The sequence below is a fragment of the Benincasa hispida genome, chromosome 9 (assembly GCF_027475165.1).
Source record: "Benincasa hispida cultivar pf3 chromosome 9, pf3_genome.v1.1, whole genome shotgun sequence".
Lineage (NCBI taxonomy): Eukaryota > Viridiplantae > Streptophyta > Magnoliopsida > Cucurbitales > Cucurbitaceae > Benincasa > Benincasa hispida.
Window position 1 is genome coordinate 12,546,639 of NC_143486.1, and position 61,146 is coordinate 12,607,784.

At 34.2% G+C, this 61,146-nt stretch overlaps 1 protein-coding gene and 1 pseudogene across 2 annotated transcripts; one reads left to right on the forward strand and one right to left on the reverse strand.

Moving 5' to 3' along the window:
• Positions 1–25,298: 25,298 nt before the first annotated feature.
• On the forward strand, positions 25,299–46,776 carry LOC120085921 (callose synthase 1-like). 2 transcript variants are annotated; one of them, XM_039042233.2, is made up of 43 exons: positions 25,299–25,509; positions 26,112–26,321; positions 26,522–26,622; positions 26,926–27,044; positions 27,132–27,225; positions 27,632–27,742; positions 27,852–27,968; positions 28,312–28,404; positions 28,487–28,578; positions 28,794–28,920; positions 29,563–29,700; positions 29,803–29,879; positions 29,964–30,057; positions 30,663–30,785; positions 30,877–30,994; positions 32,283–32,617; positions 32,713–32,765; positions 32,852–32,912; positions 34,136–34,217; positions 34,317–34,366; positions 34,464–34,550; positions 35,022–35,159; positions 35,251–35,345; positions 35,438–35,522; positions 35,601–35,767; positions 35,857–35,980; positions 36,060–36,157; positions 36,232–36,349; positions 36,552–36,703; positions 36,990–37,099; positions 37,173–37,298; positions 37,402–37,470; positions 40,715–40,877; positions 40,949–41,108; positions 41,823–41,942; positions 42,020–42,138; positions 42,252–42,335; positions 43,832–43,944; positions 44,049–44,278; positions 44,360–45,154; positions 45,259–45,309; positions 45,945–46,130; positions 46,233–46,776. In XM_039042233.2, exons 2-43 carry the CDS (start codon positions 26,138–26,140, stop codon positions 46,485–46,487), a joined length of 5,814 nt encoding a protein of 1,937 aa, XP_038898161.1. In that variant the 5' UTR covers positions 25,299–25,509; positions 26,112–26,137; the 3' UTR covers positions 46,488–46,776. The 2 variants fall into 2 exon arrangements, with proteins under 2 accessions (XP_038898161.1, XP_038898162.1); XM_039042234.2 differs by having other exon boundaries at positions 25,424–25,747.
• Positions 46,777–54,413: 7,637 nt separating this feature from the next.
• On the reverse strand, positions 54,414–56,513 carry LOC120087176 (cytochrome b-c1 complex subunit 7-2, mitochondrial-like; annotated as a pseudogene).
• Positions 56,514–61,146: the final 4,633 nt, after the last annotated feature.

Genomic DNA, 61,146 nt, shown 5'->3' on the forward strand with positions numbered 1-61,146 from the left:
ATGATCTGATCCTGACCATTTATGTGGAGACATGCGAGCGGGGTATCCTATATAAAGAGTTTGTATAAGACCAAACCACAAGATGATTAGTCTCTTTATATAACGTCGTTGATAATTGAGACTTACATTTCACTAAGATGACCATAAGTGACATGACCTTAATCCTAAGTGAGTTGGGAACTCCTGCTCATGAGGGTGTTCCTTTGATTTGTATGGGTGAGAGTGACCAAATTACCAACTCAACAAGGCTATCATTTTGGGGATTTTTCTGATAGGGGAGTTGGGAACTCATCTACACAAGACGGAATTCACTCCTTCCCCGAAGTAGGGGTAAGTAGATAAATTGCTCCCTTAATAGCTGATTCCAGGTCTTGAACATAGTGGCCACACCCTCTCTTTGGAAGAGAGGACTTAGTCATAATAGGACTATGACTTATTGTTCGTTAAAGGAATCAGTGGTACCTAAGAAGTTATATATAACTACAGGAGCAAAATGGTAAATTAGTCAAGCTGTACTTACGAGCGATTTGTGAAGGGTCATCGCACTGTTGACTGGTTATATCCAATGGACACAGAAATATATTTATAGTACGAAGAGTTCAACTGTCGGTCTTTAATGGAGTGGCCAACAGTTAACGGATGATGGATCTCGTGATTAAAGAGTTTAGTCAATTATTCACATACTATTGAAGCTTCAAACTACAGGTTCATAAGATCCCCTTGGTAGCTCAATGGGTTCAAGTTGAGAATAAGATTTTGGGTTAATTTGAAGTGTTCAAATTAACAAGATAAAATTTAATTATATATGATATAATTAAATTAATTCAATTATATGTGATATAATTGATGTGACGTATTAGATACATTAATTGGAGGAATTAATATAAATATGATTTATATTAAATACCATAATATAAAAAAGAACTATGGTTTATATGTTTCATATGATGAAATATTAAAACTATAGGTTATAAATATAATATGATAAGTTGGTTATCATATTTATTTATAATATATTAATTGTATGATAATTTTCCTTTTTCTTTAAAAATCGAATTGAGTGGGAGGTTTTTAAAACGGTTATGGTAACTATGTGATAAAAGAAAAATGGTTTTCCAAAAAAAATCAGATGGATAATTCATTCAGATTGATCTCACAGAAAAGCTAAAGCGTTTTACTAAACAATAGCATATAGAGACTAAACGATCGAGTTCCGAGTTTACTATACGATAGTTACTTGTTACTCGTTGCTACATGATCGAGTAGCAAAGTCATACAATAGGCTTCTTTTTACTAAACGATCGAGTATCTATTCTATACGATAGACTTCATAAATCTCCCACTTACTCAATCGTCTACTCGATCGTCTACCTCCTCCTTTCCTTTATCCAAAGTCACACAGAGCCCACAACTCTTGAATTTTCACCCCAAGAATACCAAGATAACTCTTGTGGTGGTGTTCTAGTTCCGTTCAAGGTTAGAGGATTGAGTTGGTCTCGATAGTGATTGAGGATTCTTTGATTCGTGTTGTTGGCTGTACTGATCGTTGCATTCGAGTACTTTTGTGGATGCGTTAGAGATTGATCGAAGGATACTTGAACAAATAGTTCTTCAAAGGTTTGCATACTCTATCCCTTTTTCATCATTTATAAGAAGTATGTTGTAATTTATAGTATATGCATAATCGTTTTTGTTTAGACTGTAATTGTTTGTGTTCTTTCTCAATGGGATTTGGAATGATCTTCTTCCGCTCACTGGATCTCGATGTTTAGATTTCCTTCACTTGGAATACAAATTGTTTGAAATCGCAATAATAGAACGCTAGCACTATCTCAAACATCTTATATTGACAAAATGTTGTCAAGATATGATATGAAAATTTTCAAAAAGGATATGCTGCCTTTTAGATACGAAATTCATTTGTCTAAGGAACGGTGTCCTAAGACACCTCAAAAAGTTGAGGGAATGAAAAGAATTATTTATGCATCAGCAGTCGGGAGCTTGATGTATGCTATGTTGTGTACATGTCCAGACATATGCTTTGGAGTCAAAATAGTCAACAGGTTTCAGTCCAACCCTAGAAACAGCCATTGGACTACTGTTAAGAACAACCTCAAGTATCTTCAGAGAACGATGGAGTATATGCTCGTGTCTGGTCCTAAGGATTTGATCCTTACGGGATACATTGATTCTTATTTTCAGGTCGATGTAGATTCTACAAAATCTACTATGGGACCAGTATTTACTCTAAATGGAGGAGCTATCGTGTGGAGGAGCATCAAGTAGAGTTGCATTGCTGACTCTACTATGGAAGCTGAATACATAGCTGCATGTGAAGAAACTAAAGAAGTAGTATGGCTCAGAAAATTCCTGACTGATTTAAAAGTGGTTCCAGATATGCATCTACCGATCACCCTGTATTGTGATAACAGTGGAGCAGTTGCCAACTCAAAGGAACCTAGAAGCCATAAACCAGAAAACACATCGAGCAAAAGTACCATCTCATCAGAGAGATAGTAAACCGAGGAGACGTGATAGTCATGAAAATAGCCTCTGAAGATAATCTTGTTAATCCATTTATGAAGGCCCTCATGACTAAAGTGTTTGAGGGTCACCTGGTCGGACTTGGACTATGAGCTTCATAAATCTAGGGCAAGTGGGAGAATGTCAAGGGAATTTAGACGTTCTAGTTTATTGTATTTTCTCTCTCTCTTTCTCAACATTGTATATTTGTAAATATTTGTAACTCATTGGAGTTTTGGTCCAAGTGGAAGTTTGTTGGGAATGTCCTAACTCGCAGTTCATAATTTTTAAATATATTCTATTTTGCAATAAAAGTATTATTGAGACTTCATTCAATAAAGTTGTTATTGAAATTGCCTTCTGTTATAAAATCTAATAAACAAACCCACAACTATAGTATGAATACTTAAACTTTATGTAGACATGAAAGAGGATCAAGTTTTAGTATATACCTAAAAAGGTCCATAAGTATATGGATAAGGTTGGGCACCTCATCTTGGGGACATTATGGATGCAATCCACTTTGTATATTGATACAAACGATGTGATCCCAAAATCGTTCATGTGGAGACATGCGAGTGGAGACATCCTATGCAAAAGACGTTTGCATAAGACCAGACCACGAAGTAGTCACTTTTTTTATAATAACCGTTTACTGTTAAAACTGACTATTTCAAATCAATGAACTAAGGTAACCCGAATTAATCTTGAGCTAACTATGAACTCATGTTTATTTGGGATTATCCTTTGATCTGCATAGGTGAGCGTGGTTCAACATCACCACTCAATAAGCCTCCCATTTTGGGGATCAAACCGTATAGATAACTGGAGACATAGTCCTGCAAGAAGAAATTCACTCCTACCCGTCTTAGGGTTAGCAGATAAGTTGTTCCCTTATGTACTGGTTCCTAGACTTGAACAAAGAAGCCCCACTCTCTCATGACAGAGAGGGATGTGGTTTATTAGTTGGACTATAAACCAATTGTTTAATAGAGGATCAATGGAGACTTAAGGAGCAGGATGTATTTACATGGGTAGAACAGTAATTTTGACCTAGTTGTAAATATGAAAGATCTATGAAGGATCGACTTACTGATTATGGTTAAATCAAATGGATATAAATATATCTACAGTGAGGAGAGTGCAAGTACTGAGTTATAGTTGTATGTCTCGGTAGTTAACGATTGATTAATTCAGCTTAAAGAGTTTAGCCAATTAATCTTCTATTGGAACTCGTGATTTTTAGGTCCATAAGGCCTCTCTACTAGCTCGTAAAAGATTAAATCTTGGATTATATTGAGTGAATTTGAAATGTTCAAATTAAATTTAGGGTTTGGATAATTATATTCATGTAATTAACGTTTAAATTTATTGAAATTAAACGTATTTGGAGAGTTCAATATATTTAAATAATGATTTAAATATTGATGACATGAATAGAGATTCATATTTGAACTAGGTGTTTTATTAATTTAATTTGTTTAATTAATTATTTAAATTAAATTAATTTCAAATTGTAAATTCAATTCCAGAAATTGAATTTGTGTTTAATTTAATTAAATGAAATTTGAAATTTTGATTAAATAGTGGATTTGTCCCAAATTTTTAGTTTTGAGTGGATTTTTCCATAAACTAACACCTAGCCCACTTTGTTAGTGCCTTTTGATGTGCAATTGGCTCATTAATTAAGTGCTTGCATGTTTAAGTTGAATAAATACTTCTGACTTGATCAGAATTAAGGGAATGCAACTGATTTTGAAGAAAAATTCTGCTGAAGAGTTCCACCAAACCACTTTCCAAACCACTTTAAATTCCCTTTCAGTTAAGAGTTCCACCACTCAATCCAAGACTGTGATTAGTAGAGAAGACACTCTAGTGGTCTACTGAAGAGATTGAAGGTCAATTTCATATAGCTTGCAAGGATTAAGTGAAAATCTACAAAGGTAGAAAAACTGAAACCCTATTATTTTGAAACTATGAGTTTGCATGCTTGTTATTTAAATTAATGTAATTAGAGTGCTTAATAATTTTGTTAGATTCCATGTTTTGCATGTTTACTTTATCAATGATAGTGCCTATGTCACAAAGTGCATGCCCTACATCAATTCCCTTAATTGAACAAGAGATGGTAAAACTGCCAGGATCTGCTAATTTTTCTAGAAGATTTCTCTTAAACAACACATTGTATTCCTAGGTTTATGCCATGATTTTAAACTCATTAATCCTTCTTTACTTTGATAGAATATCTTTCAGAAACTTAACATAACTTGGCATCTGTTTCAATGCCTCAACTAGTGGAATATTGATGTGTAACTGTTTGAGAATGTGCAGGAAACACTTGAATCGCTTTTCATCATTTTTCTTATGCAAGCATCGAGGGAACGATGTAGTTGGACACATGTCAAGTGTTCCCTTTGCGTTGGAGGTGCTCATTGGAGAATGGTTTGTAGAGTTAGGTACTTTCCCTTCTCCAGTTTGTTTAGATGTGTTGGTCATCAGAGATGGTTGTTCATGTGTGATTGAAGGCAATCTTCTCTGGGTTTTCTCTTCTCATCAACTAGAGGTCTCTCGCTTTGCAGTGTCACAGCTTGACACTGCTCTTTGTCATTGTTGTTGTGTCTTGGGGCCTCAGTATTACTTGGCAGGGTGACATGTAGCCTGTTCTTCAGCTTGTTAGCAATATGCCCTACTTGCATCTCCAAATTTCTAATTGACGACGCCTGACTTTTCAACATTACGTTGTTCTGAACGATGTATTCTTTCAACAAAACTTCACGCGGAGATGAGGAACTCGACATGTTGGTACCTTTATTGTGAGATGGTTGAAGTTGTTATTGTTGTTGTACATGCTATAATCTAGGTGGGTGACCCTGCCTGTGCTGTTGCGACATACTAGACTGATCTTGGTTTTGTTGTTGACCTCCCCAAGAGAAGTTAAGATGGTTTCTCCATCTTAGGTTGTATGTGTTAGAGAATGAGTTACTTTTCACAAAGCAAACTGTTTGTGGATTTTGTGGACAGACATAAAAGGAATGTGGCTCTTTGCAACCTACATAACTAATCATGGGTTGCCCTTACACATCGATTTGATGAACATTCTACGTTTGAGCTACGTTTTCGTGGTTAAATTATTTAGCATGTTTGCCATGGTGGTCAATTGCCTTGCTAGGTTGGTTGTTATGTCATTGTTTATCATTCCTGGCTTTTGACTTTATCTTTCGATTGCGACTCATCTGCCTATTCCATGTTGTGTTTGGCTATGCGATCTAGAATTAAGACCTCATCATGATGCCTCCTGTGGCAGCTGAATCTGCTGCCATTTGGGAAGGTTTATTCAGGCCAATGTAGAATGTCTCTATTTGAACTGTGAGAGGTAGCCCATGGTTTGGACAATTTTTTACTAACCCTTTAGACCTCTCTCACACATCACTTAAAGTTTCAAAATCTCCTTGTTCAAAGTTCATGATTTTTCTTCGTCTCCTTATATTGACAGTTGGAGGCAAATACTTTTGCATAAATTTTTCTATTAACTTCTCCCAGGTAGTCACCTTGCCGAGTTCAAAAGAGCTCATCTATTGCTTAGTATCATCCCTTAGAGAATAAGGAAACAGAGATAGTCTTATTGCTTCAGGTGTGATTCCAGGAATCATAAAATGAGAATAAGTGTTTTAAGTGTGGTGGGGGTCTTCTCTACGAGTTCCACCAAACTGCCCTACAGTTTGCAACGTTTGTAACATTAAAGATTTCATTTCAAATCTAGTCCCATCGGGAGTTAGATATATGATCCTAGACACAAAGTCATATAAAATTGGTGAAACATATTCACGTATTGGTCATATGCTATTATTCTCCCTTAGAATGGGATTATTGACAACATTTTCCAACTGTTGAGCCAAGTTTTGGTTGTTCTGATTGTCAGCCATTCGTCTTCGCCTTTGCCTCTATCTTTGTTAACTTTAATTCTTTGACAAAAGGTCCTTTCAATCTCCATGTCGTATTTGGGCTCATAAGTGTCTTCTATGCTCATAAAACATTTACAAGCTTAGGCTCAACTCATAATACTCAGATGATTGAAAGTCATGCAAGAAAAATTCAATAAACCAAATCAAGATTAATTACGTTGCCTAAATACCCGATAACGACACCAAGAACTTGTAAAGGAAAATCAGTTTCCACTTAATGTTCGTGCACCAATTTATCTTGGTTGAGTATAAGTTTTCATGTGATGGACTGATGACATGCAGAAATGCATGTCATCTTAGGCCTTTTACTTAGAATTATGAAGGTTGTTAGGCAGAAATTGCGTCGATCATGATAGGAATTCACGAGAATATGAGTTTGCGACGATCAGCATGTCGAATCTCAGCTAACCCATTACTTTGCATTAATTATGCGTTCAATGTTCTATTTTTGTAGCCAATGCAGGAAATGAACGCAAACGCGGAAACCAGACCATCGCATAGACGACCGCATGCGAAGAAACACTCCATCACAAAGCCGAATGCGTCGATCAACACATGAATGTTGCGATAATCAGCCGCATGCGTCCATCGCATGGGAGTTGCGCTCGTTAAGTGATTGCGGTCATCATGTAGAGTTGCAGTGTTAAACGAATGCGGCCATTGAATGATTGCGGCTACGTGATAATGAATTCTAATGGGATCAACGCAAGGTAGGTGGAATGAATGCATCAACGCATCTACCTTGAGAAAATCCAAAGCTGATGCTGACATTTCACCTACCGCGCCGTTGGTGGCAGATGTTCAGAAAGGACTGACGTGCCGAACGCCAGACTCAAAGTAATCCATAATGTTGACGGCGATCCAAACTCTATAAATAAAAGTCGATGAGCAAAATTCTAAATCATCAGGAGATTATCCCTCAACCGGGGATTTTCCCCGTGATCCAGACAAAATGCGTGAGAAGACGCTTGAGAGTTCTTCACCTCCTTCATTCATTCCGAGTGACGACTGAAGCCTTCGACTGGAGCTAGATTTCGAGAGAGTCAATTCCTCTACCCATCCATGACACCACCGATAGCCTTGATGCACATCCGCTCCAACCGGTCATTTCTTTTTCCTTTCTTTTCCTATATTGTATTGTATGACATTTTGAATTAAGAAATTAATACAATGTGTTTTCAATGCATTTCTCTGTTCTTTCGACTTCATCTCCATATTCTTGCTTAGCATCTTTACTTTCATTGCAATACTTAGTCAGATTGCTTACGTATTGCATACTTAGTCATGTGGATTAAGGATATGAAGTATGTAGTAACCTACCGAGAGGTATGCGTTGCGTGAGTGTGTGAGTAACCTTATTTTCTTAGTGTGAAGCTGCGGCAACGCCTGTCTATAGGCTAATGCAATGCTTGTCTATGAGTAAAGTCAGCAACAACCAACTGCCCGGAAGGGTAAGTGGTTGGTCGCATTAAGCACTGTATGCGTTGTTCACTAGGGATAGTAACAACCTTGCGTCAACCAAGTTCATGTGGTTACCTTGTCCTATGAGCGCATCATTCATCATTTAGGCATACTTGAGAGAGTAGTCTAAAACCCAAATCTAAGACTCGAGAGAGCGGATTGGAACACATAGGCAAGAATGGGGATCTTAGAGATAAGCTCTGTTTGTCAACACTACATCGCATGCACCCTAGGAATATGAATGATATTATATGGTCGCATATTTGTGTGGATGTCATTTTGTCATCGCATAAATATGAATAGAGGCTTATGTGTTGGCCCTGTAGACTTAGCACATATATTGCATGTGTTTTAGCATTAGAAGCTGTAGCATTCGCATCGAGAGATGGTGTACTATTGTATGTAATTGCATGATCGCATGGCTTGCGTTGACTAGGGTTGCCCTTGCGATCACTCTTAAGTTTTGCAATGAAAACATCTTTGCATTTTATCTATTTTCCTATTCATTTATTTCATGTCAAGGTTTGTCGCATCTCTACCTTTCATGCATATTCTCATTGCATTGTTTGTTAGATAGGAGTAGGAGTAGGATTAACTTAGCAATATCCCCTCTATTCTTTTATTCAAACCACCGCATACATATAGCTACAAGTCCCTGTGTTCGACCTCGGATTACCCGAGAAACTTGCGTTCGCGTTATATTTGGCGTGAGCGCAAGAAAACTTATGATAGAACGCATGGTCATCGCATACGTTTGTTGGCGCATTTTCATTCCAACGCATGACCATCGATGCATGACTAACAACGCATATCTTAAGAACATGCATCGCATACCGCATCCATGGCATTTTGGTTGTCGAGTAAAATTGACTTCCAATTTTCGTGCATGAAGTTTTTGACGTCGTTGCTAGGGACTTGGCAACGAAATGCTTGTTAAGTTTTGTGTCTCTGCAAGCAAACTTTTTATCTTGGGTGTATTGTAGCTTGTGCGACCAGGTTGCAAACAATATTGAAGTGTAAGCAATGCGCTGAAAGCCAATGTTTACCCCAAGGTAGAAGGGCAATCAGTCGCAAAAAAGCCGAAGGCAGTTCTAAGCATATGACGGCCGCATGCGCCCAACAATTGCCGGAAGTTCCAATGGTCAAGGCAACTTGACCCAAGCAGTTGAGAACCATCTCCTGCATGGAAGACTCCTTGTGGTGACAACACTTTTATTTTTCCAGGGACGTCTTCTACTCTATCTTTACATTACTTTCTCAGTATAGGTTAAGTTTATTTTATTTTTATTGTTATTTTGAATATATGGTTGCTTCCTTAGTTTTGGTACGTTTGCTTCTGTAGGTGCAACAATAAGTCGCCTCGGTAGTTCAATGGAAGAATTCCTTTCACCCTTCAACGCAAGGCTTCAATCACGTGGATTCCAACACATGAGGGCATGTATTGTTCTGCCTAAGGTCTTTTCTTGTTATCTTGTATGCCTTATCCTTTTAAAATTTTCTTTTTCCCGATTGCGTTGTTTTGCGATGTTTCTATGATGGTACGTATAATTCACTGCATTTTCTAACTAATCAACGCAAGACATTCTTTACTTTTATTAGCTTCTTCAAAATTTAAAAGTCTTTAAGTTTTATTTTGCGCAAACCTATGTTCAAACATTTATTATCGCATTCTTGTAATTTTGTTTTTAGCTTTGTGGTGAGAACGCTGCCAACCTCTAAGTTTGTGGGTGGCAGCAGTCTCAGAGAATTGCATTCATTATATTGCGATCATTTGAAGAAAAAAAAAAGTTGAAGTGAGATTTTGGGAATAATAACTCCACTGTCAACGCAATGGGAAAACCCATGTTGATAAGAGTTAAGTTGTGAAAGACATTTGCTCGAAGTTGGATGTTCGCATGACACACGTGGGGGCAAGCCAAAACGAAGGCAAGTCGCCAGGATCAACGCATTAGCGCAACTCCTCTGTCCGGCGCAAGCCAAAACAAACGAGACAAGAGTTGAGTTGAATATGGAATGCAACCGAAGTTGGATGCCTGCATGACACATGTGGGGGTAAGCCAAAACGAAGGGCGTAACCAGGTTCAACGCCGCATCTAAATAAGTCATCACAAAGTTTTAAAGTATTTTTGAATGAACGCATTCTCAAAAGTTAAACACAAAATTGCGGTGAATGAATAAAAAAATTTTGGCAAAGGCCTGCCGGATCTAAACTTAGACAAGATCTTTTTGAAGAATGAGCCAAAGTGGAGGAGAGCATTGCGGTGATGGTCAAAGGCGTGTGTGAATTATATTCTGAGAAGCTGATCATTGCAAAGGAAAGCATGAAGATGAGTTAGAATTTCTTGAGTATAACGCATGCTTGAGGACAAACATGATTTTAAGTTTAGGGGTGTGATAACATACAGAAATGTATGTCATCTTAGACCTTTTACTTAGAATTATAAAGGTTGTTAGGCAGAAATTGCGTCGATCATGATAGGAATTCACGAGAATATGAGTTTGCGCCGATCAGCATGTCAAATCTCAACTAACCCATTACTTTGTGTTAATTATGTGTTCAATGTTCTATTTTTGTAGCTAATGCAGGAAATGAACACGAACACAGAAACCGGACCATCGCATAGACGATTGCATGCAAAGAAACACTCCATCGGAAAGTCGAACGTGTCGATCAACGTATAGATATTTCAGTAATCAATCGTATGCGTTCATCGCATGGGAGTTGCGCTCGTCAAGTGATTGCGGTCATCATGTAGAGTTGCGGTGTTAAGCGAATGCGGCCATTGAATGATTGCGACTATGCGACAATGCATTCTAATGGGATCAACGCAAGGTAGGTGGAATGAACGCATCGACGCATCTACCTCGAGAAAATCCAAAGCTGATGCTGACATTTCACCTACCGTGTCGTTGGTGGCAGAGGTTCAGAAAGGACTGACGCACCGAACGTCAGACTCAGAGCAGTCTAATTAATGCTGACGGCGATCCAAACTTTATAAATAGAAGTCGATGAGCAAAATTCCAAATCATTCGGAGATTATCCCTCAACCGGGGATTTTCCCCGTGATCCAGACAAAATGCGTGAGAAGACGCTTGAGAGTTCTTCACCTCCTTCGTCCATTCCGAGTGATGACTAGAGCCTTTGACCGGAGCTAGATCTCGAGAGAGTCATTCCTCCGCTCATCCATGGCACCACCGATAGCCTTGACGCACATCCGCTGGAAGCAAAGTTTTGCTTCCAACCGGTCATTTCTTTTTCCTTTCTTTTCCTATATTGTATTGTATGACATTTTGAATTAAGAAATTAATACAATGTGTTTTCAATGCATTTCTCTGTTCTTTCGACTCCATCTCCATATTCTTGCTTAGCATCTTTACTTTCATTGCAATACTTGGTGAGATTGCTTAGGTATTGCATACTTAGTCATGTGGATTAAGGATATGAAGCATGTAGCAACCTACCGAGAGGTATGCGTTGTGTGAGTGTGTGAGTAACCTTATTTGCTTAGTGTGAAGCTGCGGCAATGCCTGTCTATAGGCTAATGCAATGTTTGTCTATGAGTAAAGTCAGCAACAACAAACTACCTGGGAGGGTAAGTGGTTGGTCGCATTAAGCAATGTATGCATTGTTCACTAGGGATAGTAACAACCTTGCGTCAACCAAGTTCATGTGGTTACCTTGTCCTATGAGCACATCATTCATCATTTAGGCATACTTGAGAGAGTAGTCTAAAACCCAAATCTAAGACTCGAGAGAGCGGATTGGAATGCATAGGTAAGAATGGGGATCTTAGAGATAAGCTCTGTTTGTCAACACTGCATCACATGCACCCTAGGAATAGGAATGATATTATGTGGTCGCATATTTGTGTGGATGTCATTTTGTCATCGCATAAATAGGAATAGAGGCTTATGTGTAGGCCCTGTAGACTTAGCACATATATTGCATGCGTTCTAGCATGAGAAGTCGTAGCATTCGCACCGAGAGGTGGTGTACTATTGTATATGGGTTGCATGATCGCATGGCTTGCGTTGACTAGGGTTGCCCTTGCAATCACTCTTAAGTTTTGCAATGAAAACATCTTTGCATTTTATCTATTTTCCCATTCATTTATTTCATGTCAAGGTTTGTCGCATCTCTACCTTTCATGCATATTCTCATTGCATTGTCTGTTGATAGGAGTAGGAGTAGGATTAACTTAGCAATATCCCCTCTGTTCTTTTATTCAAACCGCCGCATGCACATCACCGCATATATATAGCTACAAGTCCTTGTGTTCGACCTCGAATTACCCGAGAAACTTGCGTTTGCGTTATACTTGGTGTGAGCGCAAGAAAACTTATGACAGGACGTATGGTCATCGCATACGTCTGTTGGCGCATTTTCATTCCAACACATGACCATCGATGCATGACTAACAACACATATCTTAAGAACATGCATCGTATACCCGTCCACGGGATTTTGGTTGTCGAGTAAAATTGACTTCCAATTTCCATGCATCATGGACCCAAGTATAAATCCAATGCAAATTTCTTAGTAAGTCCAGGGTCGAACGCAAGAGATTTAGTAGTAACTAATGTGAGATGGCCAAATGAACTTCTCGCAATTGTATTCTAATTAAAAGAAGATGAGGTGTAACTACACTAACTCAGACTTATGAGAAATAAAAGACTGGAATGATGAATGCATTGATGGAATAATGCATGCATTGTAATAATGAGCGTTGATTCCTTAACTTCAACTAACAAGCCCTTGTAAAAGTAGTGGATTAGAACAAGGTTGGGATGATTATCAACTAACCCTTATTCATGTATGATGCATTCATGTTTTTTTATTACTTAATTTATTTTCAGCATCTCTCGATGTTGTAGCCACATATGTCTTATCTCTAAGACGCATGCATACTAGTAACATTTCCAAATGGACAACATGGTTAACTTTATCTCTAGAGTTACCCGTTACCCTTATTTAATGATTTCCACAGTCACTTACTTTCTCAAGCAGTTAATTATTTCTACTTAAATTAGGTGATCGGTTAGATTCAAGCAACAAAAACTAAACACTAATTAAGCAAGCTAAACCTCATACACATGCACTTAGGATATTAGCCTTTGTTTCACCCCAACCCATGATGGATTTAGTTACTCATGATTGATGAAAGCATGAAAAAAGATGAAAAGATAGATGAAATCATGATTGAATCAATAGATGAAGTTTTCTTTACAAAATTCTACTTGAATCAAGTTAATAATGGAAAAAGATAAATGTGGGTAATGAGGAAGAGTCGAGCCATAGGGCTCAATATCTTGTTCCATTTGGTTTGTTTTGGTGCTTGTTGTTAGTGATTGAGGTGGAGATGTGCTAGATGTCGTCTCTCTTGAGCTATCTCTAGCGACCCTACTTTGATCAATGGTGGCAATGGTGATCATCAGTCTCCTTCTTTCTTGCAGAAAGCTGAGGGACTAAGTATGTATAAAATCTCTAAGTGTGTAAAAAAATGAAGGTGTTTAACCGCTTTGTTTGTCAGCAACTTCTCCTTATATAGGCACTTGGCTGGCAACTTGTGACATGACAACATTAAATTCCATATCTTGCTTTAGCCTCCTCTGCTTTGGTTCAGATGCCGCTCTTCACATCCGTCATACTTGCAACTTGTGATTTGACAGTTAATGCACGAGCGAAATGTATTTATCCCTCGTTGGAGTGTGTTTGTCGCATGAGCCATGCGTTTGCTTTTTTGCAATACTTGGTGAATTTTCCTTTAATTCCTGCATTTCAAGATGTTAGTGGTGGAATTTAATTCAAAGGAATAATTTTGTATGTATTGATTGTATATATATGTAATTTCACATACTTTTAATAATGATTACATTTCTCATCATTTAACCCTAATTATTCCAATTTAAGAGGACAATAACTTGTATTTCTACAAGTTATCAGTGACAGACCACCTTTCGGTGACTTTTATCCTAACTCACCAAAGCATCATTGTAAAATTAGATGTAAAATGAGATTCATTAAAATTTTGCTAAACTTGATTCGATTTATAAGATGCTAAAATCTAATGTAGATCAATTTGTTTTATTTCGACAATATGTCAAGTTCAGTTCTTTCAACGTTAACCTCTATAAATTTGACCAAAGCTAATTATAAAACATGAAAAAAAATATGTTTGAAACTATTTTCATGGTTGACGACCTAAATTTTGTCTTGATTGAGGAATGTCCTCCAGTCCCAAACCCTAATGCACACAAAAGGTTCGTGATGCATCTGAAAGTTGGACAAAGTCCAATACTAAGGCTCGAGTTTACATTTTGGCGAGCATTCCCGACGTCTTAGCCAAAAAATATGGGAGCATGGTCACTGCACTTCAAATCACGCAATCATTGCAATAATTGTTCAATTGAGAGTTCTTACAATTAAAGCAGGATGAAGTTGATTTTGACAAAACCAGTAATGTCAACTCTCTAAATGAACTCTAGTCCATATTGAATGTCAAGGGATTAATAGGGGAGGCAAATGTTGCCAACTCTAGTGAAGTTTATCAAAGTGGTTCGACTTCTGAGATAAAACTTGGAGTTTATGGTAAGGGGTTGAGGGATTTATTGAACAAGGTCAAGAGCAAAAGGTTTGCAGGCTTAATTGATCCATATATGGATTGAAACAAGTTTCTTGATCTTGGAATATAAGATTTGATACTGCGATCAAATCTTATGGTTTTGATCAGAATGTTGATGAATTTTTTGTTTATAAGAAAATCATCAGCAATTCATAACTTTCCTTGTGTTGGATGATATTTTACTCATTGGAAATGATATAGGATTATTGACAGATGTAAAGAAATGGCTAGCCGCCTAGTTTCAAATGAAAGATTTGGGTGAGGCGTAGTTTGTTCTAGGAATCCAGATAAAAAAAGATCATAAGAACAAAATGCTAGCCTTATCTCAAGCATCGTATATTGACAAGACTTGTCAGATATTCGATACACAATTCCAAGAAGGGTTTATTGCCTTTCAAGCATGGAATTGTCTTGTCTAAGGAATAGTATCCTAAGACTCCTCAAGAGGTTGGCAGCTTTCAAGCATGCATCGACTGTTGGCAGCCTTATGTATGCAATTTATGTATTAGACCTGACATTTGCTAAGCAGTAGGTATTCTCAGTAGATATCAGTACAATCCAAGATTAAATCACTGGACAACAGTCAAAACAATCCTCGAGTATCTACGGATAACGGACTCCCCAATGGAAGCTAATCCTTACAGGATACAAGAACTCTGATTTTTAGACTGATCTGTAGGAATTCTACATTAGGATCAATGTTCACTCTTAACGGAGGAACTATAGTCTGGCGAAGCATCAAACAAGGATGCATCACGGACTCCCCAATGGAAGCTGAAGATGTAGCTGCTTGTGAACTGCTAAGGAAGTTATTTGGCTGAAGAAATTTCTTACTGATTTAGAAGTCGTTCTAACTATCTCATTTCCCATCACACTTTATTGTGATAATAGCAGTGTTGTGGCAAATTCAAAGGAACCTAGGAGTCATAAAAGAGGAAAACACATTGAGGGAAAATATCACTTGATCTGGGAGATTATGCAATGAGGTGACATGGTAGTTATGAAGATAGCTTTAGAGCACAACATTGTTGTTCTGTTTACGAAGGCTCTCATGGCTAAAGCATTTAAGGGTCATCTAGATAGTCTAAGTCTACGGGATATGTGACACATTGTCTAGGGCAAGTGAGAAATGTTACTGGTATAATGTATGTCCTAGTTTACTGTATTGTGTGAAGGAAATCAGACATGAGAATTTTCATGAGCAGCGGAATGATCGTTCCAAATTTCAATCGTATTTGAACAACAACAATTACAGACGGAAACTTACAGGCTATGCACAATATGAAATTACAACATGCTTTACATAAGATCAAAGGGAAAATAACATACCTTTGAAGACTAATCTTCAAACACCTTTGATCACGAACGCTCGTACAATCAGCAAGATTGCACCTCAAGAACGCTTGAACTCTACAACCGCAACACAGCACGATCACAGTGACCACAAACACAATCATCTCTAGATCATGAACATAGCGAACGACCACAAAAAACCTCAAGCTATGTCGAGTTGAGTATGACACCACCACAATGGCTGCCTTGGTATTCTCGGTGTGAGAATCCAGAAGTGTGGGCTCTATGTGGACTTGGTTAGAGAGAGAGACCGGAGGAATAATCGTGTAAACGATTGAGCAAGTGGGAGATGACAAGTCTATCGCATAGACGATGCCTAATCGTTTAGAAGAAGCTCCGCGATCGTTTAGCAAAAGTTGCACGATTGTTTAGCTAAAGGCCAGCTGAGTGAACTATCGTGTAGTGTCACTCCATGATCGTTTAGTCTCTCTTCAGCTATCGTTTAGTAAATCTCATTCACTTGACAACCAACCGTGAGTAACTTGCTGAGAATAGCAACTTTCTCAAAATCTACTAAATTTAGGAAAACATTTTTCCTGTTATCTCACGGTTACCATGAAACCACCAATAACCTCCCACTCAATTGGTTATTAAAGAAAAAGAGACAATTATCTAATAATTAATATTATTATAAATATATATGATAACCAACTTACCATATTATATTTATAACCTATAGTTTTAATATTTTATCTCATGAAACATATAAAACATAGCTCTTTTTCTATTTCATGGTATTTAATGTAAATCTCATTTACATTAATCCTCCACTTGATCTATCTCATACATCACACCGATCATATCATATATAATCGAATTACCTCTTACCAATTTGAACATTTCAAATCAACACCAATAACTGATTCTCAACTTGAATCCATTGAGCCATCAAGGAGACCTTATGGACCTATAGCTCGAAGCTCTAACAGTATGTGAATAACTGACTAAAATCTTTAGTAACGGGATCCACCATCTGTTAACTACCAGACACTCCACTAAAGACCGACAGCTGAACTCTCCTTACTATAGATATATTATGTGTCCATATCAACTAATCAGCAGTGCGATAACCCTTCAAAGATCGCTCGTAAGTACAGCTGGGCCAATAACCGTTATGCCCCTGTAGTTACATCTAACTGCTTAAGTACCACTGATCCCTCTAATGAACATAAGTCATAGTCCTACTACGACCGAGTCCTCTCTTTCAAAGAGAAGTTGTAAGGGAACAATCTATCTACTTACCCCTGCTTCGGGGAAGGAGTGAATTCCATCTTGTGTAACTGAGTTTCCAACTCCCAAATCAGAAAAATCCCCCAAAAGGTAGGCATGTTGAGTTGGCAATCTGGCCACTCTCACCCATACTAATCAAAGAACCGCCCTCAAAGGCAAAAGTTTCCAAAACACTCAGGATTGAGATCATGTCACCTATGGTCGTTTAGGTGAGATGTAAGTCTCCAATATCAACGACGTTATATACAGAGAAGAATCATCTCGTGGTTCAGTCTTATACAAACTCTTTATATAGGACACCCCCGCTCGCATATCTCTACATGAATGGTCAGGATCTACCATCTGTAGTAGTTCACAACACTTGCAAACTTTTACAAAGCGGGTCGTATTCATAGTGTCACAAGGATCATGTATCCCTCTTTAATCCTTATACTACAGACCTATTTAGGATATCACTTAAGACATGATCCACTTGTATATCTCATATACATGCCTAAGTTTTCATATAATAACCATGGAGCTTTGTTTATTAGATATGAGTAAATGCCAGATAAAATAACTCTTATTTTATTCATAACAATGTGTATAAATTACAAACTACGAGACTTGGGGAGTATTAAGACACCAATCCCAACATTGTATACCTCTACTTATATTGTACACTATATTTCACTAGCTTTAGGACAAGTGGGAGATTGTTGGGATTGGTGTCCTAAATATCTTATATTCTTGTGGTTTGTAAACTTGTATAAATTAATTGTTATTAATAAAATAAACGTCATTTTATATGTGCATTAACTCAATCCAATAAACTAAGATTCCTAGGTTATTTTATGTAGATTAAACATGTATGTGGTGATATACAGGTGGATCATGTTTAAGTAATACCTAAGTGGTTTGTAGTATATGAATAAAGTTATGTGTCTTATCCTTGTGACATTACGGATATGACCCGCTTTGTAGTGTTACAATTGTTGTAAAGTGTTGTAAATGATCTAATCTTGATCATTCATGTGGAGATATGTGAGTGGAGGTATCATATACAAAAAGTTTGTATAAGACCAGACTACAAAATCATTAGTCTCTCTTTAGAATGTCATTACTTGAAGAGACTTACATTTCACTAGAATGACCATGGGTGACTTGACCTTAATCTTGAGTGTGTTGTGAACTTTTGCCTATGAGGGCGGTCCTATGATATGCATGGGTGAGAGTGGCTAGATTCATTGACTTAATATACTTGCCATTTTGGAAATTCATCTGAGTGGGGAGTTGGAAACTCAACTACACAAGATGGAATTCACTCATTCTCGTTGTTAGGGTAAGTAGATGAATTGCTCCCTTAAGAACTGATTTCGGGTCTTGAACAATGAAGGTCATTACCCTCTCATTGGCCATAGAAGGGTCTAGTTATAGTGGGACTATGACTAATTATTCATTAGGGATCGGTGGTACTTAAGGAGTTAGATGTAACTATAGAGGTAAAATGGTAATTTTGACCCAACTATACTTATGAGCAATTGTGAAAGGTCAATGCGCTGTTGATTAGTTATATTCAATGTACACGGAAATATATCTACAGTACGAATAGTGCAACTATCAATCTTGAATGAGGTGACTGACAGTTAATGAATAAAGATTAATTTAATTAAAGTGTTTAATTAATTAATCTCGTACCATTGGAGCTTCTAATCTGTAGGTCCATAAGGTCACATGTTAGCTCAATAAGGATTAATGAGAATCAATTACTTTGGATTAATTTAAGTTATTCAAATTAATTAAAGGAAATTAATTGTATGAAATAAAATTAATATAATGTATATAAATACATTATATTATAAAGTTTAATGAGATAAATATTTGAATATTATTCAAGTATTTATTATATGAATGAAATTCATATAAAAACTATATGTTAAAATTAATATGAATATGTCATATTAAAATTATATAGTTTGATGAGAGAGATCATTATTTGAATATGATTCAAATATTAATTATATGAATGAGATTCATATGAAAACTATAAGCTAAAATTAATGTGAATTTGATTCATATTAAAACTATAGGTTACGTAAGAGAGTATAGTTTGAATATGATTCAAACATGTGGCATTTATATTATATATGATATAATATAAAGTTTGTGTTAATTTAAAGTTCTTTAATTTAATTACATTAAAATTAAATTTTAATGTAAATTAAATTAAGGGGAGTTATTCCATCGTATTGGTGGAGGAGTTATCCAACTCCTCCCCCCTCTCACATACAGATAACCAACACAGAGGATTTTTTAATATAGTACGTGAAATTTTTGCTGAAGATAGTCTCAACATTTTGATCTCTCCCTCTATAACATCTCTTAAGATCTCTCTCTTCCTCCCTGCCAAAAATCATAGGTAATCCCATACATTCTGCCTTTAATTCTCTCCTTGAGGATAACAAGGAAGACTTCTTGTGGTGGTGTCCAAGAAGCATGGTATTGTTGCGTTCGTGCTTGAGATGTTCGGACAAAGGAGAAAAGATCGTGACAACCAGAGAGGAATTTGTGAAGAAAGGTTCTTCAAGGATTAATTATCTTTCTCCTTTTCTCTCTAATTTCTGTAGAAAAATATGCTTAGTTTTGTGATGTTTATCTGTTTCCGTTATTCTCTATTTTAAAGAGTTCTAAATTAAATACTAAGATATAAAGACGTTTGTACACTTTCGCGGTGGGAATTCTAATCCCTTCACTAAAATGATCACCATACTAAACTACGGGAGGATATGACCCTTTTTAACAAAGGACCAAATCAAACAAACAATACTCATCTCCAATAGAGAAACGAAGTGAGGGTTGCAAATTGTTTTGATGATTGTCCTCCAACACCAAAGCAAAAAACTAAAGGAATAAACTATCCAAGTACTTCGACCACACAAACTATAAACTTGTTATGTTGCATCATAAAAATGGCTGATCACTTCTTCAAGAAAGGGAAGAACAAAAAGTTAAATCAATATTAATTTAATGAAACACAATACATCATTATTTTGCTAACGGTATCATAGTTGATGAAAAACTAAAGATTAAATATTCCCAACCCTTAAATTTAGCAAGAGAAATTTTAGTTTAATAGAACAAAAAAAAGCTAATATGAGACAAAAATCATATTAATAGGATAAATGTATAGGTTGATGGCAAATTTGGGCAAGAAAATTGTAATTACTTAATGGAGTACAATTTTTAGTGAATGGTCATAACAATTTTTTTTTTTTTGGAGGAAGACCTATTTACCTAATTTGGAGTTATCATTTCAATCCCTTTATCAATAGGATTTCAAAAGTTTGGATCCAACTTGTGTAGGGGAACCACTTGAAATAGGTTGGTCGAACCGGGATTTTTGTGCCAGATGGCCCAATTGTCCCTTTAATTGTCTCTCCTTAGCATGTTTTCTATGGTCTTGCGTCCATTTGTGAAGAGACAACTTTACTCCTCAAACTTTACTTTCTTACCTTGTATTTTTTGTAGGTCCAATATGTTGGCGCTCAAATCTCATATGTGCTTCTTGTTGTTACATGCTTCTTGTCTCGAGCATATCAACTAAATACTTTGATGCATAAGTTAGTATAAGGAAGGTGTAGTTCAACTAAATACATAAAAAGTAAGGTCACAACTTTTTTTTTTTGGAGATTACTTACTCTTTCCCTTTAGAATTGTAGAATTGAGCTATTTATATTTTGACAATTGCTTGTGGTTAAGTGTAGTGCTAGCGATGCCAAAGTTATTTTCGACGCTCAAGGTTGCAAGGTCCAAAATAACGCACAACTCGGTTATTTCTCGATTGGTATATATTTTATCGGCTTGGTTGGGTGACGTTGACTTTTCCTTTTGGGACTCACGTTCTTTTATGCCTCCTCTCGATATTTTTTGGACTTGAACCTATCGACTTTAGGTCTTATCTTGAGCAACCATCAACAATATAATATTACATTTCTTAGAGTAATGATTTAGTCATTCGTCTCGTACAATAAATAAAAATGAAATTATACATCAATAACACTAGGCCATCCATAATGTCATTTATTTACATTTTGTACCTTGACCAAATTTGAAAATGGCATGCGTTGATTCTTCTCGACTAAGATTTACTAATGGAGACGTCTTTTCTTTTATTGTGAAATTGACAGGATATGATCAAATTCAAGATATATTTCATGTCACATAAATCCAGCATATTAAAAAGTACCTTTCAAACAAACCATTAGTAATGATAATTAAAAAAAACAATCAATCACTCAAGAAACAACAACAATAATAAATTGGAAAGTGGGATTTTTTTTTTTGTTTTATAAAGTTTGCTTTACTCTGCCTTTGGCTTTTGCACGATCATAAATATTTCAATAATTTATAACAAAGTGTTCAAGTTAGGCAGAAAAATGGTAATATTCAAAAACTTACGTGTCCGAATAAAATTAAAAAATGACTTAATACCGTAAGTCTTTCTTGCATTGACTTTCCTAATGAGCTATAAGTTTTAAAATTAAAGTTAAAATATTATATTGATTTTTGTCCCGCAGTTTAATTCTAGTCCTTTATATTTTTAATACATTTTAAGTTTCATTCATATTTTCTAATTTATTATTATTATTATTGTTCCTAATTTTTTATTATCTTTCAACATATTTATGAGAAGATATTTATATATTTTTATTTTTTCATATAAAAATTATTGTTATTATTTAACTCATTTCGATAAAATTAAATTTAGAGGGATTGTGAGATTTATTGAAAGCGAATTTTAAAATTGGATATTTAAAAGTATGAAAATTAAAATACAACAAAATTTTAAATGTACAGAGTAAAATGATCTTTTAATCCAATTGTAATAATAAATAACTACAGAAAAAATGGTAGTCATTCATGAGCATAAAAATTTAGTAGTAAATTACATGTCTTGATTGATAGTCCATATCTCATTTTCTTTTTGGTTGATTGTTTATTAATTAGCTCCCCCACCCATTGTTTTTAAGGAGGGGTTCTATTTCATAATTATTTTATATTTTAAGAAATATAGCCAAATTTTTAAAATTATAAAATAGATTTTATAAACTAAAAACTTATTTTTGTTTTTCGAAATTTAATTAAAGGATTCAACTATTTTATTTAAGAAATATAAAAATCAGGATAAGAAATTAAGAGGAGATAGACTTTATTTTCAAAAATCAAAAAATAAAAAAAAAATCAAAATTTGACCCAATTAGGAGTGCAATAAAACCGAAAAATCAATCCAAGCTGATCCATTAGTTTGGTTTTTTAGTATAAAATTACATTTTGATTTAAATTTGTAAAAACCCAAAAAGTATTGGTCCGGATATGTTTTTAATTGAAAAAATAAATCAAAACCAAACCAAACAAAATGTATATATATACCCCTAAAAATACACTTTAAGATCTTTTAGTATTTTAATTATTATGGTGCATGTATATTTGTTGTTTAAAAATAAATACCAACTATTATGGAACATATAAATTTATTATTTAAAATAGCGTCAAGAAAAAAAATAAAATCGACCAATTTCAATTTATAAAAAAAGAAATATACCCAATTTTAATTTGAAAATATAAAAAATAACCAACTCAAAACAAAATAGAAATAAAAAACTGGAAGAAAAAATGCCACAAATTAATAACCAAACCAATTATAAACCTAATTAAATAAAAATTAATCTATAGGTTTGGTTCTTTATTGAATATCGATTTGAATCTTTCTTTATAAAAATCAATCGGTTTGATTTGATTCTTGATTGAATTTAAAACTTAATTAAATCAAGTGAATTTATGATTAAAGTTTCATTTTGTTTTTATTTATATAGAATGCTTATTTTATATTCTTTATTAGACAAACTTAATTGAATAAGCTACAAGTCTAATGTATTTTAAGTAGGCCACACAATTTTAGAAAGTATCAAGGAGTTTAATTGGTTCCTCGCCTATTAATTTATTCTTAAAAAAGGTTTAAGAACTAATTAAAATACAATACTGAAAAAGTCATTTCACAATTTCATCCCTACATTGTTTTTGTTTTGTTTTGTTTTGTTTTGTTTTTTTTTTTTTAATATTAACTTATAACTATCAACTTTTTCAATGTTATGTTAATTTAAACTCTAAATTAATAATGGTATCAATTTGAACCTTAAAATTTAGGTTGTATCATTTTAAATCTCAAACTAATAATCGTATCAATTTAAACCATGAATTTTCATAATTATATCAAGTTAAATTCTCCATTATGTTTTATTTGAATGTACACTTATGAAAGTTTAGGATTTATATTGAGACAATTATTAGTTTGAAGCTTAAATTGATATAATTTCTAAAGTTTAGGATTTCCATAGATAAAATTTTTAATTTTTTTCAAAGTTTAGAAGTGTAAATTGATTTTTTTTTTATTTTTTTTATTTTTTTATGAGCAATGATACATTTTGCCATTGATATCCTCACTTTAATAACAACCACAATATTTATATGAGTAATAGTATGTACATATATATTTTTTAAAACTTTGTAAGAATTTTCAAGATAAATCATATATTACATGTTGCAATATTTAAATTTGGACCCTTTACCTATACTTTTTGTTTAAATAAAACGTTAAATAACAAGCCAACGAAAAAAAAACAGTGTGAGTTTGTTAAAAGTCTTTATGTATTCTCAAAATTCATTCACACGATATATAATAAATTAGGATAAATTGTAAAAACTACCTATAAAATATAGAAAAAATCGTAAAAAATCAAGTTTTCAAATTTATAAAATATTAAAATTATACCTTTAAACTTATAAAATGGTAGAAATTATAAAAATTACATAAGTTACAAGAGTCGAGTCAAAATTCTATAATTTTTGTAAGTTTAAATATTGAACTTCAACGTCAGTATAAATTTGAGAGTCTAATTTTTAAAATTTACTAAGGGTGATAGTCGATTTTGAGGTCAATCAAGAACCAAACTAAACCAATCAATTTTACAAATAAGAAATCAAAACCAATGTCCAATAAATAACAAAACAATTGGATTGGTTTTATTTGGATCAGTTTATTATCGATTTGATTCTCTTTTTTTGGCATTTTATTTCTCTCTTCCAATTTTTATTTTTATTACAAGTTTGTTTTGAATTGGTCGATTTTGTTAATTTAAAATTAAAATTGAGTCTATTTATTTTTTCATAAATGGAAATTTAACATTTTTTCTTGGTATTTTTCAAAATAAAAAACATACAAGCTCCATAATAATTTGTTTTTTTATAGACAATAAATATACATACGCTATAATAATTAAAGTAAAAGATAATTTATTTTTAAAGATATATATACCATTGGATCGATTTGAATTTAATTGATTTTTCTAATAAAAATCGATTCGAATCAATACTTTTTGATTTTCACTAAATACAAACTAAAATATGTAATTATATACTAAAAACCAAATCAAACCATTGGATGGATTTGAATTGGTTTTTTGATTTTTGGTTAGACTCTAACTAATACGATGGTTTTTGAAATTGCGCAATAAATTAGAAGTCTATCGGAAAATTTTGAACAAAAAGGATTTTATTATTAGGAATTATATTTTATTCCCTTATATATGGTAATGGATTGGGTTTTTTAAATGTAGGTCCCATTTACGTGAAAGTCTGTGCATGAGAGTAGTTATCATATGCAGTCAATTCCAAATAAACCAAACTACATCGACAAGTCAACTTCCCCCCTTCTACCATACGATTTATAATTAATTAATTTCCACTCATTTTCATTACTATTAAAATTAATTAGAAGAATTTACATCATAATTATTTTCAATTAATTAAATTAAATTAAATTATGCTAAACCTTCTTTTGGGAGTGTAAGATTTAAATCTCCCATTTCCCAAGAAGAAAAAGAACTAAAAGATAATATCAAATACGAAAGTGAGTAATAAAAAATTATTTGGATAAAAGTATAAATATTAAAATTTAAAGACAAAGTAAAAACTAAACTCAAAATTAAAGAAAATATTTTAAAATTTAAGAATTAAATTAAATTCAAATTGAGTAACATCTTTAAACCTAAAAAGTAATTGAGTAACATCTTTTAAAAGTAAATGAAAACTATGAGACCAAATAATATATTTTTTTTCATGGGCTAATTTTGGGCATCGCAGGAATGAGAAAGTTTGATAAATTACGTGGCGTGTTGTGATTGGGTAAACGACTAGAACTGAAAAATCAGGCCATTTCTTCATTGATTCGTCCACATCCGCAGTCGTCTCCTTCCTCCGGCTTCTTGCCTTGCCGCTGTGTTTCCGCTTCCTCTCAAGCTTCTCTCTCACTCTAACCATTTGTAAAATTTCAATCTCTTTTTCTTTCTGAAACTATTTGTGAACTTTCCTTTAACTTTTGCCACTGTTCTTTACTGTCTATACTTTGTAGCTACCTTCTTTTTGCTTTACTTCTTCCATCACTACACGGCCCACTTCTTTCAGTCTTTATCTCAACTTTTCGTTTGTTTTTTGGCAATCCCAATTACCTCTTTTGGTGATTTGATTCAATTTTTCTGCTACTTAGCTGAACGAGTTCGGGTATGGCTGGATGGGATTTGGACTGTTTTGTGTTGTTGTTACTTACTGATTGTATTTTGGTATTTGGTAGTGAATCTTGGATTGGTGGGTGTACTTTCGAGTTCGATTACTGAAATGAATTTTGGAAGTGGAATTTCTTGTACTTTTGTTTCTTCTCACTTCGTTGCTTGCTAATCAAGTTTCAATCTCTTGATTAATCTACTGGTTGGTGGGGGTGGGGTTATGTTCTTGATAATTGCTTCCTCGTCTACTCAGCAGAAGTGTTGTGTTTTCAATTGGTTCTCTTTTTGTTAATCCACTGTTGCTCCTCTCGCGAACTTTGAAGTGGGAATCTTCTAAATTCATGGTGGATTTGTGATTTTAGGCTTTGGTGTTTAGTACTGATTAAACATGGCTCAACGAAGGGGTTCGGATCAACAACCGGGTAAGAAGATCATGCGAGCCCAAACACTTGGGAATTTAGCTGAGTCGATGATGGACAGTGAGGTGGTTCCTTCTTCACTTGATGAGATCGCGCCAATTCTTCGTGTTGCTAATGAAGTAGAGGCAAGCAACCCTCGGGTTGCTTATCTATGTAAGTTGCAATAACTTTGCCTGAAAACTTGGAATTCGTTTAAAGTACTTACCACCTTCTTTTTTTAACTTCAATTGTGACCTCTTACTCGTAAGGCTGATTGGTTTTGATTCAATTGCTGAGCAATTATATTCTTGAAGAATTACTTCGAGAAGAAAAGTGATGTTAACTTCAGGAAACCATTGCATTTTCTGGGTCAGGTCGATTTTATGCATTTGAAAAGGCTCACAGATTAGATCCCACTTCAAGTGGACGTGGAGTTCGGCAATTTAAAACTGCACTTCTTCAGCGTTTAGAGCGGGTATTTGAGTCCTTCTGTCTGTTCTATATCTCTACGTTCCACTTTTTGCTTGTAGTTTCCCTTTATGTATATCCACACGCATACTTGTTTGCAACATAGTGTGACTACACAAAATCATTTAGGAGGTAATGGACTGCTTGGGTTTGCTTTGATGTTTCCTTAGTTATGTACTGTAATCATATTTTCATACTAAGGAAAAAGAAAAGTAATGCATTGTAATTATATGCATCTTGCGATGAAGATACCAATTTGGACTTAACTTCCTTTCAGTCTATGTTGCTGACTGGTAGTGCTGCTTTTCAGGAAAATGTAACAACATTAGCTGAAAAGCAAAAGAGTGATGCTCGTGAAATGCAAAGCTTTTATCGACATTACTACACAAAATATATACAGGCCTTGAATGAGCCTGGCAAAGCTGATCGGTAGTTTTAAAGAAAATAATGTAGTTCGTTTGGTTGTTTGAATTTGTTGCTCTGCATTATTTGAGCTGATGTTCTCTTCCTGACCAGTGCCCAACTGACAAAAGTTTATAAAACTGCCGCAATCCTTTTTGAAGTTCTGAAGGCTGTGAATCAAACAGAGGCTGTAGATGTAGCTGATGAGGTAAAACTGATAATATTATAATGTAAACTTTGCAAGATATTTTTCTGTTCACCTTTTATTTGATTTGTTGCAGTAATATCTTGAATTAATCTGTCAATGTCAAGTGTCAAGTGTGTTAGAGTGTTGATATAAAGTTAAATTTTTCATAACCCATCAACTTAAGGTTTTGTATTGGTTGGTGATTTAACATGGTATTAGAGCGGAAGATTCTGAATTCGAACTATTGTAAAGTCAAGTCCTCCCCAAGTAATATTGAATTTCATTTGTCGGGCCTTAAACAAATTTTCAAGCCTCAAGTGAGGAGTGTTATATAATATTAAATTTACCATAACCCATCAATTTAAGCTTTTAGGTTGATTTACAACACATAATTATTGTTAATATTTTTTCTGATTTATGTCTACAGATTTTGGAGGCTCACAACAAGGTTGAGGAGAAACAGCAGATGTATCGACCATTTAACATACTTCCTCTTGATCCTGATAGTCAAAATCAGATAATCATGAGAATTCCGGAGGTGTCATCATGTCATCATGTCATCTTTTTCATTTTCTTGTTCTAGTTTGCATCTGCATCTTCATGAGCTTGAATGCTCGATTTATATTAGAACTTATTTGCTTTTACAGATTCAAGCTACCGTCTCTGCCCTTCGTAACACCAGGGGTTTGCCATGGCCAAAGAATCACAAGAAGAAAGTAGATGAAGATATCCTTGATTGGCTTCAGGCCATGTTTGGTTTCCAGGTAATCAATGAAGATTGTTAGGCTTGTGTGGAACAAATAGGAGAAAGAATTTCTTGATCTTTTATGATGATTTGAAAGTGAAAACAACTAGTATTTATTCTAGTTTGTTACAGCAGAAGCCTTAAACGTCTGAAATAATTAACAAACAGCCTTCCAAACAGCCATCAACCAACTAAAACAACCTCCTGACTACTTTCAAGACAACAAACGGTAAACCAGAACTTAATCAAGAATTCTATAAGAACTAGAACTATTCAAAAGATTCCAGTAATGGACCTACATCATAAATATATTATTCTTAAGCAGAGGGATTCATATTTCACTCACTAGTTACTAATTGCAGGAGGGCAACGTGGCAAATCAAAGGGAACATCTGATTTTATTGATTGCAAATGTTCAGATGCGGCAGTTATCAAAGCCTGATCAACGACCCAAGGTTTTATTCTGCTCAACTTTCTTCTGATCATATTCCTTCCTCTTCATAGTCGCTAATTTCTGCCAACCCTTTTACATTTTAGTTGGATGACCGTGTTCTTACAGAAGTCATGAAGAAGCTTTTCAAGAATTACAAAAAATGGTGCAGGTATCTGGACCGCAAAAGCAGCCTTTGGTAAGACTCTGTTTTTGTGCTTCTTGAATTGTTAGAATTCAACGGTCTAGTTAGTTGTAGGAATATCAGCACAATAAAGCTTCTGCCTTTTGTTGGGGAATTTGGTTAGTAATTGCCACAGAGCAAGAATATATACAATTCACAGTCCATAAAACTTTTAAACTAGTGCTATCTTATTCACGCTTTATAACCAGTATGATTTTCATATTTGGCAGGTTGCCAAAAATCCAACAAGAAGTTCAGCAGAGGGAGTTACTGTACATGGGTTTGTATCTTCTTATATGGGGAGAAGCTGCAAATTTGAGATTCATGCCCGAGTGCCTGTGCTATATATATCATCATGTATGTATTAACATCTTTAACATTCTAGTACAATATTTTTTAACCTATATGCCTTTCTTTGCCTTTTCGCTAAGATCAAGCATAGTATTTGACATTATCATATTCTTGAACTTGTGCATCTTCTACCTATTGTTGGAAGGTGATTTTTTAGAATTGTTCCTTATTATATGGACGTACTTCTTTTAGTGTATACTAACTGGTGACTTGTTCTATTGAGTAAATCAGTTGATGCTAACAGGAACCCTCAATATTAGGATAAGTTATAGTAAACCCAATCTCTTCTCAATAGAATAGGATAATTTATCTTCAAACTCAATAGGATAGGATAATTTATCTTCAATAAATGACAGTTTTCAGGCTTTGGTGAGGCCGGATCTTCAATATCTTGTGAGGGTCATAAAAAAAGAATATATTATATTTTTCATTTTTTTTTTAAAAAACCTTATTGTTCTTTTTCATCATGAAGTGAAATTAAAAAAAAATCAATATGTACTTGGAACATTTGGAAGAATGTCCAGAAGTGGTGTAAGATAGCTGGAATCAGAAGTTTAACTTACGCAATTTACAAAAGAAAAATGTTGCTTCCTGTCTGTTAGTTGACTTGACTCTATGGATTCACCTTTTAACGTTAAAACTTTTTAGATGGCATTTGAACTGTATGGCATGTTGGCTGGAAGTGTGAGCCCAACGACTGGAGAGCACATCAAACCAGCTTATGGTGGCGAAGAAGAGGCTTTCTTAAAGAAAGTTGTTACTCCAATATACGACATAATATCTAAGGTATTGCATATAATCTCCTTGATCATTGAAATGGGTTGGTTTCCAGCTCCTTCTGCAGATTGATAGCTGAGTATCTCCTTCATTTATTATTTGCATTTATAGGAAGCAAGAAAAAGCAAAGACGGTAAATCAAAGCATTCACAGTGGAGAAATTATGACGATTTGAATGAATATTTCTGGTAAGCCTTTTGTCATCAGTTCCCCATTTCTATTTCATATTGAGTTTTCAAAATATGAAGGATTTCGGTGGTGCAACTTTGTAGGTCTATTGATTGCTTCCGCCTTGGTTGGCCTATGAGATCTGATGCTAATTTCTTTCAGCATCCTTCAGAACCTGTTAGAAGTGACAAAGATGATGTATGCAATATTTCAAATTCTGATATTTATTTGTCCATGTTCTTCTTGTAGATTCCTTCAACACGTTATCTCCGTTTCTTTGGGAATTTATTGATCAGTTCATTTCAAGATATTACTGTATTTAATTTTTAATAAATTTTCTTCTCTCTGCCTAGCATTCTCGCATTCTCTTTCAATGGTTTAGATGTCTTTCAAAATAGTCATCGTCTAGACGAGAACTTGCATCTCTGATTTGATTGGAGTCGCCTCTTCTTATGGTCTGGGGAAGTGAACTTGGACGACATCAATGTAGTTACAATACAAACAAAATATAATGCCAGATGTCCTCAGATTGAGAAAGGAACATGAACAATGGACAAGACTTGCAATCATTATTCATTAGAGGGACATATTCCTTTTAAGAAAGGAGGCAGCTTAATTCATCTAGCCATAAGATAAATCCTGATCCTAAGCAAATTCTTATTAAATCACTCCATGGTACATTAGTTGAGACAAAATTATTAGAGGGCTTTCTAAACGTTTGATCTCCTCCCCCCACAGTTTCTAATCTTTAGACTTCTTTGCTGGAATAGTGTACTCATGATGCAAAAATGTATCATTTCCAGGGAAAAAAACTAAATGCCAGAAATCGATGGATGGGGAAAGTTAATTTCGTGGAAATACGTTCATTTTGGCACATATTCAGAAGTTTTGACAGGATGTGGAGTTTTTTTATATTGTGTTTTCAGGTAAGTTACTTGACACGATGACTTTTCTTTCTTTCTTTCTTTCTTTTTCCCCCCATAAATTGGTAATATTATTGAAATATGTTCTTCGTAGGCAATGGTAATCATTGCTTGGAATGGTTCAGGGGATTTGGGTGCAGTATTCAAGGCCGATGTCTTTAAGAAAGTACTGAGTATCTTTATAACAGCAGCAATCTTGAAACTTGCACAGGGTACTGAAAACTGGTTCATTTCTGCTAATCCGTCTCGTTTGATTATTCATGTAAAAAAATGTGCTCGACCTGTACTTCACTTATATTTCCTAATTTCTGTTTAGTTTTTTGGTTTCAATTCTCTAAAGCTGTTCTTCTGTTTTTTCTACTACCATTCTACGATTTTTCATTCTAATATGTTGACATAAATTTGAAGAAAATAGTACAACAAAGATAGAACATTGGAGAATTTGTTTATATGCTTTTGGGATACACTTTTTTCTTCTTTATTTTCCTCTTTTGATAAGATACATAACTATAAAAAATGTAAAAGGTGGATGCTCTCAATATGGGAATCTTGAAAACTTATGTTTCAGGAGGGCATTTGAAACTCTTGAGATGCCCCAATATCTCCAAATGCTTGAACATCCTTACATTACCTCAAAACAAATATGGTAATCTAGATGTCCATTTTATGAAAGTCTTGGATTCAAAGAACTAGCCCCTTGGGCCTTATCATCCTAGATTGGACCTGCTTTTTGCGTAGTTAGTTGAGTTATGCCAATATGGCTTCTCTGTTCAGGATGTTGTTCTTTTCAATACCATTTTGTATTCTTTCATTTTTCTGGATGAAAGCTTGGTTCTCAGAAAAAGAAAGTCACATGGATATTCGTTTTAGATCATTAGTGGCCACCTCTGCTACATTAGATCAGAATAACCAGTCAAATCTTATTGAATAACCAACCTCTCTTAAATTCAACCGCACAGCCGGTTAAGCTTAAAACAACTGTTAATGATAAAACTAAAATCTAACAGATCAACTAAAGTAACAACAATTAATTATCCAAACTATCAGTAGTCTCTAAAAACATAGAATTTTTTTCCCTCTCTATTTTATGTTACACTTGATACTTAAGTGAATGACAATAACATCTGTGGTTATGCATTATTTGTGGAAGATATGAGATGAAAGAAATGTTAGAATCTTCTGGGATAAGAACAAGTTGAATAAGGATATTATCGACACTATCATTCATAATGCCTTTTTTTGGTGCAAAGATATACCAGCTATACATGGTCATAGTTTTTCTTTCCTTATTGCAAATTGGAAACACCTTTTGTATACCCTTTAATTGGGTTCCTTTTGTATTCTCTTAGAATGGGTTCCTCATCTACCCTTGAATATCTATGGATATTTCATTTAATCATTGAAATTGTTTCTTATCTAAAAAAGAAAATGAATGACAATAACAACAATTTGAGCAGAATAAAAATCAGATGTTTATTTATTTATTTGTTTCATTTTCAGCTATTATTGATTTTATCCTTAGCTGGAAAGCAAGGAAGAGCATGTCCTTCTATGTCAAGTTAAGATACGTACTTAAATTTGTATCGGCTGTGGCATGGGTTATAGTATTATCTGTAGCATATGCCTTGAGTTGGAAGAATCCCTCTGGCTTCACTCAGACACTTAAAAGTTGGTTTGGGAATAGTTTAAGCTCGCCTTCCTTCTTCATTGTGGCTATTGTTATTTACTTATCTCCAAACATGCTTTCTGGGCTGTTGTTCATTTTTCCAACAATTCGGCGTTTCCTGGAACGTTCAAATAATAAGGCTGTGATGCTCATGATGTGGTGGTCTCAGGTAATGAGATCAATGCTTCAAACTTCATATGGACACTTCATAGAGTTTGATTCTTGTCTTCCTGATTATTAATCAAATGTTTGAATCCAATCCAGCCTCGGCTCTATGTAGGAAGGGGAATGCATGAAAGCTCATTGTCACTCTTGCAGTAAGAAGTTTGATCTTGAGTGTTGAGTAGGCAAGCTTAAATCGTCATGAACTTCTCTTAATCTTAAGTTTCTATCTGATTTTCAGGTACACTTTCTTCTGGGTTCTGTTAATTATGTCAAAGTTAATATTCAGCTACTATCTAGAGGTACTTCTTCGCTTCTAACTTTTCCCCATAATCAAGGATTTGAAAGAGCCCCATGTACTGATATTTATACAAATTCGTTTATCATAATTTATTTGGTCAGCGTAGTTACCTTAACAGGCCTCAACACTAACCATAATGGCTTAACCGGACCTCACCCATAGTAACAATACACTCACATGCAGAAACAGAGGACATAAAGTTTCCTCATAAAGCTGGAACTGAGATGCTGGCGAAGCTTGGTAAAAATTCTGCAATTTGATCTTTTGAAGAGACAAATTGAACAGAAAGACACTTTATAAATCCATCATTTTGCACATATGCACGCATACACACACCAAAAAAATAAAAAATAAAAAATCAGTCTTGATGTTCTTTACATTCACATGAAATATTGGATTACTGGCTTAAGAAAAAACCAGAAATATTATGGATAAGGAGGATCCTGCAAAAAGATGTTTAGATCACAAGGCAGCTGCCATAGCCAGTACAATTCAACTGCTGTGGATGGTGGAGATAAAGTTTCTTCTCTGCCTCAGTGGAAGACATTGAGATGGTTCTGAAAATTACATTTGTTCAATCAAACACGTAACCGGTACAATCTATGGAAGCAGGGTCAATGTTTTGAGAGAATTTTTGTTTCAGTTTGGGGCTGTCGTAGTTTTAATTTGTAGAAAGCGAGCACTTCTCATTGTGAAAAATCAAATGTCATCGAGCTTTATAAAGGAGAAACAAAAGCAAGAGTATTAAGTTGGCATTTATTAGTAAGAAAACCAGTAGGAATTTAACATCCTAGGCAGGTGGCCGCTGTAGGGTTTGAACCTATTTCTTCAAAGTCATTTTCACAGGCCTCAATGCAACAGTCAATTCAGAGTGGTTCTTTATTAGTTATCAACATTTCCGTTGTCAGTGACATTTAGAAATAATTTATACAATTATGACAGTTTTTGTTGTTTATGTCTCTTTAGGTTGCTGTGTGTACACTGTACACCACTGTTTTCTTCTTATGTTCAGTCAATGGGAAATGGATTAATGAATGAAATATAGGGAGAGTGACACCTATTGACAATTTATATGAGTACCTTGATAGTTACTGATTTAGAAATCTAATAATACAATGTTGCATACACTAGTACTAATAAATGTTTGTCAAAATGTACTGATCTGTTCGGGGGTTTGGAAATTTTCTTAATGCATTGCATCCATTTCTACTGTTGCTTTTGCAGATTAAGCCACTTGTGGGTCCAACGAAAACCATTATGCGAGTTCATATTGGAAAGTATAGATGGCATGAATTCTTTCCTAGAGGTTAGAGCATATGGTAACATGAGGGACAACCATTGATTTGTTGCCATGAAATAATTTTTCATTATTTTAAAATTTTTCTATAAAAAAATATTGTTGCAGCTGAGAATAACATTGGTGTCGTGATCTCAATCTGGGCTCCCATTGTTCTTGTACGTGATTGTGCATTCAGAAATTATGTCTGCTAATCCTCTATAAAAAGCACAGTTCTCTTTTTGCTGACTAGTTTACATAAGCTACTTTCTGTAGGTTTACTTCATGGATGTGCAGATTTGGTATGCCATTTTCTCCACAATATTTGGTGGAATTTATGGTGCATTTCGTCGCCTTGGAGAGGTTAGTGGAACTTCATTCCTTTTTTCCTATTCCTAAAACGTCTCACAATAACATGTCACTCCTAGTCACCCGTCTGTTTGGAAAAATTCTGTTCATCAAACATACACTGTTGCATATCTTCAAAACAATTTTCACCTGTTTTTATGCAAATGAATTTTCCATATTGATTTCATTTCATCAACAAAGCGAAAAGAGACTACATAAATTGGGATACTCTAGTAAAACCTCATTACAAAGTGTAAGTCTCCCTCCACTTGACAGCCAATTTTTTTTTTTCATATACTAATTTTCTACGGCGGCAGATTATATTCTAGCAGTGAAGTCATAAATTTCATTGATTAATGATATTTAGCAACCAGGCTTCTATGAACAATTCTCCAATGAGTTTCTAGTGGCTTTTCATATACTTTTAACCTATTTATGTAAGCTTTTGAATCTTGGAACTGTGCTCAATATTGATCTTGTAATTAGATACGGACATTGGGAATGTTGAGGTCTCGGTTTCTATCACTTCCTGGTGCTTTTAATGCCTGCTTGATTCCGGTGGAAAAGAAGGATCATACTAGAAAGAAGGGGTTGATGGCCAATTTTGGTCGTAAATTTGATGAGGTTTAGTACTACTACTTGTACAAGATATGTAATATAAAAACAATATATTATGAAAGGATTATTCGAACTTACTGTGGAAATTATAAAATAGATAACACCGGATAGAGATGATCAGGCTGCGAAGTTTGCTCAAATGTGGAACGAAATAATCATTAGTTTCAGGGAGGAGGATCTAATAAATAACAGGTGAAATAAGTATTTCAATGTTTGTGCATCTTGACACTCCAAATTTCCGTTACAACAATCTCAAGTTTTTAACTTTTCCCATTTTGTTCCAGGGAAATGGACTTATTGCTTGTACCCAACTGGATTGACCCTGAATTATCCCTTATCCAGTGGCCTCCGTTTTTGCTTGCTAGCAAGGTATTATATCTTTGCACTTTATTTTTTATACGAGTTCTGCTTAATCTGTTATACTTTTATCTTGTCCTTGTTATGTAGATACCAATAGCATTGGATATGGCCAAAGATAGCAATGGAAGAGACCGGGAGGGGGAGCTTAAGAAGAGACTAAGTACAGACAAATATATGCTCTGTGCTGTTCGAGAGTGCTATGCTTCCTTTAAAAACATAATTAATTTCTTGGTTCTTGGAGAACATGAGAAATTGTAGGTTTATTCTCATTAATCTTAAGAAAGTACGTAATTTTGTCAGTTTTTTATGTTTCTCTAACTTTCTGTTTGTTTGTTGTTTCCAGAGTAATAAAGGAGATCTTCACCATAATTGATGATCATATTAAAGAAGAAAATCTGATAACTGAACTAGATATGAGAGCTCTCCCTAGTCTCTATGAGCAATTTGTTCGGCTGATTGAATATATGGTAATTCTATTACTACATAACATTTATATTTTTATTTAATTCACTTGTTATTAGTTCTTAATATATCTCATTGTTGTAGTTAGCGAATAAAGAGGAGGATAAGGATCAGGTTGTAATAGTCTTGCTGGATATGCTAGAGGTTGTAACAAGAGACATAATCGACGAGGAGATTTCCAGGTATGTCTTGTGCTAGAATTGCCTTTTGCTATTCCATTGTTGTTTCTATTTATTCTTTTCCCCCCTATCTGTAGCTTGGTTGAGTCAAGTCATGGTGGATCTTTTGGAAAAGATGGGAAACCAAGAGCACTTGACCGGCTTTTCGATAAACTCAACTTTCCAATTCCTGAAACTGAAGCTTGGAAAGAAAAGGTAAATTCCATCAGATATGGACATTGATGCTAAATGTTGAGATGATGAACCAATCACATACAGATTTCATTTTAAAATGTCAGGAGACCTGGCACATGGCTGTTGATATAATCTTTTTTCCAGTTACTTCTAAGTTTTCATTCTTCTTTCTGTTGAAATATCCATAGAACTCTCCCTTGTGTTAACCTATAAACATTTGCAGATTAGAAGACTCCATTTATTGCTTACCGTTAAGGAATCAGCTATGGACGTGCCATCTGATTTAGAAGCCAGGAGGCGTATTTCCTTCTTCTCCAATTCATTGTTCATGGAGATGCCCCCTGCTCCAAAAGTTCAAAATATGCTGTCATTCTCGTAATGTCTTAATTTAGTAACTTTCAATAACGAAGATATTGGCAACGTACGTTAAACTTTTTTCATACTACTATTAATCGTTACTCTGAAGGGTGCCCTTAGTTGTGTTCAACTTCTCTTGTTATTAGCATTTTTCACATTTGATGATAATATGATACACCTGTCATCCTTGCAATATTCTCTTTTTGTTTCTGCTACAGTTGAAGGAAGTTGCTGATGGTAATATATCTGATAAATTTTTATTTAAAGCTTCTGTACTAATGGACTTTCCTTTTTCTTGGCCTAGAATCCTTACACCGTACTACTCTGAAGATGTTCTCTTCTCTATGAATCTTCTGGAGAAGCCAAATGAAGATGGAGTGTCTATTCTTTTCTACTTGCAGAAAATTTTTCCAGGTTTTTTCTTGCCCTTCTCTTTGATTTTTATATATTGTGAAGTTCCATTTTTTAAGGCTTATAATTCCAATAGAGCAATGGACAAACTTTCTTGAAAGAGTCCAGTGTGGAAGTGAAGAAGAGTTGAAAAACAATGAAGAGCTTGAAGAGCAGCTCCGTCTTTGGGCATCATACAGAGGTCAAACATTGACGAAGACGGGTAAAGTAAAGCAACACCCCCCACCCCACCACCCACCCATGTCTGCTCTGTTATTTATCACTGTTGCATCTTGACCATTTTCTCTAACAAATGCAAATAATAGTACGTGGCATGATGTATTACCGCAAAGCTTTGGAACTTCAAGCATTCCTTGATACTGCAGAGCATCAAGGTATTTACAGAAAGTTTGTTTGCTGTTTCTTTTCTAACCACTAATGTACACTAGTCCATTAACTATCCGATGCTGATTGCTTTTCTCCTGTAAGTATGAATTTTCAAGAAAGACCTTTTTGTTTCTGACCCTTTTAATTCCAATCGCAAGCTTATTGCAGGGGAATAATTTTCTTTTTCCAGATCTAGCAATCACAAGAGTAGACAGATCATAAATTCTTCAATTGTGGTTATAATAGGATAAATAGACTCGTATCGGTTGTTCTTAACTAATGAGAGGGAAATGAGAAAAATGATAAGTGTGTATATTTCATTTTAGAAAACTTTAGATAAATACATATCTTAAGTCTAAAAATAGGTTCCACAATGTTAGCAACTAATCCCACTAACTCCACAAGAATAGGAACTTAGACTTGACTACAACTAAAAATAACTTCAACTATTTCCTAGAAACTAGGAATTGACTCTAGACCAACTCAAAAACTAATTTGCAGTTTTGAGTTACTAACATTCTCTTCCTAACTCAAATATTGCAAACACCTAACTTGCTCCTAAGAGCTTGAAATCGACTCACACAAAACCCAGGTTCAGCAAGTGATCATCCATCTTGCCGTACCATGTCCTAGGAGCTTGCTTCAACCCATAGAGAGCCTTCTTCAACAAATAAACCTTCTACTCTTGTCCTGGTATGATGAATCCGTCTGGTTGCTTAACATAGATCTCTTCTTCTAATACTCCATTTTGGAATGTTGACTTCACAACTAGCCGATACACCTTCCATCCATGTTGGGCTGACACAGCCAGTAACAACCTGATTGTGTCCATTCTTGCAACTGGTGCAAATGTCTCAGAAAAATCAATTCTCCAGACTTGCGCATACCCTTTTACCACTAACCTGGCCTTGAGTTTGTTCACAGAGCCATCTGGGTTCAATTTGGATTTAAAAATCCAATTGACTCCAATCACTTTCCTGTCTGCAGGCTTCTCCACCAGCTCCTCCAGAACTGGTACTCCTACTGCCATCTCATTCTTCTGCTGATACTGCAATCCTTTCTGATGAAAATGGCCCAACTTCTTGTGCCATAACTTAGTGTTATTTACTTGACACTTGAAAGCTATTTGCTTCTTCTCGAGTGGATCCAACGAGAAGCTTTTGTACTGCATCTTTATTTTGAACAACTCATTCCCGTTGGAATCAGAAATGGGGCACTTTCCTTCTTCAAACAACACTTTGAATCCCTTCTCTACTAATTGACCAACGCTTAACAAGTTTTGATCAATTTCAGGGACAAACAACACTTAAGTAATCAACTTGGTTCCAACACAATTCTCTATTGACACTGTGCCTTTCCCCTTTACTTCTAGATACTCACCGTTTCCTATCTTCACCCTTGACTTGAATGACTTGTCAAGGTCCTTGAACAACTCTTTGTCACTTGTCATGTTATTGGTACACCCACTATCAACCAACCAACCATCACATTGAGTGACTGATGAGAAACAAGTAGCCACAAAGAGTTGATCTTCTTCTTGCTGTACTACAACATGTACTCCTCCTTGCTGTTGAGTTTTTGCTTCCTTACAGAATTGTTCAATGTGCCCCAATAAATTACATCTTTTACACTTCACATCTGGCCTTCTCCAGCATCTGAAATGTGGATGATTTTGCTTCCCACAGTGCTTGCATGTACTACCAGCATCCTTTGCAGCAGACTCCGAGCTACTGTTGCCACTTCCCTTCTTCCCTTTCCCCTTCTTCTCTCTTCCACCTTCTCCCTACTGCACTCTAGCTTTCAATGCCCCCTCAATGCTTCCTTCTTGTCTCATCAACCTCCTCTACTCTTGTGCTTGCAAAGCACTAACCACTTCTATCACCTTGAGGTTTGAGAGGTAGCCACACCGAGGGGGCTAGAAGAGGGAGGATCTAGGCTATCATATCTTGGTCTTTAGTATTTTCTAAGGAAGCAATGGTTGCTTCATATCTCTCAGGTACTGAAACTAGAATTTTCTGAACCAATCTATTGTCAGATAAATTGGTTTCTAATACTCTTGCCTTGTTAGCAATCCCAATCAACTTATCGTAGTACTCTTTAATGGACTAAAAATCCTTCATTTGCATTCTCTCGAATTCTCGTACCAAGTTCAACACTTTCATGCCTTTAATCCTCTCATCACCTTCATACTCATTTTTTAGGAACTCCAGATCTCCTTTGCCGACTTCAAGGCCATAATTCTGTTGAATATGGCGGGAGACACAATTGCATATAGGCAAGCTCGAGCTTTTGCCTTCTTGGTGACCCTCTCCTTGTGAGTCTTGATCTGATGTATTGTTAGGTTATCAGGAAGTGGAGCAATCTCATAGTCTTGCTCAATTGTTTCCCAATAATCACAACCCTCCATGTAGGCTTGCATTCTGATAGCCCATGCCTGGTAGTTTTCACCATCAAACACATGTGGAGCCAATGAAGAAAGACTGATCCTAATTCCATCTCTAACAACTCTCACAGGTGTATCACTCACTTTATCTAGGAGATATTTCACTGATTCTCACTCACAAATCCCTTAAGAATTGAGGGCTCTGATACCACTGTTGTTCTAACTAATGAGAGGGAAATGAGAAAAATGGGAAGTGTGTATATTTCATTCTAGAAAACTCCATACAAATACATATCTTAAGTCTAAAATAGGTTCTACAATGTTAGCAACTAATCCCACTAACTCTACAAGAATAGGAACTTAGACTTGACTACAACTAAAAATAACTTCAACTATTTCCTAGAAACTAGGAATTGACTAGACCAACTCAAAAACTAATTTGCAGTTTTGAGTTACTAACAGTATCAGATATATATGTACTAGAAGAAATATGTGTGAGGACGTGTGTGTGTGCATGGGGAGAGTTAGTTAGCTATGTAGCAGAGGGAGGGCAGTGTGTTCTTGTGTAAAAACTCAAACCTTTGAAACTGTAGAGTTGCATCTTCTCACCTCATTTTTGGCTATGTTGGATTAGTAGACTCTCAATATTACCAGTTGCTTTATCTGTTATTAATAAATCCACTATAAAATTTTATGTAAATTGGTTCGAGGAATTAATTGAAATTGGGGGTAGAAGATTACAAAATTGTTAATATCTTTAATCTGCAAGAAAGAGGCAAATGTGTACTAAAAGCTTGTCTCATATTGTTCCATTTATAAATAGTATAAATATTAGGAACAAGTTTTATAAGTTTAATGTTTTTACCCAGAATTGTTGAAAGGCTACAAGGACGCTGTGGATAGCCCTTTGTGGGCGCAATGTCAAGCAGCAGTTGACATGAAATTCTCATATGTTGTCTCCTGCCAGCAATATGGTATTCACAAACGTTCTGGTGCTGCTCCTGCTAAAGACATTCTGAGGCTTATGACTAAGTATGTTTCTGATAACAATTTTCCTCGTTGATGCTATTCCTATATTCATGTTATAATTTCTCATTGTGTAGGTACCCATCTCTTCGTGTTGCATATATTGAAGAACTTGAAGAACCAAGTAAAGATAAATCCCGGAAGACTAATCAGAAGTCTTACTACTCAGTTCTAGCAAGGGCTGCTATGCCCACAAAATCAAAAGATTCGAGTGAGCCAGTTCAGAGTTTAGACCAGGTATAAATCCAGACTATCGTTGAATACAGATTGGTCTAACAAGTACATGTACAACTATTGAATAGAATGTGAGACGATTCCTATTGTTGAACATGAGATTTCCCTTTTATATTCTTTCATTAATTCTTCATGAAAGCTTGGCTTCTCATATAAAAAAAAATTACTGGAACAGATCGTTCATTGCAATTAGATATATCCTAGTGGTTCTAGAATCTAAACCGTTTGGTTAGTCTCATTTATGGCCACCTGCTTAGACAAATAGGCTAGAGTATTGTGGATTAGGTGGCAAAAGGCTTCACTTTGGGGAGGTGGTGCTGTAGAAATATCTCAGGACTTCCTGGAATAAGCAGAGAGGAGTATGAGATATGAGAATCCTTAAAATCCAAGGCTTTTCTTTTACTCTAATTTTTTTGTGATTATGGTTATTTCTTATCGATGCCAATTCAGTTTTTATTATTCTCACTATAACTAACACCAATTAAAGGAATTTTTGTGACTTCATGGCTTTGCTTTTGCACTCTGCTTTATACTGAAATTTTAGTTTCTTATAAAAAGAAATCATACAGTGGCAATGTGTCCCCTATTCCTGTAGTTTTTATCGTGTGTTTTTATCAAATTATATCTTTACAAAGATGCTTTCCTCTATAGTTATCTACTTATCATCCACATCCCCCATACACTGCTGATGCGAGTGTTTAATTTCCCTTAATATAGACCATATATCGGGTAAAACTTCCTGGGCCAGCAATATTGGGTGAAGGGAAGCCAGAAAATCAAAACCATGCAATTATTTTCACTCGTGGGGAGTGCTTACAAACTATTGACATGAACCAGGTACCACATATTCCAATACAATGCTTAGGAAACTAGTATGTTTGCTAATAATCAGAATGTGAACTACCTATTAATAGGATAATTACATGGAAGAGGCCTTCAAAATGAGAAACTTGCTCGAAGAGTTTCTTACAATGCATGATGGTGTCAGATATCCTACGATTCTTGGACTTAGAGAGCATATATTCACTGGCAGGTATCTATCAGTTTTGTTTGCTGGAAATTGAATTCAAAATTTACTTCGATCTGAATATGTAACTTCATCACTTCAATTCAGTTTTTCACTGCTTAGTCTGATCAATTTTGCAGTGTTTCATCTCTTGCTTGGTTTATGTCAAATCAAGAGAACAGTTTTGTAACTATCGGGCAGAGATTGTTGGCAAACCCTTTGAAGTAAGATTTCTACACTGTTTTCTCACTTCTTTGTATTACAACATGGTAATAATTGTAAACGTCCACGACCAGATCTATTTTATTTGAAATACTCGTTAGGCTGTACAACTTTGTCCTGGAGTTATAAGGAGATAGATTACAAATGCTCTCTGTGTTTCGATCAGATTATATACTCTGAAGCACTAGCAACTAAGGGTTTTCAGGGCAGCTAGGACTTTTTCTTAGTGAGATTTAGATTTTTGGAGTTCGGATTACTTTTTTGGGATGACAGCCGTTACTGCCCACATTGAAAGGAAAAGCACCCTAAATCTAGATGATTTGCACTATCTAACCAACCACAATGACCATGAAAGACCATCAACCAGTACAAAAAGAAACATTACAAATATAAATAATCAATATACTCATCATACACAACAAAATTTAAGAATAGACCTCACATAATATGCTGCACAACCTTTGATTCGACATTTGGTATTCAACTGGCATTCTTGCCTATGCCAGCAATGGCTACCGTCAGCAGAGATTAGATAACTCTTGACGCAAATCACAAGGGAGAGCTTCATAATGTTGTGCTTGATATTCAACAACACACAAGATATTTCAAGAAAAAGCTTGATAGGGTACCCTCTTTTAAAGATAAAAATGAAAGCTGGCAAAAGATAATTAATATCAATCAAGTAATCAGATTATAACAAAATCAAATTGGTATGGAGAGTGGGAACTTTGGTAGAACTCGATGTGTATTCGTAAATTCTTTGAAAACTAAGCATCAATTTTCTTGAGGACATGAATAAAAAGAGATTCAGAGGAAGAACTGGAGTGTGTTAATTCAACAATTGATTGAATAATAGGTTTGATATGAAGCATGATATCTCTCGCAATTATAGAGACAAAAGATCCTTCAAATTTGGGTGACAAAGGAAAAATTCATTGGAGATAACAAAGGAAGGCTATAAGCTTCAAATGGTCAACTCAATGACTCTAAACTATCAAAAGAAGTGGCTTTGATTCTGGATTTTGCGCCTTTAAATTCTCATGTGTTTATACTGAAGGACGAGTACCAGTTATCTCTAAGGAGGGAATTAGTGTAGGAAATGATGTAATAGGTTTGGTAACTCCCTTATAGTTTACTATTATTATTGTTATTATTGTTATTATTTTGTATTAAATAGTTCTTAGTTAGTTCTTTCATTCCCCTATAAACGGGGGATTTGAGGCATTTGTATTAGAACTTGATATTCTTTGGAGATCGAAAAAACCACTTTCTTTAATAGTTCTCTGAGAAAGTTTAGACTCCATCACCAGCAAAACAAGGAGTAGGATTCGTTGTTGTAACATCTGTGATAATTAGAACATAATATTAAGGTCTGAACTTCATTTTATTAAAATTTTATCTAAATTATATTAATTATTGTCATATATTTTGGGTTTCTTAATGCTCAATCTTACTCATCGCAAATTAATTTGTCTTATACCTTTGGCTTCACATTCAGAGTTCGATTCCATTATGGCCATCCAGATGTTTTTGATAGATTGTTCCACCTTACCAGAGGGGGTGTTAGTAAAGCTTCCAAAGTCATCAACCTGAGTGAGGACATATTTGCAGGCATGTTCATAATCATAAAAGCCCTTTGTTTTGTATTCAAAGTTTCAAACAAGTAATCTGGTTTAATCATATATTCTATTCATGTATGTGATTTTGAATTGCAGGTTTCAACTCCACCTTGCGTGAAGGTAATGTTACTCATCATGAATACATACAAGTTGGTAAAGGGCGGGATGTTGGCCTTAACCAGATCTCCATGTTTGAGGCTAAGATAGCCAATGGCAATGGCGAACAGACATTAAGCCGTGACATGTATAGGCTAGGTCACCGATTTGATTTCTTTCGCATGCTGTCTTGTTATTTCACCACCGTTGGTTTCTATTTCAGTACTTTGGTAAGTATGAGAAGTCTGTCTTTAACTCATCTATATTCATTTTGCTTCATTCACGAGATAAACCTAATTTTTCATTGACAGCTGACAGTGCTCACAGTCTATGTCTTTCTATATGGCCGCCTTTACCTTGTTCTCAGTGGCCTTGAAAAAGCTTTGAGTACTCATCCCGCCATTAAAGACAACAAGTCCCTCCAAACAGCTCTTATTTCACAGTCCGCTGTGCAAATTGGACTTCTGATGGCATTGCCTATGATGGTTGAAATTGGACTGGAAAGGGGTTTTCGGGCAGCTTTAAGTGATTTCATACTAATGCAGCTGCAGCTTGCACCTGTGTTTTTCACATTCTCTTTGGGAACCAAGACACATTATTATGGAAGGACATTGCTTCATGGAGGTGCAGAGTACAGAGGTACCGGTCGGGGTTTTGTGGTGTTCCATGCCAAATTTGCTGACAATTACAGGATGTATTCTCGCAGTCATTTTGTCAAAGGAATTGAATTGATGATTCTTCTTCTGGTTTACCACATACTTGGCGTTTCATATAGAGGTGTGGTTGCTCATGTCTTGATCACCATATCAATATGGTTTATGGTAGGAACGTGGCTTTTTGCTCCTTTCCTCTTCAATCCATCAGGCTTTGAGTGGCAAAAGATAGTCGATGACTGGACAGATTGGAAAAAATGGATTGTCAATCGTGGAGGAATCGGAGTATCTCCTGATAAAAGTTGGGAGTCTTGGTGGGAGAAGGAGCATGATCATCTAAAATACTCTGGAAAGCGTGGCATCTTTGCTGAGATATTACTGTCACTACGATTTTTCATCTTTCAGTATGGACTAGTATATCACTTGAAAATAATCGACTCCCAAAGCTTTCTGGTACGAAGATTGTTCCTGCATTCTTAACAATTCCTTGGTTTAAGGATGTTTTTACTAAGCATATAAGCATATTTATTCTACTTAATTATCTCTTAAAATTTCAGGTTTATGGCCTTTCTTGGGTTGTGATCATTTCAATATTGCTCCTGATGAAGGTAAGAAAAATATTCTTCTGGATCCTCCTCCCTTGTTTGGGTCAAACCATAAACTGTGTTTAGGAACCTTATTTGGATTCATCTTGTTTACTGCTCAAGAAATAGTTGGACCTCCAAGTGGGGTGACTTTTATAACTAGGGCCATTTACATTATTCTAGATAATAGAAACGTAAATGTATCCTATATAGGGATCCATAAATACTCCTCTGCCTCTAGTGATAATTCACCTTCTTTGTTTCCTTTTTTCTTTTTCTTGTGATAATTCATATTTGCCTTCAGAAAGCCAGATTGGGACTTATCCGTTGTTGCGCTTAGGCCCTTTTCTCCGAGGGTTGAGCCTGAAGATGGAAACTTTCTCCAAAAAGAAGATCGATGGGAGTGGGACAAAATAGTTTGCTATTTTCCATTTTATAACCAGAAGTTAGAAATATGTAACTTTCGAATGATTATTTTGTTGCTAAATAATTGAAGCAGATATAGAGGCCCAGAAGCTATTCCTACACAATGAGCTTTATAAACTTCAGAAGTTTCATTACTAGTTCTTCATTAGCTCTCTTTATCTGAAATGAATAATATGGAACCACTACTTTCCAGTCATTGATGCGATTACCCTAATACCATTCAAACTTTGTAGGCGGTATCCGTTGGACGACGTAAATTCAGTGCAAGCTTTCAGTTGTTATTTAGGCTGGCCGAGGGTTTTATTTTCATTATCTGTGTGGCTGGTTTCATTACTTTAGTTGCAATCCCTCATATGACAATCAGGGACATCATACTTTGCCTTCTTGCCTTCTTGCCAACAGGATGGGGCCTGCTCTTGGTCAGTATACTTGAACATCTCCATCCTAGATATACTTTGACATTAGTTTTACATTCCTTTCTGCTCACTACTTTATTAATTGTCTTCATCTTCATGGTTCAGATTGCACAAGCTTGTAAGCCCTTAATTCATCATACTGCATTATGGGGATCGGTTCGTGCCTTGGCGCGGAGTTATGAAATTGTCATGGGATTGCTTCTGTTCACACCTGTAGCATTCCTGGCTTGGTTTCCATTCGTTTCCGAGTTCCAAACACGAATGCTGTTCAACCAAGCATTCAGCAGAGGTTTGCAAATTTCTCGTATTCTTGGCGGGCCTAGAAAAAAGGAAAAGAGTTCATCCACAGACAAGGAGTAAATATACTCAGATTCACAAACAATGCAAAGATAAGATTGCCACGATTCTGAACTGTAGATATCTCCAAGCTTTTTATTACTGTAAATGCTGTTATTTCCTCTGCTCTCTATATTTATGGGTTGCTTTCTCTCATTGAGATAATTATTATACTGAAGATGGTGGAAATTTGTTCAAATTGCCATTTACCATCTGATCATATTTGTAGATTCATTGTATACTGTGTGAATACATTATACAGATATTTTATTTGAATTGGTTGTAAATTATAAGGGTGAAGATTATGACAGCAGCCTCTTTTTTTCTTTTCCTTTCATTTTTTTTAAGCAGCCTTCCACTCAACTTCTAACCTCCTAATCGACAAGTTTGCCAAATTAGCTAAGTTGACAATCAAATGAAAAATGAAATACAGTTAAAAAAATAATTACTTTTTTTTTTTTTTCCACTTTCAAGAGAATATAACTTTTAATCTTTATCGGCAATATGTGAAATTTTTATTCTTTTTTTTTTTATAATTTGTGGAGTTGGAGAATTAAACCTATTTTCAAAGTTGATAGTATTATTCCATTTTTGGTTCGGTAGCCATTAAATATGAAAGGTGTTCATCAGGAAAATATTGAAACTTGGTTAGTTACATTTCATATTCTTCGTTTTCTTTTTAAAACAAATCCATCCACATAGAATTCGCAACGTAGCTTTACTTTGGCCTTTTATATATATATATATATTATTTTTAATGTCGTTTGTAATTGTAGGCATAATTCGCCTTGAAAATATACATTAAAAATTAATCATCACATAGATATAAAATTAATAGTTTATTGTCATTATATATTTAAGTGCAATATTTATGTGTATCTCGAGGTATATCTTTTTTTTTAATATATATATATATCTTATTCTAATCATACAGAAAATGTAATAAGTAATATTCATTGAAAAAGAAGGAAAAAAATGACAAATTATAATTGGACAAGTCGAAATGCATATGAGAAATTTTTCATGATAAGCACATGCGTCCGTTAAAATAGCCTAAATATTTAATAGGAAAGGGGTTGGATAATAATCCTTTGATTTTTAATTCTTGATTCTTTTAAAAATTAATCATATAAACACGAGTTTTAGCAATGGATTTATTTTAGTGTTTTTTTATAAACTTTCTATAAATATTTTCAAAACTAAAAAAAAATTAAAAAAATTATTCTTAAAAAATTAAATTTTATTTTTGAAATTTGATTAAGAATTCAAATATTTTCTATAATAAAAATGAAAATCATCCTAAAGAAATTAGGAAAAAAAAATTATTGCGGATATAAAAAAACCAAAAAACGAAATGTTAAGACCTTATTGGATAACTATTTGATTTTTGTATTCTATAAAAATGGCTTAATTCCCTTGTGTACCTATTCTCAATAAACAATAATCTAAGTAATTTTTTCAAAAAATAAAATAAAATAAAATAAGTAATAATAAGCACACATTCAACTAGAGATGTCCAATTTTCTCACGGGATCGTCTCGAAAGGGGCAAAAATTTCCCGATTAGGCAGGGAATGGGGGAGGGAGTGGGAAAAGAAAATTTTCTGTGAGTTAAACGGGGACGGGGGATGAGAAAAGAAAACTAACGGAAAAATTATCCGCAGGAACCCGATCCCCGGGAATTCCCCACCAGGAATCTCTGCTCGATCCCGTGAAAATGGGGAGCGAGGACGGGGATAGGGAATGACATCTTGGCCCTGTCCTACTTCGTGGACATCTCTACCTTCAGCAATTGATTGTTTACATATTTACTATATTTATTTAAAAAATAAAAATTAAAGGAAAATAATTTCCACGATTCTCCAATATAATCTTCTTTCAAGTTAAAGTCTTAATGTTTTTTTTAAAAAAGAATAAAAGTCTTGAGGTTGTTATTAAAAAAAAATGCCTTAAATATAAGTGGACAATTTTGGGTATATTTGGATTAACTCTTCAGATTTTTAATTTTTAAAATAAAATTAAGTCATTTTAGGGGGAAAAAAGTGAAGTATTTGGCAACCTTTAAAATTGCTTTTGAAACCATTTTAAAGTTCATTTTAATTCATTTTTATTAAAAGAGACTAAATAAAAATAATTTCTTAAGAAACACTTTTTTTTTTCTTTAGACCTTTATTTATCCTGCAAACAAACTTTTAAATTTTTTCAATTTTTTTTTAAATAATATTTTTTTTAATAAATAATGACAAAAATAGGATTGGGGGGAAATGTTTTAAAAAATAAGTGTTTTTAAAAAGTATTGATAGATTTAGGGTAGTGAAATCATGTACCCGGTACACAATTTCCATGTGGCAGACCACGTCAGCTGACTGGTTGACCGTTTAATCCATGTGGTAGACTCAATCTCGCTCTTAATCTTGCTCTCGCTCACAATCTCGCTCTCTCTAAACATCTCGCTCTCTTTTACAATCTCGCTCTCTCTTTACATCTCGTTCTCTCAATCTTTGAACTTTGAACCTTGAACCATATAATGTTCTAAGCTCAATTATGCTGATAAAATTCTGATGTTGAATCTAATTTTTATACATTAAACAAAAGATTGAGCTTAATTGAGCTTAGAACATTATATGGTGTTGACCGTTCTTTTATCAATGGTAAAACCTTGAACCATATAATGTTCTAACCTCGTGTAATGCTTATGAGTTTTACCATTGATAAACTCATTATGCAAACCTTAAATTCAAAAGAATTATCAATGGTAAAACTCATAAGCGAACTCGTGTACCAGTACACGAGCTCGCTTGACCGGTCAACCAGTTAGTTAACGTGGTCAGTTGACTGGATTAAATGGACTCGTGTACCCGGTACATGAGTCTGCCACATGGAAATCGTGTACCGGATACACGATTTCACTACCCTAAATCTGTCAATACTTTTCCAAAACACCTATTTTTGAAAATATTTCCCTAGCCCTATTTTTGTCATTATTTATTAAAAAAATTATTTTAAAAAAAATCAATTTCCTTTTCTAGTCTCATTCAAAAAAAAAAAAAAAAATCTTCTCCAAAAATATATATATTATACATTAATTTCAATAAATAAATGTAAACAGGATTCACTCTCACCGTCTTTAAATTAGGCCTAAAACGATTGTATCTCATTAAAAATAAAGAAAAAAAAAATCTTAAAATTACAAAATTTCACCTCTTTCTTTTTCTCTTCTCATTCTGCCTCACATCACATTCTTGATTCCTTCTGATTTTACTCTCACTCGGTTCTTTCATTCACAACTCGATCGAAACAGTTTTTGCACTTAATCGAATCGAAATTGTGATCTACAAAATGAAAGAAGACGCACCTGATCATCTTGATTTCATCAAATTGGAATCCGGATCAAACTCAAACTCTTGTAGCGATCAACTCGATGCGACGAAGAATCATCAGACAGGCGTCTTAGATCGATTCCAAACTTTGATCGCAACAATCACAGAGAAGAATCCGCAACTGAAAACAGAGCAGCATCCTTCGAAATCTGATTTTACAGAACAGGCCAAAGTTCCCGGCCAAAAACGCGTGGCCGGAGACCGGATCTCGGTAGCAATGGCGTCAATGATTTTGGAAACGGAAAAGGAAGAAGGTGGAAGGTTCAGAGAGTGTGATTCGGGTTCCTTTGAGTGTGATTCATGGAGCGACAGTGAGAATTCAAATGGAGAAAATTACGAAGAAATCGATTCTTGGCTGGTTCTTTTTGATTCATGTTCTGAGGAAAGCGAATATTCAAGTGATTCTTCTTGTGAAGAAAGTTGTGACGAGGACTAATGTGTCAATTTCAAAACTTCATTCGCTACTATATAACTCCTAAATTTTGTTACAAAAATCTTTAACAAATATTTTGTTGAGACATTTTTGTGTTAAGTTTGTGCTTCATTTTTATGATTGATTTTGTGGATATTCAAATTTTTGGAATTGGCTTTTGGATTTTTTTATTGTTTTAAGAGAAATTGTGCTATTAGACTTAAACTTTATGCTATATTTTCAAAAAATTGTCTCAAATAACTTTATTTTTTATTCATGGATTTTCATCTTTTTCCTAATTTTAGCTTACCAAAATACTAATTATTCTTGTTTTCTATTATTAAATTTGAAGCTTTAAATTTGGTAGTCATGAGAAAGAAAATTGTTTTTTCCTTTAATTTTTGTTGGTAAAATTCAAATTCATTATCTGCATTTCAGATTTTAATTTTAGATGGGAATATTTACAATAGCATGAAAATTTTCCATCGCCACCATGTATGGAAAATTGTTTGATTTGTCTTATTTTTCTTTCTTCTTTTTTTTTTTAAAAAAAAAAAATTCACAAAATACATCTTAGCATGCATGGAGTTTTGTCTTTCGTTTGTCAATTTTTTTTCTTCAAATTTTCACAATATTAATGGCATATGTGGAAGTTATTCTATTCAACTAATGTGTATTGAATGTTGTTTAATTTTTTTTAAACTTTTGCATATATTATCTCTGAACTGAAAGTTTCCTTATTTCATTTGCTTTTTTTGTTGTATACATGTTCCTCTTAAAATCATATTTACTGTATTTGTTTTTACATAAAATCATTTTTTGTTATGAAAATTGAGGAGTACAATGAGAATACAGATATGAAAAATATAATATAATAATATTTATATAATAATAAATAAATAAATAACTAAAATTATAAAATAAAATAACTAAAACATAAAATAACCAAAATCATGAAATTGGATAATATGGAAGTCGGTGGAAGTGGAATTCTCACCAATGTAGGTGTGCTTAAGATCTACCAAATGTCATATTTATAGGCAAAGTGGCAAGTAGGATGTGATCTTACATGGACACCGAACAATGAGCATCTATTTTCTATTATAATATTCATAATACTCCTTGCCCATATATATATATGAAATACGCCTCTGAAAAACCCAATGGAAAAAATCCTAGTGAAGAAAAAAATAATACATATTTCATATAATACATACTCCTAAAAATACAATATATTTACTCCCTTTCATGAAAACATTATTTAAGATCTCTAAGTCGCCACAATCCAATATTGTGCACCAATGTTTCAAAAGTTGCAGTTGGTAATGCCTTTGTAAACAAGTTTGCCAGGTTATCCTTCAAACAATTTTGTTGTACAGGGATGTCGTCATTTTCTTCAGAAAAGCTTCGGTGAAATATGCTTTATTCTATTTCCTTTAATATATCCTCATTTGATTTGGGCTGTGAGTCATTGACCTTAGCCATACACATTCTCGACTAGCCTCGTGAATTGCAAGAATTTCAATATGATTTGAGGAAGTGGCCATTATAGTCTGTTTCACCGATCGTCATGATATAGCAATTCCTCCCCATGTGAATAGATATAATCTGTTTGAGATCTAGTTTTGTGTGGATCAGATAAATATCCAGAATCTGCATAACTAACTAGATCACAATTTGATTTATTTGAATAAAACAAACACATATCGATTGTTCCTTGGAGTTAACGGAGTATATGGTTAATTCTGTTCCAATGTCTTTTTGTAGGAGAAGAACTATATCTACCTAATAAATTTACTGAAAATGCAATTTCTGGTCTTGTATTATTAGCAAGATACATAAGTGTACCAGTTGTACTAAGATATGGTTCTTCAGGACCAAAAAGTTCTTCATTATCTTCTCGAGGTCGAAATATATCTTTCTTTATATCCATTGAACAGAATTCCATTGGAATATTTAATGGATGTGTTTTGTCCATATAAAATATTTTCAAAATTTTTCCTGTATAAGTTAATTGATGGATAAATATTTCATCTGCTAAATGCTCAATTTGTAAGCCAAGGCAAAATTTTGTTTTTCCGAGATCTTTCATCTCAAATTCTTTCTTAAGATATTCTATTACCTTTGAAAGCTCTTCAGGAGTTCCAATTATATTCAAGTCATCAACATATACAGTTATAATAGCAAACCCTGATTGTGATTTCTTTATGAAAACACACTAACATATTGGATTATTTTGATATCCTTTTTTCAATAAATATCCACTCAGAAGATTGTACCACATTCATCCTGATTGTTTCAATCCATATAGTGATCTCTGTAACTTTATTGAAAACCATTCTCGGGAATTTGATGTTTATGTTTCAGGTACCTTAAATCCTTCTGGGATTCTCATATAAATATCATTATCAAGAGATCCATATAAATTATTGTGACTACATCCATAAGATGCATATCCAGACTTTTATACACAGTAAAGCCAATTAAATATCTTAATGTAATTGCATCCACCACCAGAGAATACGTCTCCTCAAAATCAATACCAGGTCTTTGTGAAAAACCTTATGCAACTAGTTTTTCTTTATATCTTGTGACCTCATTATTTTCTTTTCTTTTCCTCACAAATATACATTTGTATCCCATAGGTTTAACACCTTCTGGTGTTTGGACAGATCCAAAAACCTGACGTTTTGAAAGTGAGTTTAATTCTGCTTTGATTGCTTCTTTCCACTGAAGCCAATATTTTCTATGTCGACATTTTTAATAGATTTTGGATCAGAATCCTCATTTTTAGATATAATATCGAGAGCAACATTATACGAAAAAATATTGTCAATAATTTCATTAGTTCGATTCCATCTTTTTCCTGTCATGACATAGTTCATTGAAATCTCATTATTATATTTAGGTATTTCACCTTCTTCACTAGTCATGTCGAGGATTCTTTATGGGTATTTACCATTAGAAGAAATTTGGGCTTTAATGTCAATTTTAAACCGACATTAAAGGGCTTTAATGTCAGTTGGCAACCGACATTAAAGATAGTGTTATTAAAGCCCTTTAATGTCGATTTTAAACAAGAATTACATCCTTACAAAAATCGGCCAACAAAACTTGTCCATTGGGTCCGAATTACGTCAATCTCTTCTTGTGTATATGCATCTTTTGTATTGAACTACAAAAAGGAAAAAAAAAAAAGATAAATTCAACATAAGTTTACGTTCATTTATTAAATTAAAGCTAGTACTATATAAAAAATAAATAATTTACATACGAGGCTAGCATATTCAACTAAAAGTTTTACATTATCCATATAACTAAAAAGTAAAAAGCCCCCTAAAGCAACACCATAACTTCAAGCATCTAAAAAGCACACCAATGGATACAAGACTTCAATCAAATGAAACCACAAAAAACATCTCCAACCAAAAGATGCTATCGAGGGTCCATCTTAGATTATCTAAACAAGATTCCAAAGATGAATTAGATTCAAATTGTATGTAACTAAAAACAAATACAACACAGAAATACATCACTGAACTTCTGCCATCTATCTGTCACAATTGCATTTTACCTTCCTAAATCGAAACTAAATGTTAATCAATGCATGAGCATAGACAAATTTTAGTGAAGCCCCAAGCTACAAGATGTTTTGTTCGTTTCAATGCAGATGACTTTGGGTGACTTTTTACATCTAAAGGGTTAACCATAACTTAGGATATTAATCAATCATGACAGCTTCTAAACTCAGTAACAATAACACAAAAAGAAGTACCTTTTTTCTACAACTAAGATACAACACAAGCCTCTATCTCCCAACAATGCGAACAAGATCTTTAACCCTTGTAAGATCCATTTGTCCATTGTTGAACACATATTGCGACAAAACCAAGAAACATACAACATTTAAAGCCTTTGTGGGCAGTTCGAAAATAGTTTACTTAAGACTAAATGAAATCTTTATTATCTTCTATATTCAAGTACTACAATAGCTCAACAAGGTTCAGTGTTCCAGAATTTCAGATTCATGTTACACTACTTCCATTTCAGGCAATACATTAAGCAATATCATCGTAAATAGATAAAAGGAAAGAACTTATTAAAGTAACAATGGCATGGCTTGCTCCTTCTTCAATATAACTAGAAGCATTTTTTGAATTTATCCCAATGCCTCACGTTCCACTCTCTCCTTCTTTACCTGCAAAACATACCCAAAGTGGGAAAAAAATTACCTTTAGCTTCATTCATTCAACGTTCTCCAGTTTAATAAAGATAAATATCAACAAAGATCAATACTAAATGAGATTTTTTAATTACTAAATGAAGTCATTTACCCTAAAGTTCAAAGGGAAAATGCTAAAGAAGCTATGTACCAACAGTCTAGCAAGACATCAGATGAAATTTGGCGAAATAAGATAGGTCGACATCAAGTAGAAAGCAATGGTAGGATGTGCCACACACAATCCCCACAACTATTCACTAAGTAGTATTCCAAGAAATCAAAGGAGTTGTAGCACGCATGTGCAGCATCTTGCGACCCTACTTCCTGCTACTACACAGTTTAAATTAACACAAATTTTATTCACCTAAACTGAGACATTAATATTAAACAATTTGACACAATGAGTAGAACAATTGAGCAGGTTAATTTGCACTGGTCATCAAATCATCAACCATGCTCTATCTTATTTTTATCCAGCCTTCCTTCCATACTAGCCAGTAAATAAAAATCAAAGAATCCACAAAAAAAAAAAAAAAAAAAATTTACTGCCATACATTTTACTTTATTTGCATGTGATAAAGAAATTTCACTCGTATAATGTTTTTGAAAATAATATAAGAATTAGGATTAACAGCAAAGATCGGGTAGTAGTGCATGAAAATCACTCGTATAAACTCGTATAATGTTACAATCAGAACAAATCAAGAATTCAAACACAAACAAAGGCCTACACAAGTCATTTATTTGTTTTAAAAGAAAACATCTAGGCTAACCGATGGTAAATAATATCAAAATCAATAACTATTTATAACAGACCATTAGCATTTGTCTGTAGTACATAGCAAATAAATGGTAAATAATAGGCTAACAGATGGTAAATAATATCAAAATCAAGAATTCATCCAGAATTCATACATATATTACCCAAAAGCTGATATCTATCTAGATTATGAAACCTGAAATCATGAAAAAGACAACAGAAGACGGAATGAGAAACCTTGAAGGGGAATTCAATAAAATTAGAACTACACTAGATAAACAATTCAACTGTAATGCAAGTACATATCAAGATACCATCTAGGCTAACAGATGGTAAATAATATCAAAATCAATAACTCCCAAATACAGGTCATAAGATCCAAAACTCTAAGAACAATGACTGACACTACTATATAGAGCAGCTGCCTCATTTCCATGAATACGACTAGGCATTTTTCACCTTTTTTTACCACAATTTTTTTTCACTTTAAATAATAAAGCAAGAGATATGAAATAATGGAAAGACTTACAAGTGCCAGCATATCCTGGAGATAGCTCCTGAATGGTGTTTGCATGGCCTACCAAAAGAATGAAATAATTCAAACTAATAACCATCTAACTACTATTTAGAATTCAACATTCTGTACTTAGTTGGGAAAAAACAACAAAACCCAATACAATCAAGAGTTAGTTCCCTGTGACCATGAAAAATTATAGAAATTTAACCATAAAAAAATACTAGATTTCGAGAATATTGCACACTTAACAATTATATTAAGAGCATGTTGAATATAGAAATAAAACTAAAGATTATTCGGTTATGATAAACATATAACACATTTCTGTTTTTTCGGCGAGGCTCAAATCGATCTAAGGAAGAGATAAACATCTATAGTAGGAAAAAACTTGAAGATCATCAGGAAGGTACTGATGCTTCATGGAAAGGTCCATGGCCCGCTTCAAATGCTGATTGCCTGCATCAACAACCTCTCTGGGGAGTCGATTCAAAGCCTCCTTCATACAGATCGAATCGACTCGAAGACCTAACAGATCGAATCGAAGACCTAAAATAGTAACACAACCCAAAATCAATCTCCACGGAACAAAATTTGAAATCATCTCCATAGAAAAAGAAACGATTAGGGTTTCAATTACCATAATTACGGAGGCGTTGGGTCAATCTGGTTATGAATCCCCAATCTTCTTCTTTGGGTCAATGAAGGACTGCAAAAAGGACGCCATTTCGATCTCTCTCCTTTCTTCCTCCGGAAAAATTTACTCTCTGATTTTTCCGTCAGAACAAGATTGGTTAATGAACATGAACTTTAGGCATGGACAAACTCAATCTATGAATATGAGCTACACAACGGCTAGATCTGACGTATGGCTTGCAGATTGGTAAAAGTGAGAGAGAGAGAAAGAAAGATCAGAACTTCAGGCGGTGGATCTACTTTTTCGTGGGTTAAAGGGAGAGTTCGACATGGGAGAGAAAGAGAGAAAAGGCTCACTGGCAATGCTAGGCGATGGACGGTGAGGCGATCAGAGAAAGGGTCTTGGCCAGGGAATGTGCAGTTGAGGAAGGCAACGTGGGAAGGGCTTGGATGGATCGGAGAAGAAGAAGAAGATTGGGGATTTAATTCGAGGGTCATTTTTTTTTTCTTTTACACAATATATATATATTAATTTTTTTATTTTATTATTGATAATTGGGAAAGGCGGGAAATGAAAATGGGAGAGAGGGAAACAAAAAAAAATTGACCTACAATGTCGATTTTAAACTGACATTATAGGTAGACCTACAATGTCGGTTTTAAACTGACATTATAGGTAAACCTACAATGTCGGTTTAAAACCGACATTAAAGATCCGTGTTTTTTTTTTTTAAGAAACCGACATTGTACATCCATTTTAGTTTTTCCTAACCGACATCAAAGCCCAGATTTCTTGTAGTGTACATCCTCAACCAAGTCTTTTTCACTATTAATTATCTTCGTTTTCGAGGATTTTTATCTTTGGAACCCTCTAGTCTACCACGCTTCTGGCATGTTCCAAACTCATTAGTGACAACTTGTTGTGTTGGGATATCAATTTTTTATAGAACATTTGTAGCTGATATATATGACTTAGTTACTTTCTTTGCATCTATAAATGCATCTGGTAATTGATTTTCTAAATTTTACAAATGAATTATTTTCTTAACTTCAAGTTCACATTGATCTGTACAGGGATCTAAATGAGACAATAACGATGCATTTCATGTAATTTCTTTTTCCAACTTCTTAATTCCTCCCCTAATGTTGGAAATTTTGTCTCATTAAAATGACAATCAGCAAATCGTGTAGTAAATACATTACCTATCAGGGGCTCAAGATATTTAATAATTGATGGAGAATCATATTCAACATATATTCCTAACCTCCTTTGAGGATCCATCTTAGTGTGTTGTGGTGGAGCAATTGGAACATATACTACACATCCAAAAATTCTCAGATAGGAAATATTTAGCTCATGACCATAAGCTAATTGTAATGGCGAGTACTTATGATAAGCTACTGGCCTAATGCATACAAGTGACGCTACACGCAAAATAGCATGTCCCCATACAGATGAAGGAAGCATAGCTCTCATAAGTAATGGTCTTGCAATTAATTGTAAACGTTTTATAAATGATTATGCTAAACCATTTTGTATATGAACATGAGCCACAGGATATTCAACACTTGTTCCAATTGACATACAATAATTATCAAAAGCTTGGGATGTAAATTCACCAGCATTATCAAGACGAATAATTTTAATTGTATAATCAGAAAATTGTGCTCTTAACTTAATTATTTGAGCAAGTAATCTTGCAAATGCAAGATTTTGACTGGATAATAAGCATATGTGTGACCATCTGTTGGATGCATCTATTAATACCATAAAATATCTAAATGGTTCACTTGGTGGGTTAACGGGTCTACATATATCACCATGAATTCGTTCTAAAAATGTGGGTGATTTAGTCCCCACTTTAGATGATGATGGTCTAATTATCAATTTTCCTTGAGAGCAAGCATCACATGATAATTCATTAGATTGAAGAATCTTCTAGTTCTTCAATGGGTGTCCATTTGAATTTTCAATAATTTTCCATATCATTATAGATCCTAGGATGACCCAATCGGTCATGCCAAATTGTAAATATGTCTGGATTCATGAACTTCAGGTTCATTGTTGCATATGTTTCAATTATGCGTATATGAGTATAATACAATCCAGAAGATAAAGCAGGCAACTCTTCTAATATAATTTTTCATTTGAGATAATGGATATGATATATAGATATTCCACATTATTCTTACTATCCATCTCAATATGATAGCCATTGTCACGTATATCTTTAAAACTTAGAAGATTTCTCTTTGATTGACTGGAGAACAATACATTGTCAATTGTAAATTTTGTTCCTCTGGGCAAAATAATATTTGCTTTTCCAAAACCTTCGATCAGTTTGCAGAACCTGATATTGTATTTACTTTTACTTTTAGTATTGTCAATTTGGAAAAGTATTTTTTTATTTGTAAATATTGTACGTATAGTTGCACTGTTTGCCAGACATAAATCTTCTTTGCTCATTTTTGAAACACCCAAAATATGAAAATGATCCATGTTTCTTCATTGAAAGAAAATAATTACAATAAGAAAAATAAAACTTAAAATATCCAAAAGATACTAAAAAAAAACATGAAGATTGATAAAAGAAAACAACATTAAGTCTAGATATTCTCAAAGTCAAAAGAAACACTTGATGTGCCACCAACTGTGCCAATCTTCTCTTCACGAGATTCAAAGAAGTCCGTCACATTCAAATTTTTCATATAGGGTGGGTCAAATATGTCATTATCCTGGTATACAAAATTTGCTTCCACATTTTTCTCTTTTTCTTTCAGGGAGGCTTGATAGAGGTCAACTAAGTGTTTTGACGTACGATAGGTACGTGACCAATGCTCAGTCATTCCGCATTGGAAGCATTTATTTTTAACACTCTTTGAACTTTTTCTGATGGAGCTTTTCCTTTGTGATCATCATTTTGTGTGGTTGTTTTGAAATTTAAATGACTAGAACGACCACCACAAAAATAATAATTATTTCTTCATCTGCCACGGTCACGACCTCGACCAAGATTATTATTAAAATTCACAGCATTCGCTTCATGATTTTTCATCAATAACTCGTTATTTTGCTCGGCCACGAGAAGACATGAAATTAATTCAGAATATTGTTTAAAACCTTTCTCTCGATATTGCTGTTGTAGGAGCACATTCGAGACATGAAATGTAAAAAAATGTCTTCTCTAACATATCAGCATCAGTAATTTTGAACTGATTTTAACTAATGCAGAGTTGTAATCACTTACTGATTTAAAATCTTGTAGCCTCAAGTGCATTCAATCATAACGAGGTTTAGGAAGACTAATTGTTTTTTGATTATCATACCTCTCTTTTAATTTTTTTCATAAGATACGGGGATCTTTTATTATAAGATACTTTATTTTTAATCCCTCATGGATATGATGACAAAGGAAAATTATAGCTTTTGTTTTGTCCTGATTGGATGTCATATTTCCTTCTTTAGTAGTCTCCCCAAGATTCATAGCATCCAGGTGGATTTCGGCATCAAATACCCATGACAAATAATTATTGTCATTAATATCAAGAGCGAAAAATTCTAATTTTGTGAGATTTGTCATGGCAACACTATCATAAAATATTATACTTATGTTAGAAATTTAATGGATATTGAATATGCAAAATAATATTAAATTTATCAATTATAACGAAGAGGAAAAAATCGACATACCTTTAGGAGCTTGTACTGATAACGTGTTATGAAAATTTCAGAGCACAACAGGAATACGGATATGAAAAATATAATATAATAATATTTTTATATAATAATAATAAATAAATAAAATTATAAAATAAAATAACTAAAACATAAAATAACCAAAATCATGAAATTGGATAATATGGAAATTGGTAGAATTGAATTCTCACCAATGTAGGCGTGTTCTTAAAATCCACCAAATGTCACTCTTTATAGACAAAGTGGTAAGTAGAATGTGGACTTACCTTAATACTAAGCATGAATAACTATCTGACATATGAACAACATAAATGGTGACACATGACCTTTGGGATACTAAGCAATAAGCATCTATTTTCTATTATAATATTCATAATATTTTTAACTTAATGCATTTTAGATCGTTTTCACTACATTTATGTGAATTTCTTTAGATGGTCTTAGATGTTTGTTATTCTCTACATTTTCTGCATAATGTTTTGCATTTTCCGGATTTTGTGCATTTTCTACGATTTGGGAATGAATGGTTTTTGGATAGTGCCGATTTTAGCATTCAACTTCCCTTTTTAAACATATGTTTATTGCATGAAGGGTAAATATATACTTTTTCTATGAAAGATCTCTCCTTATAAAAATTGATTCGCTATAAGAAATTAAACTTTCAGCGACACAGAAAAAATGTCATGGTAGATTTTAGTGGTGTGATTATTTTGTCGCTCAGAACTCTATAATTCTGCATCTTCTTAGCTTTTAATGGCATGACAACACGTCACTAAAATTTCGTTTTTAATAATGTAAACGCGTCACTGAAAATAATGTTTACTGGCGTATCGATGCGCAACTAAAGTTTATATTATTCAATGACGGCTATTTGCTTGTCATTAATTAGGAGCTTTAGTGACGTATCTTTCGTCACAAAAAATGTCATTAGAATAACAAATTCTAATCCTTAACTGGCATTTGTGTTGTCATTAAATATCCAACACACAGAAATTGAACATTTGCCAAGTTACTAAATTGTTTCTATTTTTGACATCACATAAATGTTGCTAAAAGTTATTTG

Bases quoted from the DNA above. Each gene is read 5' to 3' on its own strand.
- LOC120085921 (XM_039042233.2), top strand. From the start codon at position 26,138: ATGGCTCAACGAAGGGGTTCGGATCAACAACCGGGTAAGAAGATCATG. The intron at 27,743-27,851 runs GTGTCATCATGT...TTGCTTTTACAG, and splicing joins TAATCATGAGAATTCCGGAG to ATTCAAGCTACCGTCTCTGC. The intron at 35,523-35,600 runs GTATTATATCTT...CTTGTTATGTAG, and splicing joins CGTTTTTGCTTGCTAGCAAG to ATACCAATAGCATTGGATAT.